General features: G+C 40.5%; 3 protein-coding genes and 1 long non-coding RNA gene across 4 annotated transcripts in view; 2 read left to right on the forward strand and 2 right to left on the reverse strand.

Moving 5' to 3' along the window:
- Window positions 1-3766, reverse strand: part of LOC131231436 (uncharacterized) — an 8460-nt gene extending 4694 nt beyond the window's left edge. The window contains exon 1 of the mRNA XM_058227620.1: window positions 3290-3766. Within this exon, the coding sequence (XP_058083603.1) occupies window positions 3290-3722 (433 nt within the window). The 5' untranslated portion in view covers window positions 3723-3766. The remainder of the gene's footprint in view (window positions 1-3289) is intronic.
- Window positions 3767-38773: 35007 nt separating this feature from the next.
- On the forward strand, window positions 38774-46043 carry LOC131231325 (bifunctional TENA-E protein). Its single transcript, XM_058227485.1, has 3 exons — window positions 38774-38959; window positions 45215-45432; window positions 45551-46043. The coding sequence occupies exons 1-3, from the start codon at window positions 38807-38809 to the stop codon at window positions 45864-45866; spliced, it is 687 nt and encodes a 228-aa protein (XP_058083468.1). The 5' UTR covers window positions 38774-38806; the 3' UTR covers window positions 45867-46043.
- Window positions 41892-48602, reverse strand: LOC131231326 (uncharacterized). Its single transcript, XR_009164292.1, has 2 exons — window positions 48513-48602; window positions 41892-42158 (listed from the first exon to the last, which is right to left on the reverse strand). It is a non-coding gene; the product is annotated as an uncharacterized LOC131231326 (long non-coding RNA).
- A 1492-nt stretch (window positions 48603-50094) lies between these two features.
- On the forward strand, window positions 50095-50711 carry LOC131231310 (calvin cycle protein CP12-2, chloroplastic). Its single transcript, XM_058227463.1, has one exon. The coding sequence runs from the start codon at window positions 50136-50138 to the stop codon at window positions 50514-50516; it is 381 nt and encodes a 126-aa protein (XP_058083446.1). The 5' UTR covers window positions 50095-50135; the 3' UTR covers window positions 50517-50711.
- The last annotated feature ends 21378 nt before the right edge of the window (window positions 50712-72089 follow it).

A 72089-nucleotide genomic window follows, 5' to 3' on the forward strand; every position in this document is an offset into this window, starting at 1 on the left:
GCTCCGATGGCTACTACTAAGGAGCCACAATGATGTATCAATCTTATCCACACCGTCCATCCCTTTTTTTCATATCATTCTAGAGAAATGGACTAAAAATAAGGCATATCTAAGCTCAAATGGACCACACCATAGGAAGCAGCGATGCTAAGGACGCCCACCACTGAAACCTTCCTAAGGCCCATTGTGTCCTTTATTTCCCATTCAACCCCTTGACATTTGACATGGTCATATACAACTAGCTAAAGTAAAACAATAAATATCATCGTGATCTAAAACTCCTGTGGTCCTCAAAAAATTTTCAACGGTAGGAATTTAATCACCACTATGTGGCCCATTTGAGATTTCTATATTTTCTATTTTTGGGATAATATTAAAAAATAATATGAAAAAAAAGGACGGAGAGTATGGATAAAGTTAATAAATCATGGTGCCCCTCAGTGGCGCTCGGAGCCACGCCCGTCCCGAGCTCGGAAGAAGGGGGGTAGTACCTAATCCGCCCGCATCAGAACGGGTACATTTGGCTCCACCTCAGGAGGCGGATTCGGATTGGGTACTGCCCCCGACCGGTCTGGAGTTAGGGACAGGCAGAGGCTCCAATGGCTACTGAGAGACTACCCTAATTTATGACTCTTATCCACACCGTCCATCCCTCTTTTCATATCATTCTAGATTATTGAACAAAAAATATTCACAAATCTAATGTTCAAGTGGACTGCTAAGGACGCCCACAGTTGAAAACTTCTTAGGGCCCACTTTGTCATCTATTTTCTATCCAACACATTTCATATGGTCATATATACCTGGATGAAGTGAAAAAACAGACATCATCTTGATCCAAAACTTCCGTGGTCCTTAATATTTTTTCAACGGTAGTAATTTAACCCCCACCTTATGACTCATTTGAGACTTGAATATTCATTATTTTAAAAGTAATATACTAAGATAATAAGAAAAAAAATGGATGGACGGTGTGGATAAAGTTCATACATTACGGTGGCCCCTCAATGACCCTCGGCGCCTCCGTCTGTCCCGAGCTCCGAACAGGCGGGGGGTAGTGCCTAATCCGCGTGCACAATAACGGGAGCGGATTTAGTGGGGAATGGGTTATGGTGTAAGAATCACAAATCACAATGTTTGGCTGATTCCAGCCCTTGACTTGGTCCATTTATTGGATGGTTACGATTATCGAATCAATGTTAGGATTAGCTTGAGTCCAATCAACGGCTGAGCCAAGATGATGCTCGGTTCGGATCGTTACGCACATATCCACACGTGTGTTACACATTCAAGCGGCGGGAAGAATCAGTGCGTCCGTGCGAGGGGCAGGTGGTCCGCTACCTACCAACAAAGTCATGGATGGGTATGGTAGCTTGTAGGAAGAGCGTGTGCAACACTCTAACTCTTTTCAGCTACCGTGATTTTTCTGTTACATCCAATCCGTCCATCAGTTGAGTCACTCATTGTTCACCGTTCATAACAAAAATCAAATTGATCCGGAGTTCTAGAGAGCCACGCTACCGGAACCTCCCAAGTTCACTGTGTGTGGCCCAATTAGAATTTTCATAAAGCTAATGATTAGGATTTATCTTTATCAATGTTCATATCACCTGATGGACGGGTTGGATGGCATATAAAACAACCATGGTGGCCCCATGAAGGTTTCAATTGTGAGCGTCAATATCCCACTATTCCCTGTGGTGTGGCTCACATACTTTTTTTCGGCCTGATTTTGGGAATTGTAGTATAAGCGAAATTTTAAAAACTGATGGACGGATTGGATTTCATAAAATATTCTGTTCTCCCAAGATCTAGGGTGTTGAATGCTCTCTCTAGGACAGGTATGGTGCAAGATTCCGGTCCGGAAATGATTCCATGAGCGGAGATTTCCGCGCATCAAAATACGTAACGTTAAATACCAAATAAAGAAAAGTTCTATGGACAGGGGAAGCTTCCACCCGATGGACCCCACCATAGTCTCCATAGACCAAAAAATCACTCTGGCTGAACAATCTTAACCGTCTGACCTTGTGCCACCCAAATTGACAGTGAAGATTTTCCCAAAGAGCAAGATTCTAGGCTCAATTGACAAAATCCCCTGATCATGCTGTTAAATTCGTACAGTAAAAGCAATCTTTTTTTCAAATGGCCTATCCACAGTAGGATCCACCGAATGAACGGTCCGGATCTCAGTCTACTGCTTAGATAGTGGGCGAGTTTAGAACGAGGACAGCAGTTTTTCATGTGCTCCCGAAGGACTGCTTTCTTTTCGGATCCGTGTGGCCCCAACGTGATGTTTTCATGTCATCCAAACCGTCCAGAAGTGTCGACCAACCATGAAAGTGCGACAAGAAAAAAATTCATCCCGATCCAACCATCACGTGGGCCACCCCGTAAATCAGGGGTTTTTGAATGGTTGTCTACTCTTTTTCATGGTGCGGCCCACCGTGAAGTTTTTATACGATCCAACCTTCTCATAAAGTGATCGCAAGCATGATAATGGGATTTCCAAAAAAATCAGGCGTGTACAATCATCAAGTGGGCCACACCATAAGAACCAATAGACAACCATCCAAAGACCTCCAAATTAACATGGTGGCCCACATAATGGTTAGATCTGTATGAAATTTAGGGTTTCAAACTTTAATGATTGGGCAAACCTTCTGGACGGGTTCGATGCCATACATATAAATACAACGCGGTGGGCCCCACCGATAACTTTTATAGAACGAGCTTTCTGATAAGAGTGCACTGAATAACTCAGTACGCAATCATCCAAATCGGTTTGCGTACTGAGTTACTCAGTACACTCTCATCGTACTTCGTAAACTCTGTTGGGTCCACCGTAAATGTATGTGGTTTATCGACGCCGTACATCCGTTTTTCGAGCTCATTTAAGGGTTGAGACTAAAATTGAAGCGTATCCAAATCTCAAGTAGATAATGATTTCCACCGTTGAAACCTTGCAAGGCCCGACAATGATGTTTATTTTTCATCCAAACTGTTCATAATATCCAAAAAAAAAAAAAACATGGATGGAGGAAAAACACAAATATAATCTTGATCCAAAGCTTCTATGGCCTTCAGGAAATTTTCAACGGTAGAGGTTCAATTTACATTGTTTCCCGTAGTGTGGTCCATCTGATCTATGGATATGCTTCCATTTTGGGGTCAAGCCCTAAAATTATATGGGAAAATGGATGGAAGGAGTGGATAAAATATATAAATCAAGGTGGAGCCCACAAAGTTACTCACTTGCAATCCGCTTCATCAGTTGTCCATGTCTCACCTGGGCCACTGAGCTGAGTCAGAAATAACCGGTTCCAGTTTCGCAAATCGTACGCCGCAAGAGCACCGTAGCGGTTCCCGATAATGTCCGCGTGAACGACGAGGAGCCGGCTCCTGGACCTGTCGACCCGAATCCCGAGGGACCCGTTGCCGGCCACGTCAGCATCTCTGACCACCAACTCTTCTTCCAAAACTGCCCCTGGGAGTTGATCGTCCGGCACCGTTAGCTGGCTCACGCCACCCTCCATGAGGGACACGAGGAACCGACGGCCCTGATCGTCCCATTTGGCGCACTCTCGGAGCCATCCGTTGCTGTGGTACTCGTAGGCGTGTGTAGCGGATTTGGTTCTCTCGAGGGCTATGATAAGGGAGAGAGGGATTGCTGAGAGGAGGACGAGGACCACGAGGGACTTGAGAGAGCACCGAAATGCCATGAGAGAGACAGAGAGAGAGAGAGGGAGAGAGGTGGAGGGGGATTAGATATATCATATATGTGGTAGGGGAGATGATACGGTGGGAAGCGGATTGGCTGGTGTACCACACACCACCGACTTTGGTGGTGTGGGTACGAGTCGGGCCAAGACGAGCGCTTACGTTTCTCGAGTTCCGAGTTGTACGAACGGTTCAAAGGAGATTAAAGTTATATGGGCCCCACAATGAAGTATTTATTATATCCACATCGTTCATACATTTGGAGAGATTATTTTAAAGGATGAGCACAAAAATGAGTTATATCCAAAGCTCAGGTGGACCACACCACTAATAAAAGTGGGGCAATGATTCTCACCGTTAAAATATTTGTATCCCCACCGTAACGTTTGTTTTTCATCAAATCTGGAAAAACAAATATCATATTTATCCAAAACTCTTTGCAGTGTGGTCCACTTGATCTTTGGATCTGTCGCTCAAGACTTACGGAGAGCTCGACAAATGAACGGACGGTTTGGATATAACGCATACATCATGATGGGACCCACATGCTTGGTGACGTCAGCACACAGCCAGATTGGTTGTGTGTGGTACACCAGCCAATCCGCTTCCGATACGGTGGATCCTGGATTATCGTACCATGGTAGAGCCATCTTTCTGCAGTACGTTTGGCAGGGTGATGTACAAATCGGGTCCGTCTAGATGTAGGAAACTATGGTGGATGGTTCTTTTATTTTTCAAAAAGATCACTTATTAGGCAATCCTATCCATATGATGATCTGTTGGCATTAAAGCGACGGTTGAAAATTTTTAAAAAAATGGTTAACGGTCAAATATGCAGTGGGATAAACTGCGGAGAGAGTGTAAGGATAGGATTGTCTCATGGAAAGAATCCATCCTGGTGTCAGTGTATAGGTGGACCTGATCAATACATTACTGGGTCCCACGTACTTGAACCGTTCAAATTCTCGTGACTACCGTAAGATATTTCTCCGTAATCACGCTTCAAAAAACAGTTTACTTTTTCTTGCAGTGTCCCGTCTAGCGTGGATTTCACAGCATGGACGGTTCGGATCATCCGACCACCCAGCATGCAAGCCCCAGTGGCCAGCGGCACAGATCCTGAGTCGCGACAGAGGTAGGTAGAATGCATGATTGGAAAAGAGAAAATCTTTGATGCTCTGGCAGAGTGTGAAAGATGATGCACTGGCGCTTAGAAATTAGGTATACAAAGTATAAGTATTACAAAATTATCTGTCCAAATTATGTTTCTTACTCTTATCGTATCATGAGCTGAAATTTACTCTCATTTTGATTATTCGACTATCGGATTGGAGGATATTTGTTTGAACGGTTGAAAAGGAAAAATATCAAATGTTTTATTTAAATTTCGACGGTGGATGGACCACTGTGCTTAAATTTCCATAGTGGAGGATCCCAGTCATCAATCTCGGGATAGTTTTTTAATCTTGGGTCATTACAGTTGATGTATTTTTCTTGTTTTAGGATTGTCCCATCAAGGGCATGTTTGGGGCATGGTACATGATCGTGGGACACAAATGGACGGCTTCAATTGTAGAATTGAAAACCCGAGTATACTCTTGAAAGCCTCCGGTCGAGGATGCTCTAATTCCTCAAGTACGTACGTACGAGTGAGGATCCAGTGCTATCACTGCCATTTGAGATGTTTTAGAACATTTGATATCCAGAGATCCAGTTCATATGTATGAAATCCGGACCTTTCATTTATTGGTAACCACAGTGGATGAGCATACTGACAAAAATTGCATCGGAAACAACGATCCTAGCCATTGATTGAAGGACTTCCTCAAGTCAATGGCTCTGATCATCTGAATAGAGTTAAGGGTCTTGTGGCCTGTAACGATAGAGGACCACGTGTACGGAGAGAGAGAGAGAGATTCAGTGCCTCGCACGGTTTACAAATTCCACATGCGTGTGTAGCGACGCGCATCCACACGCACGCACATGTGCCACACAAGATCTGAAGTTTTCATCGCGTTGGACAGAATGCTTAGATCTTTTTTCTCAAAAATCACATGGGCTAACTCCTCACGTGGACGCAATATATAAAGTAAGATGAGGATTAAATTCTTTCCTAGCCGTCCATTTGTTTTATATGTTGTCGCCTACCTGATGTGAGAAATGGCCTCATTTTCAGGATCTAAGATCCAAACGGTGCAGACAACCTGAAACAAAAATCTGATTTAGCACTCGTGTCTCTAATTGACACGTGTTCTACCTCAACAATCAAAACTGTAGGTGGGCCACAGCAGTGCCATCATATAGATGGCACACGTGTATGATGATCAGATACGTTCGTCCAATTCGATCTTCCATCGATTCCTTCCAGACCATCCTCAACAATCTAAAAATAAATAAAATATATCCCTTATGATGTCCATTTATACTCCAGAGATTAGAAGGCCAGGATCGTCCAGGAATTTCCGCCTGTGATCTACTACCTATGGCACGTACTGGATGAATGGTCATGATCTCATCCACATTTTCCTACGCATCCTGAGGCACCGGAAATCAGCTCCTGACGGCAGAAAGGCCAGCCAAAGCTCAACGTTCAGGGTCCCGTCCCTGAATCGAATAAAAATATTGATACTCGGGAAGAGTGTGATGGATGATACACGGGCAGTTAGAAATTACTTAAAAATTGCAGACTTGAAAATCCAATGGTCTTTTTTCAACAAACAAAGCGTTTACGAATAAGAGGTCGTGATTGTTCAACCAATCTGATTTTCCAGTGGGTTGCACAATTTTCTAGATTTAGTTTGAGAAAAATTTATGCCACGTGTAGAGGTTGTCAGTGACTGTGTATGAAGCGTCATGCTCTACCTGACTATCAAATACCTAGAAGCGGATTTGGTGTTAGTACCCGGTAACAACTTAGTGGGTGTTACTCTTTCGCTGTGGGGCACACCTTGATTAATATTTTGTATATCTACGCCGTCCATCGGTTTTTTCAGATCATTTTAATCATGGAATCCCAAAATTTTATCAGGTAAAAGTCTCATATGGGCCACACCATTGAAACAGTGGTGAATAATCACTGAAAAATATTAGATCATAAAAGTTTTGGATCAAGCTTATATTTATAATTTCCCTTCGTCTAGATATGATTGACCTTATCAGAGGTTGGAAAATAAGCTTTACAATGGATGGGCATTACTATGGACCCTAGGTCGTTTTTAATGGTGGCCAATTACTGTTACCTACCGGATCATCCACTTACATTTGAATTTATCTAATTTTGATGACCGCATCATAAAATGAGTTGGAAAAACGGATGGATAGAGCGGATATACAATACATCATTGCCCGGTGACACCTGGTCCGCTCTCTGAATAACTTCTTGGATCCGAGCGGATTAGGTGAGACCCCATATCTACTAAGTTGGGTGGGATCCTGTCTGTGAGGCCCACTGTGATATATATGACTACATCCATGCCTTCCATCTGTATTTAAAGCTTCTTTTAGAGCATGATCTAAAAAATGAAGAAGATCCAGATCCCATGTGGACTGTGGTACCAGAAACAGTGATGATTGACGATTAAAAATTTCTTGTGGGCTACAAAAGCTTTGGATCATGATGATATTTGTGTGGTCTCTTCATTTAAGTGTTTTTGGCCTTATCAACGGGTTGGATGGAAAATAAACATTTGGTGGAAACTATGAAATTTTAAATGGTGAGGATTCAATTACTCTGCCTGTTTCCTTGTGGTGTGGTCCACCTAAGACTTGATTAGCTTTAATTTTATATTAGTGATGTAAAATTAGCTGTAAAAATGTTTGGACGGTGTGGATTTAAGCTACATACATCACCATGAGCCATAGGGTCCCATCCACCTTCGTCGATCCGGGTCTCACCTAATCCGCTATCGTTTTGACTTTATTCTCTGTTCAGGGATTGGTGAGCTACCTGAGCCGAAGGGCGAAGATTCCTAAGAGAGGAATGCGATGGGACTCGCGCGACTGAGATTGAGAATAGGTCACAGGACGCGCAAGATCCTGGCCATTCATAAGGTGGGATCCACTGTCAACATGGCCAAGTCTCTCTCAGGCTCGACTACATTGAATTTTGCCTTTTGGTTGAATGGTGACGTTGTTGGCCACGTGTTGAACGCTTAGGATCTTACCATTTGGAAACTTTCAGGGCTACCTATGGCCGGCCCGTATCCAACCCGTGTAAGCGGGTTGAATTCGGATCCATGGTTTCGCTTGGCTGATCCACCGGTGTGGTTGGATTTTTGGTGGATTTTGTAGATCTTGGCCTTTCAACGGCTCACTGACACGTGGCTTAGCTCACACATGTCATCATCTGCGCCATCATCATGCATGCATCATCTGCACCATCATCTATGACCCATTTGTACCCATGTGATGGTGTGGTTTACATGAGCTTAACGTTATAACCGAGCCATATTGCACTATGGGAACGACCCTCTCGAAATGCCTATAAAAGGGGGCGAACAAGAGTCCAAAAATAAGGGTAGAGCCAAAGAGAGATAGGACGGAGAGTGAAAGATACCTAGATAATTAGGAGGAGAAGGGTTCCAGACAAAGGCTTTTGCTCTCAAGAATCTCTTCCATTGTCTTGATCTTTCTATCATATTTCACTTCATTTTGTGTTCTATTTCAACTTCAAATTTAATGCCGTATTTTTAATTTTATCTTTTTTAGTATATATATTCTAACTCTTTCAATCTCTTACTTTGAATACCTGCGTGAGTAGACTCTACTCTAACATCATGAAAATTATATTTTATAGTTGCCTCTCTTAAGAATATTTTATATAAGGAAACATGACTTCAACGAATATTTTATCGGTTTCATTTCATTTTCCGTCTATTTCTTATGGTTTAGACATTTGAAATTTACTATTTTATTAGAAGGTTTTTTTTTTTTTAATCTCCTTTGAAAGCATATAACTTATGAAAGTAAAAACTATGCTCCACATGGATAGTAAAAGGGTGTATAATCTCTTTCTTTTTCGTAACCAAGTCTCTTACTTGAATTTCATAGCACAGGCTTATCCAAGAGTCACTTGAATCAGAAAATTTTTGATTTTTTTGATCTCTAAGTGATTTTATGAATTCTAGCCAATTATGGATTCTGAAGCATTTATTTTGTCCAGCGGTGACTATGATCGATACATGGACATGAGAATATTATATGACGTATCATGAATGTTATAAATATAATTATTAGCTTATTTTCTCAACTCTTCTATAAAGTTCAAGTATGAAGGTCTTAGCTATGGGTTTCATTGGATCTATATGGACTTTGAATCTATTGTTTGTATCAACCGAAGACCTAAAACTCAATAATATTCTTTTCTCAACCTCTAAGCAAAGTTTTGGTACAGAGGACTTAGTTATGTGTTTCATTAGATTTGTATAGACTTCAAATATAGACCTTCACATGTTATTGCCAGTATTACTGCGCATAAAATATTTCAATATATATATAGTCCTGCTCACTTATGTACTAATGCACCTATGCACACATCATTGGCCCATGAAACCCCTACGGCCTAACTATCAACTTGATCTCAAACTTTGGTGGGCCATAACAAAGAAAGAGGCAAATCAATAAAACAAATTGCTTCCTATTACCATGACCCACCAAAGTTTTAGATTAAGATAAAAGTTTGGGCCCCAAAAGTTTTACGGGCCATCTCATCATATGGACCATTCAAATTTTAGGCTTATATAAGGTGAGATGAGTTTCCTAGAACTAATCTGCATGTGAGCATTTCAATATATATATATGATACCTAGTCGGACAGAAACCACCCACCAACAGCCATACCATCAAAACATATATATATATATATATATATATATATACTCTAGCACATATGCCCAGTGGGACAGAAACCTCCCACCAACATCCATACCATCGAAACATATAATATACATTTAAGATTTTTAAGCTTATTTCTTTCAACTCTAGCTGTCCGGAAAGTCTTTACATTAGCAACCGGCCATGTCAACTGAATCTCATCAGCAGCCCTGATCAACTTCAAGTTGACTTGGACAAGTCACATCAATCCATAGTAGTATTAAATTATTAAGTTGCCATAGTATATAAGTTTATCTAGGCTTGATGCTAGATGCGCACACACAGAAAAGAAGTGATTTGTGGAGAAGGCCTTAGGAGTGATTTTAAAGACAATAAATACTACATTAGAAAATGACATCTGATACATGATTCATATGTATTTAGAACTTGTACACATGGCATATATCACTCACCGTAACCATCCGTAAATGGGTTATAAATCAAAAACTAAAATTAGATTTATTTAGTAATCCATATGTACAATTTCTCTCTCTGTCTGTGTCCAAGATTTATTTAGTAATCCATAAATGGCATATATTACTCAAAAGCTTGAATTTGCTGAAAAGCCTGGTCCATAGGCGGCCCACTTCCCATGAACCTCTTTCTTTTCCACAGTCCAAGAAAATTTGCTAAGCTGATGATCGGACAGTTAAGATCATCTTGTCATCCAAATTTTGGGTGTAAGATCGATGTGAGTTTCCTAGCAAAGATCATGATTGAAGTATAGGGAATAGGTTCATACGGCTTTCTTTCGAGCTGTGTGTACCACCTGTGTAGAATCTGATATATATATATATATATATATATATATATATATATATATATATATATATATATATATATATATATAGAGTCATGCTCCCCTGCGCACCTACGCACGTGCGCACCTTTGCACACGTGTCATGGGTGTCTAATCTGAACGGTCCATGTGATGCGGAATCCCATGAAACCTCACGTGAGAAATTTTCACCCTGATCTAAAATTCTGGTGGGCCATAGCAAAGAGAAATGCAAATCAAGGGAGGAAACTGTTTTAATTTTTCATGGCCCATCAAAGTTCTAGATCAAAGTAAAACTTGGTCCTGGGGGGTTTCACGAGGTGCTGCTTCACATGAACGGTTCAGATTTTGGATCCACATCACGTATGATGGGTTCTCAAAAAAGTTCGTATGTAACAGGTACGAACTGGTTCGCAGGTGAGCGTTTCCGTGTGTGTGTGTGTGTGTGTGTGTATGGGAATAGTACTATGAGGTCGACCTCATGGAACTTCCCATGAGGTGGAGCTGTGTGAGGCCCACTTTGATGTGCTGAACATCTACCCTATTAGTCAGATGCACCATTCCATGGTGGGCCACGTGCTTAAAAATCAAGTCAATTCATAACTTGTGTGGGCCACACCACATACGAAAGTTGAGAGGGGTTTAAAAGTTGAAAGGGGTTATCCGCCCATTAAAACATTCATAATCATTTGTTGGCCCACCGAGATGTGGTTCACAAATCCACCTCATCCATTATGTGTGTCCCACTTGGACGAGGGTCGACCAAGTTTCAGATGCATCCAAATTTTAAGTGGCCCCCACCAAGTTCTTTTATATGTTTTAGGCATGTCTTCACATGATTTTAGTTCATATGGCCCACCTGAGTTCTGTATAAGGCTGATTTTTGGAATATTCAATAACCTAAAGGGGACCCATCAAATGCACAGTATTGATGCTGAACACACATCACCGGGAGGCCCACACAGGTCGACCTCATAGGAAGTTCCCCTTAGCTCGGTTTACACATAGAGAGAGAGAGAGAGAGAGAGAGAGAGAGAATGGTCTCATCTTTCCTTTGGCAGGAGACCTTTGGTGCACTAAATTCCCACCGGTTATACCAACTTAGATAAGTGTGCTTCAAGTGGGCCTCTCCATGATGTGCTCCAGCAATCCACTCTGACAATTAAGTTGTGATATTAATTGAATTGTAGGGTGTAAAAGATCTGACTGATTTGTGATTTACTGGCCCAAAAAGGAAAACAATGGGAAAGGAGAAGCCTAGCTTTGAATTTTTACAAGGCTTGCCACGATGTTTACGTGAAATCCATTCCATCCATTAGCTGCCTTGAATGAGGTTAATATGTGGAGACCAAATGTTAGGCCTATATGTGATGTACGTGGATCACAACAAGTGAAGTGATTTGGAAGGTGAGCGTCCCCTACACGGTTTTCACTCATGTGGCCATTAGAATTATAAATATGCCTGATGTTGAAGTCATACTTCTAAATCATTGTCATGCCTCATTATGGTTGGAGTGAATTTTATATACATGTCAAGGTGGGCCCACCTCCAGCTAGCTAAGGTCTTATTGGTTGCAACATTGTCCTAGGCTGGAATACATGCTGTGATAGTCAGCGTACCTCGCAGCTCGTGGGCCAACAATGATGTATGTGTTTAATCCTAAGCTGTCCATATATATTTGCCAGCTGAATGATGGCATAAAAATAAATAAATAATAAAGAGTCAGATCCAATCTCAAGCTAACCATGTCATAAGCAAGATTGCTGAAAAGTCCATTAAAAAATACTTTGAGACACCGTAAGTTTTGAATCAAGATGATATTTGTGTTTTCACTTCATCCAGTATTTATGACTTAATTAATAGGTTGGATGACAGATAAACTATACCTAAGAATTTTTAATGATGGGTGTTTAATCACCGCTATTTTCACGTGGTGTGGTCCACTTTAAATTTGCATCTTGCTCATTTTTGGGTTCGTACCATAAATGGAGCTGGGAAATTGGATGGATAGCTTAAATTAAATATATACATCATTGTTGGGCCCACTAGTACCAGCCAGCAACAGCGTTCCGGTGGACAGCATGCAATCCACGTCTCTAATGCATCCCAACCACTACTAAGTTGGCTGGGGTAGGCCAACCTTAATGCATCTTTTAAATCCGTTCCATCCATAAGGTGTGTGACAATAATTTAATCATATGAATAAAAGATTAGCCACATTTATAATGTTGGTGGGCCATATGAGCAAAAACAGTATATGGAATGCCCATTATTCAAATAGTGTCACTTGGTGTGGCCCATCAAAATCACAAATCTACTTACCTTTTAATATATATTGTTAAATTTCCGTCACCGCCCTAATGATTGGGGGTGAATTTCATTGAATGCATCATGGTGGGGCGTAATTCCAACCCACCCTTACTGGCTGTGTTGGTTAGTGCACGAAATGTCCCATGGGCTAATATCATGAAAGGTAGTTAAGACCATCGTTTTCTGAACCACCTTTCATGGTATGAGCCCAAAATCTGAATAGTTCATATGATACAACAACCCAGGAAACTTCTAGAGCTCAACTTTAACCCTAATTCAAAACATACAAAAGTTGAGAGGGTTTACCCACCCATTAAAACATTCATAATCATTTGTTGGGCCCACCGAGGTGTGGTTCAAAAATCCAGCCCATCCATTATGTGTGTCCCACTTGGATGAGGGGTTAGACCAAGTTTTAGATGCATCTAAATTTTAGGTGGCCCACGAAGTGTTTTTATATGTTTTAGGCATGTCTTCACATGATTTTAGATGGTATAGCCCACCTGAGTTCAGTATACAGCTGATTTTTGGGATATCCCATCATTTAAAGGGGACTCATCAAATGCACAGTATTGATGCTGAACACACATCACCGGGAGGCCCACACAGGTCGACCTCATAGGAAGTTCCCCTTATGTGGACCTTTTATATATATATATATATATAGAGAGAGAGAGAGAGAGAGAGAGAGAGAGAGAGAGAGAGAGAGTAATGATCTCCTGCACACCATACCCAGGAGACCTTTCCTGTACAAAATTCCCACTGGTTATACCAACTTAGATAAGTGTGCTTCAAGTGGGCCTCTCCATGATGTGTTTCGGTGATCCACTTTGACATCCAAATTTTAAGTGGGCCCCACCAAGTATTTTTATATGTTTTAGGCATATCTTCACATGATTTTAAATCATATTGCCCACCTGAGTTTCTCCACACGGTTGATTTTTGAAATATTCTATAACCTAAAAGGGACCCATCAAATGCACAGTGTTGATGTTGAACACCATGGAGACACCAAATTCTTATGACACGACGATTAATCAATATAATTTAGTGGAAAATGACAGAAATTGTGATTGTGTATGCAATGTAGATGTGGGAAGCAAGAGAGATCCTTATATATATATATATATATATATATATATATAGAGAGAGAGAGAGAGAGAGAGAGAGAGAGAGAGAGAGAGAGAGAGAGAGAGAGAGAGAGTAATGGTCTCCTGCACACCGTACGCAGGAGACCTTTGGTGCACTAAATTCCCACCGGTTATACCAACTTAGATAAGTGTGCTTCAAGTGGGCCTCTCCATGATGTGCTCCAGCAATCCACTCTGACAATTAAGTTGTGATATTAATTGAATTGTAGGGTGTAAAAGATCTGACTGATTTGTGATTTACTGGCCCAAAAAGGAAAACAATGGGAAAGGAGAAGCCTAGCTTTGAATTTTTACAAGGCTTGCCACGATGTTTACGTGAAATCCATTCCATCCATTAGCTGCCTTGAATGAGGTTAATATGTGGAGACCAAATGTTAGGCCTATATGTGATGTACGTGGATCACAACAAGTGAAGTGATTTGGAAGGTGAGCGTCCCCTACACGGTTTTCACTCATGTGGCCATTAGAATTATAAATATGCCTGATGTTGAAGTCATACTTCTAAATCATTGTCATGCCTCATTATGGTTGGAGTGAATTTTATATACATGTCAAGGTGGGCCCACCTCCAGCTAGCTAAGGTCTTATTGGTTGCAACATTGTCCTAGGCTGGAATACATGCTGTGATAGTCAGCGTACCTCGCAGCTCGTGGGCCAACAATGATGTATGTGTTTAATCCTAAGCTGTCCATATATATTTGCCAGCTGAATGATGGCATAAAAATAAATAAATAATAAAGAGTCAGATCCAATCTCAAGCTAACCATGTCATAAGCAAGATTGCTGAAAAGTCCATTAAAAAATACTTTGAGACACCGTAAGTTTTGAATCAAGATGATATTTGTGTTTTCACTTCATCCAGTATTTATGACTTAATTAATAGGTTGGATGACAGATAAACTATACCTAAGAATTTTTAATGATGGGTGTTTAATCACCGCTATTTTCACGTGGTGTGGTCCACTTTAAATTTGCATCTTGCTCATTTTTGGGTTCGTACCATAAATGGAGCTGGGAAATTGGATGGATAGCTTAAATTAAATATATACATCATTGTTGGGCCCACTAGTACCAGCCAGCAACAGCGTTCCGGTGGACAGCATGCAATCCACGTCTCTAATGCATCCCAACCACTACTAAGTTGGCTGGGGTAGGCCAACCTTAATGCATCTTTTAAATCCGTTCCATCCATAAGGTGTGTGACAATAATTTAATTATATGAATAAAAGATTAGCCACATTTATAATGTTGGTGGGCCATATGAGCAAAAACAGTATATGGAATGCCCATTATTCAAATAGTGTCACTTGGTGTGGCCCATCAAAATCACAAATCTACTTACCTTTTAATATATATTGTTAAATTTCCGTCACCGCCCTAATGATTGGGGGTGAATTTCATTGAATGCATCATGGTGGGGCGTAATTCCAACCCACCCTTACTGGCTGTGTTGGTTAGTGCACGAAATGTCCCATGGGCTAATATCATGAAAGGTAGTTAAGACCATCGTTTTCTGAACCACCTTTCATGGTATGAGCCCAAAATCTGAATAGTTCATATGATACAACAACCCAGGAAACTTCTAGAGCTCAACTTTAACCCTAATTCAAAACTTTGGTGGGCCATGGCAAAAGCAAACCTCTCTTATGAAAATCATTATACTAAATGGTCTGGGCCGGACTAATCAAGTGAACTCAGCAGGTTGACTGCCCTAAGAGATTTCCTAAAAGTCAACATCTCTTTAAATTCAACGTTTGATATCAATAGCAATGGCTCCAATCTTACTTAAATAAAATATGTAATATATGGTATATGGTGAGAATATATATATATATATATATATATATATATATATATATATATATATATATATCCGAATGCACAGCGCACCAGTTTGCACGGATCTCGTGGGAACTTTTTTTTAAAACTCATCATGCATGATGTGACTCCAAAATCTAAACGGTCCACGTGAAGAAGCACCTCATTAAACCCCCCCAGGCCCAAATTTTTTTTACTTTGATCCAAAACTTTAGTGGGCCATAAAAAAATGAAAACAATTTCTTTCCTTGATTTGCATTTCTCTTTGCTATGGCCCACTAGAATTTTAGTTCAGGGTGAAAATTTGCATGCGCACCTTTGCACACATGTCATGGGCATCTAATCTGAACAGTCCATGTGATGCGGAATCCCATGAAACCTCACGTGACAAATTTTCACTCTGATTTAAAATTCTAGTGGGCCATAACAAAGAAAAATACAAATCAAGGAAGGAAACTGTTTTTATTTTTCATAGCCCACCAAATTTTTGGATTAAAGTAAAAAATGGGCCCGGGCTTTCACAAGGTTATGCTTCACATGGACCGTTCAGATTTTAGAATCACATCATCATCTATGATGAGTTCTAAAAAAAGTTCACATGAGTTCTGCGCGAACTAGTGCGCAGTTGAGCATAGCTCGAACGTTCCAATCATGTGATCATTTTCCAGCAAGAACCAGGCTGTCGAGGAACATATTGTCAATCATTATCAATGTACTACATATGAATTCAAGTTTTTCGTACACTATCAGCCATGCGCACGACAACTATACATGTGTTGTGCATCTTGTCATGCCCCGAAATTCGGTACCTGAGTTGGTCAAGCCCGAGCCTGAATTTCAGGACTGTGAGTTCTACTTAAACAAAATATATAACACAACCTACATAATTTCCATGTATTTTCAAGGTAACCAGAGTCAAACTAAAAGATAAAATAAATAATAACACATTCTCATTAATTGGAAGCTTACTAAACCATCATTAAATCTTTATTACATTAGAATAAAAATAAACTACATAATAAATCATCATCCAAAACGGAAAGTAATCCTAAAATAATAAAAAATAAAATTAACATCTTGTTTAGCTTGCTCACATTATTCCATCTTTGTACATGTAAAACAATCGACAGAGGTATGAGCATTGCAGCTCGTAGGGTCAAATCATTCCTAAAGTTGCAAATACTACGTTGATATTAAATATAGCTTGATAAAATAAATAAAGTCAATACAACTTATCATAAGCAGACATGCTACAAAAGAGAAAATACCAAAAGGTCGAGTCGTAGTGCATGGTATCACGGGCCGGTAGGGGCCTAACACTAAGACCACAACTGACCTTAGTCCCATACCTAACGTGCGAAGTGATTACATGATAAGAGACTCCCGATCTCGAATAGTCCCATACTTATTGGGGACCGTGGCCCACGAATGTGTCACCAAAATTTTATTTAGGCATCTACATCTCGAATATAAGAGAACATTAACATTTTAATAATAACAAATGAAATTCTAATAAATGAGTCAAATAAAATAAAATGACTTCTAATCCATTTTTGGACTTGGCCAGGAAAGAACACCTGTATATAGATTCACTTAACCTTAAAATAATAATAATAATAATAATTTGCATCCTGGAACATGGGCCAGGGATTGAATATTTACATACGACATACATCCTAAAACACGGGCTAGGGATCGAATGTCCACAATTATTAAAATTTAAAAGGCGGCATAAAATAAACTTCCTTTTCGGGAATGGCCTGGGCAGAGCAGCCATAACAACATGATCATTTTTAAGGCAGATCACCCACAAAACCCCTTAATTAAATGCATTCTACAATATGAAACATAAATTAAATAAAATTTATGCTACGATGCAATGCTCAAATAAATCTAATTAATCTATATAATGAGAATCAAATAAATTCAAGTAATTTCAATTTACACAATGATGTTCAAATAAATTCAATGTATATATTAATCATCGACTAAACTCAACGTAATGTAATGTTTTCAACGGGAAAGATCGCCTACTTGATTGTGAATAAATATTCTGATGTGAAAAAATCCTATGCCTGGTTGTTAGCACTGAAATTGTGTTGGAGCAAGAAGAGCCAGCCGATCTAAAGGATCGAGCAACTGACAAGAGTTGGACAAGAGTTGGAAGGTCTCACGTAGATTACTTAGTTTCGAATACCAAGAGTTAAAGAGAGAGAGAGAGATGGAGAGATGTGGCACGACCCGTTAATAATTATTTGTAGATTGGCAAATCAGATAGATTTGAGGGATAAGCTGATTGATGGTTAGGATTGAAAGGATGGACAGAAAGGATTCTCTGGATGGAAGTCTTGTGTATCAGCGACAAGTCGTGTTTCCGAATGTGGAGGGAGTTCGGTAGAAGATGGGTTTCGTGCACTAATTGTGCGCCCCCAGAGGCTTAGTTTCTGGTTTTGATGGGATAAGGTAGTGTGAAAAGAGTCCAAGCCTTTCGCAGTTTTGCAATATCATGAAGGATTAGGAACTTAAAAATAAAGAAGATTGGGATCACATGTGGGCTGCACCGGAGGTTTTGGAGCAAAAGACTGAAAAAGGTAGAGTTTTGGGATTCCGATTTGAATGGACGGTTTGGATCCTGAATGTGGGTCCCAAAGATGATGGTCGGCTAAAGGCCAGTTTTTTCTTTATGAAACGAAGAAGGAATATGAGAGAAAATCGGAGCAGGTTGTTAACGGGGTGTGGTGAGTGTGGTGACGTGGGTTAGCAAGTCACTTAAATTTTTTTTTTTTTTAAACGACAGTGGGCGCCGTAGAGATGTAATGACAAATCAACTCTGTCCATCAGTTTTTCCCATGAAAGTTAGGACATGGGCCCAAAAATTAGGGCAATACAAAGCTCAAGTGGGCCACATCATAGGAAACAGTGGAACCCACCGTTAGGAAAAACGGGGCGTTACAAATCTACTCAAATCAATCCGTCCAAACAGTGGGTCCTAATTTATACGGTTCATACAGTCAGAATCAGACTTTTCAGACGACCTTAATATCCGATTGATTTATTTTTTTGTTACATTTGACAGTCGGACTTTCTTTTATTTCCTCTGTCCATTTGATGGACACCAATTGAAGATTTAGGATCATCTTTCGGTTATTTTCTCACATCCACAATGTTCCCACTATTTGAGTAGTTTAGATTAAAGTAGATTAGTGCCACGTGTATTTTGGAAGTGTGCGCGTATATGTACAGCCCTACTCTACCCTTCCACCATATCAATTCACTCGGAGCACAGTTGCTGCTGGGAGTTGGTGCATTTGCCGCGAATCACGCCCAATATCTACTCTCGCGCGTGGACGAGGAATCACCTTACTACAAGTGGGGAGTACGTATTGGTTATCCAGGCCATTGATCTGATGGGCCCCACTGTGGGAAAAATACTACAAAATTCTTTTTCATGAGAAGATCCCAGCCGCCCAATCCCTGAAGAGGGGATTGATCACATGTGTTCGACTTGTGTGGGGTCCACCGGTGATGTGTATGTAGAATGAAAATTATGAATCTGGTGCATCTTATCATGTTCACTGTAAATCCCAAGAATCATCCCAACCAACAACCCAGGTGGGACATATTATAGGAAGAACATACAATCATACCTAAAACCTGTATATCCATGGCCTACCTAAGTTTGGAATGGCTCTAATTTTGGTACGTTCTTTCAAATTTGTGGGGCGATCATGATGAATGGGTTAGATTGCATGTACGCAACATGGTCAACCCCAAATTTCATGTAGAAGTTTCTATGGTGGAGTCCCTCTCTGCAGTGTCACCTATATTTCTCTTTGGTGTGCCCACCTGAGTTGTGAATCATGCTGGATATAGGAATTTAGGCCTAACACGTGGGCCACATCTGATGGATGGGTTGGATGTCTGAGTGTTCACACATCACTGTGGGCCCACACAAATTGAATTCTACCTTGAATTACAAGGTAAGAAACGATTTGATGGGAACGGATTGGCTACTCCCACCAGCGAGTGGCTGATAGTTGGTGCTCTGTGGGCCCCACCATGATCTATATGTATTATCCATTCCGTCCATCTATTTTTCTAGATCATTTTATAATATAAAACCAAATATGAGATATATGACAATCTCAAATAGACCACATTACAGGAAACAGTGTGGAATGAACGTTGACCATTAATAACTTTTGGGGGCCAAAAAAGTTTTGGATCAATCTGATCTTTTTCCCGCCCTTCATCTGGGTCTGTATGACCTAATCAACGGATTGGATGTCAAATAAACAGTACAGTGGGCCTTAGGATGGTTTTAATGGTGGATATCCAATCACTATTGTTTTCCTGTGGTGTGGTCCACCTGACATATATATCCCTCTCATTTTTGGTATACAGCTCTAAAATGATCTGTAAAAATGGATGAACGGAATGGATGAAACACATACATCATGGTGGGGCCCACAGCGCACCGACCACCCGCCAACGGGCTGGTGGCAGGGGGAGTGGCCAATCCGTTTCCAGATTCGATGAGATATGGTTTAAGTAAAGATATGGTCATTGATTAAGAGAAATGGCTCATATAGCGGACCCCACTTGGTATAAGGCTATGATGAACGTGTCGGATCATTCCCCATCATAAAATAGCTAATCAAGAAGATAAATACAATAACCATCTATATTCAACTGAAAATGATAACCACATTGGTGGGCCAGCATCTTCCAATCAGAAAGAATTTCAGCGTGGCCCACCTTAATTAGCGGGTGAGATATTGGAAACTCTGAACTTGTAATCAAATGGGTGGGAATTTGGGAGAATGTAAATCACATGCACACCACCCTTTTTCAACTTTGACAAGTGGGGCCCATGTTGTGTAATCTAGACCGTTGTACCCTTAGACGTGGAGATCCCTGCAATGAATTTGGACAGCATCTGTACGTTGTATTTAGATCATACATTGAATTTTCAAAAGGGAGTGAATGCAGAGGCTTAAGGAGATGAATTTGTGCAGCCCCACATGGTTAATCAGATGTGGTCATGTGTTCATCGACGGTGCTTAGAGAAAGGGAACCAACATTGACATGGCCAAGATGGATCAGAAAAGGCTCGGTAGATGACAGAAGTGATCCAGACCATCGAACCTTAAATCGAGCGTATCTTGCAATCCGGAATGAGTTATCTGACGTAAAATATATAATTTTGCGGTAGAACGAGCTAATGAAGCCAACCAACTCGCTACGTCGAGTTGCGCAGCCCGGAATTGCGAAAAACCCCTGGATCGACGGTCATTTCCTTGTTTTAATTTCGTTTTTACTATAAATAGTAAGTTTTAGTTTGATTATAACTCTTCATCCGTCGGGCTTTAGGAGTTGCGCCCAACGTGAAAAGAGCTTAGAATAATTAGGAGAACGGTTTGGTGAAGCCAAATAGGACACTTACTATTTTTGGCCGAAAACCTTGCGCACTAGTAGACATCACGACCGTCTATAAATAGTAAGTTTACTATTTATAGTAAGTCACGGATTCTAGGAGTTTGAGTTGTAGTTTGATTCTAATTTCTTTCCCATTGCTTGGTACCCCTATTTAAAGGGTTGTGAACTCGTTTTTATTCATCAATTAATCAATTTCGAATTTATTAAAATTTATTTCTATTTTCTACTTTCTTTCCTCATAGATTCGAGAAGTCTCTGTTTGGAGTCCAAAGAAGCTCTGTAGATTCGGACTAGTTATTCTCATCACGTTCGTCCTTGCGTCAATAAGTAAACTGAGCGAGGATTCCCCTCTGGCCGATGGCAAACAATGAAGGTATGAATCAAAATCCCGTGGACGGTGATCCAGGATTCGTTATCTTCGGAAAGAATGGAAGCTTTCCACCGGAGAGTCAGTTGACCATGCAAGGGCTTCAGGCAACTCTCGACCGTCTTGCGAATGCGCTACTCCCGCCCGAGCCCTAGGCGGTGCTCCACTACCTTTGGTTGTTCCCCACCCATGGTGACTCCACCACCCATGGTTGTTTGCACGACACAACCCCGATTTTCGCAGAGCACTACCGTGGCAAACCGTAGGGCTACACCAGGATGATTCAAGTTCTAGCGACGAGGACCTTAATGAGGGTTTTGCTCGACCAATCCATGGAGGTGATCATCTAGATCGTCGAAAGAGACTATCGAGGTAAGGTGAACTTCCTAGTTTTAACGGTTTATTACGTATAGAAGATTTTCTCGATTGGTTAGCCAAGTAGAGAGATATTTTGATTACATGGACGTGCGGATCATAAAAGGGTAAAATTGATAGCGTTTAAATTAAAATCGGGTGTTCCGCATGGTGGGAACAATTACAACTCTCACGAGCCCGCCATAACAAGGCGCTCATCTCATCATGGCCACGATGAGACGTCTTCTTCGATCTCGATTTCTCCCGGTGATTATGAGCAGATATTATTCCAAAAATATCAAAATTGCCGACAGGGTAATCGATCAGTGAGAGAAGAATTCCAACGGCCGGCTACACGAAACGATCTGTCAGAATCGAGTCACGGAAGGTGACACGATTTATAGGTGGGTCATGACCGACAATTCAAGAACGAGTTCAGATGTACCCAGTCGGGACTGTGGATGAAGCAGTTCAATTGGCGGGTAGGGCAAAAACACAACTTGCAACAGCTCCTACTCGTCCATATCCTTCAACTCGACCTCCTATAACAAGTCCCACGTAGGATCTAGTGCTGCCACGAGGAAAAGACCCAGTACCTCAACTTCCTATAACCGCAAACCGTGATACGGGGAGCGACTCATCTAGACCTCGACGTGCAGCACCCACAACAGCGAGTCCGAGTAGGATTCCAAATCCTTATGCTCGGCCAAGATTGAATAATTGTTATCGCTGTGGCCAACCAGGCCATTTATCAAACACTTGTCCTCAACATCCCGCAGCACGCTTGACTATAAACGAAGGAGGTATTGAAGATGAGGCCGCAGAAGAAGACCATCGCTTTGATGAACATGAACAAAATCACTGAAGAAATAGTAGGTGGCAATGAAATGACGGGCGAGGATCGTGGTGAATTTCTAGTTGTGAGGCGATTGCTGTATGCCCCACGAAAGGAATTACATCCACAACGACACAATATATTTCATACTTTGTGACGTGGTCGATATGGAAGTGTGTAGTAACGAGAACATCATCTCAAGAGTAATAATGGACAAGTTGTGGCTACCAACGATAAAACATCCTTCCCCGTACTCAATTGGCTAGATAAAAAAGGTGAATGAGATCAAGGTAATTGAACAATGCACTATTGCATTTTTAATTGGCAAAAATTATAAAGATCAAATACTTTGTGACGTGGTCGATATGGAAGCTTGTCATATGTTACTCGATCGACCCTGGCAGTCGAACCGTGATGCGACCCATCGGGGACGAGATAATGTTTACGTATTCATCAAGGATAGTCGAAAAATAATTCTTGCCCCTATGGCACCAGAGAACCACCCTGAAGCCTCTAAAGTGGAGGGGAGTTCCCTCTTGACCATTCGAAATTTTATGGAGGAATCCAAGGAAACCGGCGAGGTATACGCCATAGTGGTGAAGGGCGAGGAAGAGGAACCCTCAAACATCCCTCCAAGTTCAAGACTGTTGCTAAACGAATTCAAAGAAGTCTGGCCTGAGGATTTACTTGATGGATTGCCCCCCATGAGAGATATCCAACATCACATAGACCTCGTCCTTGGAGCTAGCCTGCCAACCGCCCTCATTATCGGATGAGTCCGAAGGAGTGTGAGATACTTCAGGGGTAAGTGGAGGAATTGATTTGTAAGGGTCTCTTGAGAGAGAGAGCATGAGCCCATGTGCCGTACCAGTATTATTAACGCCAAAAAAAGATGGAAGCTAGCGCATGTGTGTCGACGGCCGAGCAATCAACAAAATTACCATTAAATATCGGTTCCCAATATCACAATTAGACAACATGCTCGATATCCTAGAAGGGGCTAAGGTGTTCTCTAAACTAGATCTAAGGAGCGAGTACCATCAGATTCGTATCCGACCCAGTGATGAGTGGAAAATGGCATTCAAGACCAATAAAGAGTTATATGAGTGGCTGGTCATGCCCTTTGGCCTATCGAACGCACTAAGAATTTTATGTGTTTGATGAATCAAGTTCTAAAACCGTTCACTGGCCGATTTGTGGTAGTATATTTTGATGATATATTGATATATAGTCAGGATGAGGTGGAGCACAAGAAATATCTCAAGCAGGTGTTACAAGTCCTACAAATTAACAAGTTGTACCTCAACTTGAAGAAGTGTAGTTTTTTAATTGACAGCCTGTTGTTTCTACGATTTGTTATAACGTCCATAGGTATTCGTGTGGATGATGAAAATGTGCGAGCTATTAGGAAATGGCCGATCCCGATAAACATTCATGAGGTGATGGGTTTTCACGGGTTGGCGACTTTCTATCGTCGATTTGTGCGAGATTTTAGTACCATAGTCGCGCCTATAACAGATTGCATGAAAAAAGGACCATTCCAGTAGACCGATAAAGCTGACAAGAGCTTTCATGAGATCAAGCATCGTTTGTCTACAATACAGGTCTTTTTGCTTCCTAATTTCGACAAATTGTTTAAGGTTGAGTGTGACGCTTCATACGTCGGAATTGGAAGAGTATTACTACAAAAAGGCAGGCCGGTAGCCTTCTACGGTAAGAAGCGAGGCCCGAAAGAAGTGGTCGACTTATGAGCTTGAGTTGAACGCAGTTGTTCAGGCATTGCGACATTGGCGGCATTATCTATTTTAAAGAGAGTTTGTTCTGTACACTGACCATCAAGTATTAAAGTTTATTAATAGTTAAACTAACGTGAATTGTGTGCATGCTAGATGGGTTGCATTTTTATAGGAATTCGCATTCGTTCTGAAGCACAAGTTAGGGCAGCAGAACAAGGTGGCTGATGCACTTAGCCATCGTGTATCACTACTTGTTACTATAGCACGAGGTGGTCGTCTTCTACTGTCTTAAGGAGCTGTATGCCGAGGATGAGGACTTCAAAGATTCTTAGATAAAGTGCCAAGAAGGTCACCCTAATGACATTCATATACAGGACGGTTTCCTCTTCAAAGAGAATTGATTGTGCATCCCCCAAAGTTCTCTAAGAGAGCAGATTATTCAGGAGCTACATAGAGGTGGCCTTGTTGGACACCTTGAGCAAGACAAGACGTGAACTCTTGTGGAAGAGTGGTATTACTAGTTGTAATTGGTATGTGAAGTGGGAAAAGCCGTACAACGTTGTCATGTTTGTCAGACCTCCAAGGGGCAATCTCAGAATATGGACATCTACACCCCGTTACCTGTGCCTAACGGTCCTTGGGAGGATTTATTTATGGACTTCGTGCTTGGTCTCCCACGAACACAACGCAACATGGATTCGGTGTTCGTGGTGGTAGATCGTTTCTCCAAGATGGCGCACTTTATCCCATGTAAGAAGACCCTCGATGCAACACACATGATGAATCTATTTTTAGGGAGGTCGTACGGCTACGCAGGGTCCCCAAGACCATTACTTCTGATCATGATACGAAGTTTATTAACCACTTTTGGCGGACTTTGTGGAATCGATTCGACACATGACTTCAATTCAACAGTGCTTACCACCCACAAACTGATGGGCAGACCGAAGTTGTGAACCATGGAAACCAAATAGGCTTGTAATGAAGTTGGATTTGGAGACTTTTTAAAAGAAGAATGTAAGACCCGTATCCTAGCCCGTACCAATCCATAAACTTCCTTGGTCCTCTCAGTCGAATTCCGACGACCCGCGATGCGTAGATAGCATTGGCGCATGCTCTTGAGTCACATCCTGTAAATCCAAGCCGACTCAAAACGAGACCTATGTCATTGCGACCACGGCATCGCCGCGGTTTCGACGATGCGTCTCGTGCGTCAATGCGATGCTCAGATTATGAGATCCGGCCCGTGCATTATCTAGGTCGTTGATCGCTTGATCGTGGGACCCACCTACCCCTATTGTTGTACTTCCCTAGGAAGGACACTGGACGTGCTTCACACAGCGGCAAAAAAAAAAAGAAGAAGAGATTTTAAGGCCTTTGGGAAGGGTTGCCCATGCAGGCCCCACCTTGATGTATCGGTCTAATCCACACCGTCAACCCCACTCCCCAGATCATTTTAGGCGTTAAACCAGAAAATGGAGTTAATCCGATAATCGAGCGGGCCATACCATAGGGAATAGTGAGGTTAACCATTAAAACTCGCCTTGATGCTTTTATCCACCACAACACGCTGCATATTAGACTCGATTAGTCTGTCTCGAGCTATGAAATTCAATGGCTGGATCGGATTTATCTTAGGTGGGCCCCACCTACTAAAAACCGTAGAAAAACTTTGAAAAAAACACCACATGCAGCAGCAGCGTTGCTGCTGTCAGAACGCAGCAGACGCTGCCTGCGACTGGCGGACGGCCAGCGAGCTGGATCTCACGGCTCCAGCTGTGGGCCCCACCGTGATGCGTGTCGACCATCAACACCGTGCATTTGATGGGTCCCTACAAAATATGTGTCCATTCCAAAAATCAGCCTTATAAGAGACTCAGGCGGGACACACCATCTAAAATCACATGAAAACATGCCTAAACATATAAAATCATTTGGTGGGGCCTACCTGAGTTTTGGATGTGATTGAGACTTGGTTTAGACCTCTAATTTTATGGGACACATATAATGGACGGAGTAGATCTAGTTAATATGGGTCCCACCTAGGAAAAAATAAAAAAATATATAAAATAAAAAAAATATACATGTATACCTTGACATCCAGACTCCTGGACGTCCAACGTTAAACAGGGAGGCCCCCTTAGCCCCAATTGTGGACCCTACCATGATGTATGTTCTACATCCATGACATTCATCTAATAAGTCCCCTTTTATGATGCATTGATTCCAAAAATAAGTCATAAAAAGTTCTCAGTGGCCCACACCATCACCTTTCATGCGGTGGTATGCCAAGCCACATGGAATCAACCGCTGGGATCCACATGCAGCTTGGATCCACCTGAAACTCGGTTTGGACCCTTAAATTGGTGGGACACACGCAATGAATGGGTTGGATTTGTGAACTACATCACGGTGGACCCCAGGACCACATACCCGTACCAAAAGTTGGGTGGACAAATAAACATTACAGTGGCTCAGTCCACGTGACCTGACCTTATAAACCGGTTGTATGGCAAGTAAATATTGCAGTGGGCCCCTGGCCCATGTAACTTTATCAACAGATTGGATGCAAGTAAATATTGCAGTGGGTTACATGATCGTGTGACCCCATCAACAGGTTGGAAGAAAAAAAATTAAATATTGTAGTGGGCCCCAGGTCTATAAGACCTTATCAACAGGTTGGATGCAAATAGATATTATAGTGGCCCAGGTTGGATGATAAATAAATATTACAGTGGGCCCTAGGCCCATGTGACCCTATGACTAGTTTGGATGGAAGATAAACATCATGTTGGCCTCATTTTGGATGGACAGTATGTTGGGCCCTAGGTTGGGTAGAAAATAAACATTTTGGTGGGTCTTACTTAAGACCTATTTATGTATGTGTTGTGTCCACAACTGTGGACCTCCATCATGGAACATGTGACTTATCTATTCCTTCCATCCCTTTGGGACCCACTATGATGCATGTGTTTCATCCAACCGTCCAACCATTTTTGGAAAATGATCCTTTTTTTAGGTTTGGGACGAAAATAAGTCAGATTTACTTATCAAGTGGACCATAGTGCACGGTGAGGATCGAACGGACCTTATGATTAGATTAGATGGGAAATAAATGTTATGGCGAACCTTGAAAATTTTAGTAGTGGAAATCATTATCACCACTTATATTGAGTGTGGCCCATTTGACATACATGGGGCCCATTGATGTAGCCAATTTGATGTATGTATGACCATGTTATGAGGCCTACTTTGATGTATGTTGTGGCCCATTTGTCAGGCCCACTTTGATGTATCTTTATCCACGCCATCCAGGGCAGGCACCCCATTATGATATATATATCAAGGCCCATGGGTCGAGGCCCATTAGTGCTGCCTATTTGATACAACCCACTTGATGTGTACAAGGCCCATTAGGGCGGCCCATTGATGCAAGGCCTATTGTGACATGTATTGGGCCCATGACGCGTGACCCATTTGATGTGTATAATACCCATGGGTAGGGCCCACATATTTGAAGCCCATGAGCAGAGCCCACCTGAGGTTTATATATGGGCCCCATCAATGTGGCCCACTTGTATTTGAGGCCCACGGGTTGCGGCCCATAGGTCGTGGCCCATTGTGATATATACTCGGCCCATACGTCGTGGCCCATTGAGATGTGTTTCCGACCCATTTAATGAGGCCATTGTGAAATATTCCTACTCTTGTGATGAGGCCCATTGAGATGTATTTCTGGCTCATTGATGCGGCCCACTTGTTGAATTGAGGCCCATTGGTGTGGCCCAATGATGCGACCCACCGTGATGTGTATATTAGGTCCAATGGTGCGGCCCAATGTATCGACCCACCATGATGTGTAGGTCCACGTACTGTATGTGTAAGGCCCACCTGTGATGACTGTTTGAGGCCCACTTGTTGGATATTTGGGCCCATCTTATGTTTGACTCTATGTGGACCACTCCTTGGGAGCAATGTTGGTTAAATGTCCACATTGCTGGGCAGTGATGGTTGGATGTCCACATTGTGACCCTTCCTTAGGCCTTATCAGGCCCATTCTCATCATTCTCTTAGTGGGTTAACCCAAATAAGTGGGCCCCATTTACCATGGACGGATGGCTCCATGCTACCAGATTTGATATAACCACGGCCGAGGGCTGATCTTTATATTATGGTTGATCAAATGTTCATCTATGGACCCAGTCTTGTCTATATGACTGGTCGTCGGTGTTGATTATCGATGCTGATTGTCGGTGCTAATTATCGATGTAGATTATCAGTGTCGATTTGTCGAGACCTATATGATGTATATGTGACCCGTAGTTGAGGGCCATTGTGATATGTATTAAGCCTATGATACATGGTCCATTTGATGTATTCAAGACCCATGTGTAGGGCCCACATGTCCTATATTTGAGGCCCATGGGCAAGGCCCATTGTGATGTATTCATGGCCCATGGGCAAGGCCCATTGTGATATGTATTAGTCTCATGAGCAGGGTCCACCTGTTGTGTATATGTGGCCCTTGAGTAAGACCCATTGTGTTGTATATTAGGCCCTTGTGTGAGCCCGTGGGCCCATTATATGTTTGACTCTATGTAGGCCATTCCTTGGGGGCAATGTTGATTATCGATGCTGGTTGTGGATACCGGTTATGAGTATGTGACGGCATAACATCATGATACATGCCCATACGCATCATCTGCATGTTTGTTATGAGAGGTGGTTGATCATTGCATATGTCATTGAGCATGTTGTTATGAGACTCCCTGATAGGTGGAGGTTATCTCACATGAGCATGTGGTATGGGCAGGATTGATGCATAACTAGATTGTATGACTCATGCATCCCTAGCAACATTAGGGCCGTAGCCTCCACAGGCATATCGTGAATGGCCAAATGGGACACTGAAAATGTTTGGTTCTAGCATACGTGCGCCATAGATGTCCCTGGGTGAAAATTCCTAAACCTCCGTGGCCAGGAGACGCCCAACGTCGAGACTGAGTGGATATATAAGCGCATGAGGGCCGTATACTAGTAGGTCACGTCTCCCACTGTATCGTGGTCGGTTGGGAGGGGGTGTGGCCTTACTCGCCCGAGGGTAGGGGCAATACTAGGCTGAGTTTGACCAGCTCGTGAATGGGTCCACTATCGACGTGCCGGATAGGTATTGGCAGACTATTGGCAAAGTGGATAGTGAGATTTCTTACGCTCACTTGGACTGTGCGGCTGGGAGAGCGACAATGCCATTTGGAGTGTACTAAACCCCGGTGATGATCCTAGAGATGAACTGTATTGATATGTGGATTTAGTGAGTAGGAGTTGCATACTCATTCATGCATTTATTCATTCACTATCCACTCGGATTGGTGGTGCGCAACTATTTGTTACGTGTGCTTTCACAATGGCCAGGATTTCGCTTGGGGCGCGCGACTAACCTGAGATAGGAGTTTACCACATTGAGTCTAACTATCCAAATTTAGGTATGGGACTGGTTTGGATAGAAGTCCCTTGTGATGGACCCCATAGCCTGCGATACTACGTACCATCATCCCGACTTCACACTCCAGTATGGTCATTCCATTCGCACCGCATATTGCATGACATTCGCGGCATATGACATTTTGGGTTATTGTGTCCCTGCATTTATATGGTTTAGGTACGACTGATGCTATTTGTGTTACTCATCAGAAATGTATATTGTATTGCAACCTCTACGTCTGATATTTGGCTATCTATGATTCCTCACTTGTATAGTTGTTCTACATTGCATATTTTGACATTGATTGACTCATGGACTTGTCCGTATTTTCGCTTACTCTGTTATCGTATGTTTGTGATCATGTCGATATTCTGTTTACTATGACAATTCATGCTCTTGTCAATATCTCTGCTTATTTCGACATTATACAATTTATGGATTACAAGTACTTTCGATATTGTGTGATTTATGACATTGCATCCTCGGCATCTAATATTTGGCTCGTTTTAATTCCTTATATGCATAGTTGATCTGTGTTATGTACCCTGATATCGTATGATCCATGGGTTTATCAGTACTTCCGCTTAATTTGATTACTCTGATATGGAATACTAGGCACTTATCTTGTACACACACTTACACCACCCTCTAAGCTTTCTATAAGCTTATGCACGATAGATGCGTGCAGGTGATGTTAGGTTACAACAGTGTTGAGCTTGGAGCGTGCAGCGGTCTTCTGGAGCTTGATTTTTTATTGATGTATTTTCCTTTCAGCATTGTACTCAAATGATTATATTAGTGGATATATGATGGTGATGTTGCCTTTGTGAATTGGGTAATCTTGTGGTTATGCTTATTACAAATTAAATGTATATTGTATATATAAAAAAAAAATCCTCCTTATAAGATCCCAGGATCGGAATCCGGCGTATGAACGCTAGGAGCCGAGAATGGGGTATTATGGAGGCTGTCGGCACCAGATTCGGCAATCGGGATTCCTGTGAATCCGATTTCCGGGTTTGGGGCGTGACATAGTTTGCATTCAACAACATAGTGAACCGCTCGACAGGGAGATCACCGTTCCAGATTATCTACGGACGAGTGCCTCGCCACACACTTGACTTGGTCCCTCTGCCCAAGCACCCAGGCACGAGCATTGCAGCAGAACATATGGCAGACAAGATCATGGGCATCCATGCAGAAGTGCAGACCAAGCTACATGCCTCGAACGAGAAGTACAAGGAACAAGCGGACAAGCATCGGCGACAAAAAGTGTTCGAGGTGGGCGACCGCGTTATGGTCCATCTGCGCAAAGAGAGATTTTCGACCGGGACGTACAACAAGTTAAAAAATAAGAAGATTGGACCGGTACCAATCATCCGAAAGATCAATGACAACGCTTATGTTGTTGATCTTCCAGATGACATGGCAATCTCACAGACTTTCAACATCGCGGACCTGACCGAGTATCATGAACCAGAGCATGACGAGAACTCAAGGACGAGTTCTTTTGAAGTGGAGGAGACTGATGTAGAGCGAGTCGCGGACAGTTACATGACCAAGATGGATTAAAAAAGGCCCGGTCGACAACAGAAGTGATCCGGCCGTCGGACCTTAGATCGGGCGTATCTCACAATCCGGAATGAGTTATCAGGCGTAAAATATATAACTTTGGGGTAGAACGAGCTACTTTAGCCAACCAACCCAGCTACGCTGGTTGCGCAAGCCGGATTTGCAAAATACCTCTGGATCGACGGTCGTTTCCCTATTTTAATTTCGTTTTTACTATAAATAGTAAGTTTTAGTTTGATTATAACTCTTCATCCGTCGGGCTTTAGGAGTTGCGCCCAACGTGAAAAGAGCTTAGAATAATTAGGAGAACGGTTTGGTGAAGCCAAATAGGACACTTACTATTTTTGGCCGAAAACCTTGCGCACTAGTAGATGTCACGTCACGACTGTCTATAAATAGTAAGTTTACTATTTATAGTAAGTCGCAGATTCTAGGAGTTTGAGTTGTAGTTTGATTCTAATTTCTTTCTCATTGCTTGGTACCCCTATTTAAAGGGTTGTGAACTCGTTTTTATTCATCAATTAATCAATTTCGAATTTCTTAGAATTTATTTCTATTTTCTGCTTTCTTTCCTCGTGCTTTCTTTCCTCGTGAGGAGTCCAGAGAAGCTCCGTGGATTCGGAGTAGTTATCCTCATCACGTTCATCGACGGTGCTTCGAGAAAGGGAACCAACATTGAATTAAGTGGTTCACATCAGTTTACAAGCTTTAATGGTTCAGATGATATGAAATGTTGGATCATGCAAGCAAAAAGTCTTGATAAAAAGGAAGGGATATTGGTAGTGGGCCACACAACAATTGGAATGTTATTCTCATGCTTCAATACCATGTTTTTCATCATCATCTAAGTTTTTTCTTTTTTGGATGAAATTGTTTTATAATTCTGTCCACCATAAATGCAAACGGAACGTGTGAGGGAGATTAAGATGGGGGCTTAGGTGCATATGTGCCAAATAACACACGTGTGTGATATCAGGACATTCATCAGTTGGAGAGCGATGTGCCAACAAAGCACACTTCTATGATATCTCAGACATTCATTAGTCAGGGAAAGTCAGGCTGGTGCACTCATCAGGTGGGAAACACGTGCATGTTGAAGTCGTTTCTTTCTGACCCTCCATTTTTCTGCAGAAGTCTTACACATATGCTTTCTCAATACTACCGTTAGAACAAGAGCCCAAAAAATGAGACGGGTCCAAGACTCAAGTGTGTCACACCGTTAGAAAGGGGATGGAAATGCTCACCACCGAAACTTTCCTATGGCTGGCCTTGATGTTTATATGCCATCCGATCCGGTCATAAGGTGATTGCCACCAGGATGAAGGGAAACCACAAATATCATCTTGATCCTTAACTTCTGCAGGCCCATGCAGTTTAATGGTCGGAGTTCAATCCTCATGTTAGTCTCGGTATTCAAAAATCAGCTTTATCTTAAATTGAGGTAGACCATACAATTAAAAACAATGTATATATAGAGGTGTATATGAGTTGAACTGAGTCGAGCTTGGCACAACTCAACTCGGCTTGGCTTGGTCCTCGACCCTGACTGGCCAGCTCGGCTCGATTCGGTTCGCAGCTTGGGCCAGTTCAAACTGAATTCGAGCTAAGATTGAGCCTATGTGGCATTTTCACAAACACATGGAGTGCACTTAATTTCAATTTCTTATTGTATGCAAAACAGCAGCAACTGTTTACAGGTATTTCATCAAACACCTTGTAGGCAACATCAAAATCAAGAAAAAAAAGGTATGAAACTATTTCATCGAAAACCTTGTAGGCAACATCAAAATCAAGAAAAAAAAAGTATTTGTTTCATATACATACCTTCCTTGCCACTAGCCGACACTTTGTTGAGTCATTTCTTCAAATACTTGCTGAGCAACGTCAATATCAAAGTAACCAAGTCATCGAACTGGTTCGATCCGAGTTCGAATTGAGTTGGGGTTCGATCCAAGTCGAGTCGAGCTCGGCCAAGCTCGAACTTGGTTCAGAATTTTTTTGAGCTTAAAAAATTAGCTCAACTCGGCTTGAACTTAGTTTCGAACCGAGTCGAATTGAGCTTTTTCGAGTCGAGTCAAGTCAAGCTAGCTAACCGAGCTAACTTAGTTCGTGTACAGCCCTAGGTCAAAGCTCACCCTCCAAACTATTTTCCTTCGTGCGTCCCACCTAAATCACTAATGAGTCTCATTTTTTAGGCTCAACACTATGTTTTAGTGTGACATCTAATAGTTAGAGTAAATTTAATATCATAATCACGGGACACCCTGTAGAATATAAGGATGGGCATCTTTGTCCGAATAGTTTCCACTGTTTTGACCCTGTTGTGACCCACTTAAATCACATGTCACCCTGATTTTTTGGTGCCTAAAATGGAAATACACATCTAATGGTCAGCATGGATCTTACATGCACATCGCCATGGACCTCATAAAAATCAAGGCTAGAAAAAATGAGGTCTAAGGTCCAACATGAAGCATAGGTTAAGTTCCAACCAGAGATAACTTCCTATATGCAACAGATAACCCATGTAATAGGTTGACAGTCATGATCATCGCATTTTGAAAAACTCAGTAATAACACATTGAGTGGACTCCACTTGTGTTTTGCTATTTACCAAACTCCGGTAATTTCCCAATTGATGTGTAGACAGGATGGAGCATTGCACTAGGTGATCCTCACTGTGGGGTCAACTTACTGGAAGGGCTGGAAGTTACATGCACTCTACAAGTTATCGTATAGGTGTAATATAACATTTGGTCCTATAACTTAGACAAAAAACAACTTTTGAGGGAATAACTTTTCCCTGAGAATGTCATGCCAAAGCTTTGATTTTTTGTGGGATCCACCATGATGTGTGTACGAGATTCAAACCAACTATTAAATGTGTAATCCCATTTTAGGCCTAGATCCAAAAAGTTAGGTTGACTTGTGATTCAAGTGGGCCACACCAATAGAAACGGTTGGGAGAGAGACGTCCACTCTTGATTTTTATTGGGCCCGTGATTATTATATTGAATACACTCCAACCATTAGATGCCACACTAAACATAGTCTTGAGATGTAAAAATGAGGCTCGATGATTTAAGTGGAGTCCACCCAAGTCGAGATCTCCTCTCCTTCTCTCCCTTTTCTTGCTACAATTTTGATTTTGGTGCTATTTAGGTGTTCCTCCAATAAAATACTTGATTTAGGAATTTTCAAATATAAGAATCAATTCATTAATGAGAACCTTGTGTAATACGATAAACCACCATGTGGGAGATGTACAGCCACTTTATTGTTCATTTTCTAGCTTTTGCAACTTGAGAACAAGTTGCCATTCAGAGAGGGTTTATTGTTAGAATGCCCAAATGTCACATGTCAAGATCTTTTAAATATACTTAATTAGTTGTCAATATTAATCTCTAGACATATGAAGAGAATCCTTAAATAAAGTCTAAGTTATATTAGGAAAGTTGCTAGATATATAAGAGTTTTATATATATTAATATTGTCTTATATAAAGTTCAAGCTACGAAAGTTAATAGAAAAGAATTGCGTGTATGCGTATGCATTTGTTTGCATGTTTGATTGGAAAGCAAGAAGGATAATTACTTTGTAGTTGGATAGTTCAATAGCATTAGATAGAAATAACTTCAAGCTAGGCTTTATTACATCCAAACATGAGTTGACTAAACTGATGAAACTCCCTTAATAGAAACCTTGAATCTAAGTGAATCTAGCCTACCGTCGTATTTACTCGCATTCGGTCTATCAAGCATTCGCGCCATGTCATTTTGTGGCTCCATCTGAAAAATCATGCTGATCTAAACTCAAGTGGCAAAACCACATAGAAAAGCAGCATGGCATTGCACTATCAAAATATTTACCTAGCCTACATTAGTTTCGGGTCAGGATTATGCTTAGATTTTTCTCTTCATACGTGTAAGACTCATCTTTTGAATGGGTTGGACAGCAGGTGGACATCACCGTATTTACAAATTTTAAGTACCTGTGCATCAAGCATCATACGCCAGAGTATCAATGGTGCACTATCAACTTCATGGGATCAACCATGATATATATGTGACATTATGTCTGTCCATCATTTACATCAGCTTAAGTTAGGTCCATTTCAGCCTAAGATCGATCTCAACATCCAACGTCTAAAAAAAAAAAAAAAAAAAAAAAACCTGTTGATATCATTACTTGTGATAAGCAATTGGCAGGTTGGTGCGTCGATCCTAACTGGCCTTGAAGTGTGCCCTTTCATCCCTGGGAGTGGATTTGGTGTGCCCCAGCTCACTCAAGACGGTGCAACCCTTACCTTGGGTCCAAACCTTGATGTATGCATTGTATATCCGTGCCATCCATCAGTTACTTCGTATAATTTTAAGACATGGGTTAAAATAAAAAAAAGCAGATCCAAATCTCAAGTGGACCATACCCTAGGAAACATTGGTTATTGATCATTAAAAACTTCTAGTGAGCCACACAAGTTTTAGATCAAGGTGTTATCTTTTTTTTTTTTTTTACCCTTCATCCAAGTTTGTGTGAAAGAGAGCAAATAACCATTATGGAAACATTACCATAGGCCCTAGGGTGTTTTTAATGGTGCGTCCCTGAGGTTTGAATCTGCTTCAGTTTTGGGCTAATGCCCTGAAACGATTTAAATTTTTCTTTTTTTTTTAAAAGATAAACGGATGTACAGTGTGGATATATAACACATACATCAAGGTGGGCCCCACCCTAAGGGCTGCACCATCTTGGGTGAGGCCAGGGTGCACCTAGTCCGCTCCCTTCATCACCTTATTCGACCTTTGAAACTCTTTTTTTTTTTTTTTTTTTTTTTTTTTTTTTTTTTTTAATTTATTAAATATAACTTTTGTGATCTACAAATATTTTCAATCATGTCCGTCCATCCATTGTAAGGGCAACAAGATGGAAGATCCCAACAATAAATCACCTGACCAAGTGATTGCTATGGGGAGATGGGCTTACACTATTCTGGTTCTTTTGTAAGTTGTGAAATGGGCTGATTTTAGGCCCGAAAATCTAACGGTGGCCATCATGAAAAGCTTAAATTTAGTACACGTGTTCCACATCATCACGATAGATGGGCAAGCAGAGCTCCCTCACACGTGTGGATGACATCTTTTGGTTCACACTAGCTTGTGAAAGAAAGGATAAAGAATAATGACCGTTGGATCGATATTATTTCTTCATAGAGATGGGATATCAATGCCACCAACAGAATGGACGATGCAAATTAATAATCATATCATTTCTTGCATGATCAATACAAATCATCTATTTCCCTAGTCATCGCTTGGATGGATAGGATCCTCCGATCAGATGGGGGCCATTGATGTGTGTTCTGAGTTTCAAGTTTCGTGGAGTCCACCGTGATGTATACATGCATCTGGTGTGGCAGACATGTTAGATCTTTTTTACAAAATCTCACTTAGGTGGGTCCCACTAAAATAAACAGTTGAGAACATATTTATTTTATTTCTTAAATTATTTTAGCAAATTAATTATAATAATTACATATTACATATTTATTTTCTTAAATAATTTCAAAAACATAATGACAAGAAACCCATTTATATAAATGGATCACTGGTAACTATGAATCATTCCAAAAATCAAAGGGAAAACAAAAGTTATGGAACATGTAATTAGGGCCGTTAATGAGGGTGGCCCAGATTTTGAACGGTTTGGGCTAGCTCTCAAGCCGGGCTTATTTAAAAATTTGATTTTGCTTAGCTCAGGTTTGCCCATTGACATCCGTCCAAAACTCAAGTGGGCCATACCAAACGAAATAGTGGGAACTGAGATGTCCACCGTTGAAACCTTTCCGGAGCTTAACATATGTTTATATGCCATCCAAACCGTTGATAGGGTTATTACCACTCAAATAAACTGTAGGCACAAATATCATCCTCATAGGGAACTTCCGTCGCCCCAGGCGTTCAATTCCCACCATTCGGTGTGGTGTGGCCCACGTAAGTTTTGGTTCGTCCTACTTTTAGATTCTTGTCCAATTGCGATCTTGAAAAATAGATAGGCGGAGTGGATTTGTCATGGACATCAAGGTAGACCCCACAGGCGCATAAGTTATATGGCTTTGCTAAGTGCGTGTGCAATAAAGCTCGTGTGTGTACACACCGCACATGTAGAGTTGGGCATCGAATCGAGTTGGACCGAGTTAGGGCTGACTCGACTCGATCTAGTTTTGAAATAGGCTTGACCCGAACTTGATTCGACTCGATACCGACTCCAGCATGCCCAACTCGATTCGAGTTTGGTTTGGCCTGGACTAATCTGACCGAGTCCGATCCGTTTAAAAGTTCCAAGTCGGGTCAAGTTAGCACTGATTCGGATTGAGAGATAAGGGAGTGGAGAGGAGAGAGAGGAGGAGGAGGAGGGTGATAGTGGTGGGTGGTTGTTAGGCTTAGAAGAGGAAGAGGAGGAGGATGAGGGAGGGAGAGAGAGAGTGGAGAGGAGGAGGAGGAGGAGGAGGAGGGTGATGTTGGTGGGTGGTTGCCAGGTTTGGAAGAGGAGGAGGATGAGGGATGTAGAGAGAGAGCTTGGAATCCAGTCGAGGTAGGGTTAGAGAGTTGGTTCGAGTTGGGTTCCAGATCGAGTCGAGTTCAACTAGATCGAGTTTCGATTCGACTTGGGTCAAGTTACTAGGTATCTCGAACTCGACTCGATTTGAGTTTAGATTGGGTGAAGCTTACTTGGTTCGGACTGAACTCACCCATTCGATTCGGGTTGAGTTGGATTGGAACGAGTCAGACAAGTCGAGTTAGCCTGATCCAATCGTCCCATGCCCACCTCTACGCACATGTGCCGGCATGTCTTAATAAGTGCAGGATCCAATTCATCCATCAGAACAACATGACTATAATAATGCCCTAGCCAAAGAATCAGGTTGATCCCACTGATCAGGTATGTTTCTACTAATGGGGCCCACACGCTGATTGGACCAGATTTTATTTTTGGGAAAACATGTACGAAACACCTGGTGGATGGATTAGATCTCGAACCGCCCAATTTTTGGGATAAACCAAATATTTAATAGGATTTTCCTTGTTGAATTCAGGCCGTTGGCCGTTTTCTTCTATCTGGACCGTCAATTAAGTGCCCAACAATCAGCCAGTTCATATAACAAATCAGTATAATTTTCGGTTCATGAGACATATAGAATAGTATCCATGACATGAACGGTTTATTTTCAATTAATTATATGCCACCTTTAAAATGTATGAGTTCCTGCGTATAAACTATCACACACTATCAGAGTATCGAACTTTTTCTCTTACGGAGTCGGAGTCATTCGTGTCCTTTCCATCTGTGTCGGTACCATCATTATTCACTATTCGCGATGGAGAGAAAGCTCGAAGGCGAAGGAGATGGTGGGACTATCGCCACGTGGCTGAACAAGCACCGTCAGATGTACTCTCGAGCTACGCGACACCCTTTCATCCTCTCCATCAAAGACGGGACCGTCGATTTCTCTTCATTCAAACGATGGCTTGTAACTAAAATTCATCCCTTCCCCTTTTACTTTCCCAATTTTCTTTTTTCAGCTCTTCCCTAATTTATTTCTCTAATCCAGACCGTTCAAACCACCAGCCCTGTTGTTTATGGATCATATGTCGAAAATCAGACTAATCGGATGAACATAAATGTCTGGTTTTCCCCGATGAATTTGTTAAGAAATCGAACGGTTGGGATTGTGTAGTCAGTGTAATTTTCGTTCTATGGTCCATAAACAGTGGGGCCCATAATCTGATCGGTCTGGTCCGTCTGGATTGATCTTGTGCACGGTGTACAAGTCACCACCATTTAAGATGGTGTGGCAGACGAACACACATATATTCTATGGTTTTATCACTAATTTATAACCTTTATAACTCGAGTTATTTTAATTTCATACTCCAAGGTGGTGGGCCATACTATAGGAAACAGTGATGATTGAAATCCCCACCGTTAAAAACTTCCCAGGGCCCACTTTGATGTTTCTGCAACGTTTATTTGTCACCGAACCTGTTGATAACGTCACAAAAACTTGGATGAAGTAAAAAAAAAAACAAATATCAGCTTGATCCAGAAATTGTGTGGCCCACTAGAAGTTTTTAATGGTCACTCACCACTGTTTCCTATTGTATGGTCCACCTGAGTTTTGGATCTGCTTCATTTTTGGGCTCATACCCCAGAATGATCTGGAAAAACGGATGGACGGCGTGGATATAGAATACACACTTCAAAGTGGGCCCCACAGTAAGGGCCGCACCTTCTCGTGTGAGGGCGGGGCCGCCTCTAATCCGCTCCCCTCAAGCATTGTCTGCTGGATCATGGACTGAAGATTGCACGCGTGCCATGCATGTAACGGACTCAGATTCGGTACGACCCCTCCGTTACTGAAAAAGCTAGGTGGTCCCACCATGATGTATGTGTTTTACATCTTTAGGGCCCACCGCGAGATTTATTTTCCATCCAACCTGTTCATAAAGTCACGTAAACCTGGATGAAGGGAAAACACAAAAATCGGCTTGATCCAACACTTCTGTGGCCCACAAGAAGTTTTCAATGGTAGGTGTTCTTGTGGTGTGGTCTACTTGAGCTTTGGATCTGCCTTTTTTTGGCTCATGCCCTAGATTGAGCTGGAAAAATGGATGGATGGCATGGATAAAACACATATATCATAGTGGCCCCCACAAATCTCTGTCCAATACCAAACTTGGTACTGGAGGGGTCACTACGGAATCCGATCCGAATGTAACCCAAATTAGAAGTAGATATGTCATTACCAGTGTAATTTTAGGACAATTGGACCATCTAAATTGAGGTCCACAATTTGTCCAGTATAGATGGGGAAACGTGTGTGCCACATATACAATGTCCAAGTGCATGCATATGAAACATCACACTCCGCCAGAGCATTAAAGCTTTTCTCTTACAGTTATTTCGTGCACTAAATTCTCTATTTTCACTGATAAATACATCACTCAAATTAAACTGCCTAAATTGTGGAAAACACCCGCACTATGTCACAGTTCCAAAATCAGATTGGTTGAAGAGTCCCAACCTCTGATTTGCAGCCACTTGTCTGTTATAGTAGGACCATCGGATTTTTATTTTATTTTATTTTAAGCGTCTAATAAATATCCACCAATCCAATGGTCAAATAATTAAATAAGCTTACTTTTTTGGTTCATGATATATCTGAAGTAGGTACCATAATTTGGACAGTTTAACTTGACTTGTATGCCACATATGGAATATCTAAGTAGTTTATGAACTGTCTAGATTTCATATTTATACACCCTTTTTAGGAATGTATTGAGCAAAGTATCAAATTGTTGGTAGTATTGGTTTACTGGTGGGTATTTTACCAGTGGTTTTTATTGTATCAATTTACCCTTGTGTGATTCTTGTGGAAGCATATATTCAAGGGGTGGCTGCAGGGCAGACGATTTCCAAACAAACTCCCCATTCATTAGATAGAGAAGCCTAGATTTCGTGATCCACTGTCGAAACTTTTCCAATTCGATCGTGGGGATCACCAAAATTCTTCGTATGATAAAAAATATACCAGTATCATCGATAAAGACCTGAGATTTGTGTGGTGCATTGCTTAAGGGACCTATATGATAGATAAAGATGATACCTTACATATTCATCTAAACCATGGTTTCTATTTTATCAATTTACCCTTGTGTGATTCTTGTGGAAGCATATCGTTACGGGGTGGGTGCAGGGTAGACGATTTCCAAACAAACTCCCCATTCATTAGATAGAGGAGCCTAGATTTCATGATCTAATGGTGAAACTTTTCCAATTCGATCGTGGGGATCACCAAAATACTTCGTATGATAATAAATATATCAGTGTCGATAAAGACCTGAGATTTGTGTGGTGCGTTGCTTAAGGGACCTATATGATGTATGATGTATACAGATGGTACTTTACACATTCGTCTAAACCATGCTTACTAGGAAATTCATCGCCCTCATAAACACCTATATTTCTCGCTTCCTTTTTCGCAATTTGGTTTCATGCCTTTGCATTGCTTCTATAATTGAAGTTGTAAAATGGAGGCATTTCTCGTATCCATTTCCCACATTCGCTTATTCTAATATATATGGTTTAAATATAGTTGAAGAGTGCATACTTGAACAAGAAAATACTCAACTGTGAAGAAAATAAACATACAAATCCAATGAGATTTCCAAGATTTCTTCATCTGTGTTCCACATTCGCTAGTGGCACATTTCATTATTGCTCATTAATGAATCCCTAAAGAAGAAAGTAATCTAGAATCAAGAAGATTAAGCACGTACCAAATTGATGTAGGGAATTGATACACTCCCTGTTTATGTGTGTATCAAACGAGAATGTGAAATTTACGTATATGCACCAAAAATCCAAAACAAAGCTGCAGAATAGAAAAGGCCCAAACCACAAAATCAAACCACAACCAATATTACATGGAGAACCCTTCAAAGTTAAGGGAACAACTGCGGGGTAAATCTGAGAGAAATCCACTGTGAAATAAGAAAGTACTATGTTTTTCTCAAGTTTTTTGCCCAAAACTCAAGATATTACAAGAGAAGGGACACAATACAAGTCACCTCTTTGGTGCTTCAAATAACTCATACTTCTCACCACAAGAAACCCTTTCGAAAGAAAACCAACTTCAAAGATATACCGGGCTGCTATGAGAATCAAGTCTGTGGAGAGAGCAAGAAGACCCTATCAAGAATCACCTCTTGAACGCAAGCTCTAATCAATTAAAATTTAGCAAGTAATAGGATTAACAGTAAAAGATGGGACAGATGGAATCTCTTCACACAAAACCCCAATGGAGTTACTAGTAGCAGCATCACACCACTAGGTTTTGAATCCCATGGCAAGAAACCAGAATAAACTAAGAAAAAAAAAAAAAACTCATTCAATCATCATAATCATTACTCTTTCATGCATAGGATTGTATGCCCTCCTAAAACTCCTCTAGAATTTTCTAGAAACAATTCTCTATAAGATTCTAGACTTAAAATTTTCATTAGTACACATTACTAGCCTGATTCTTCTGAATGACTTAATAAAGAAAGCAAAAAATGAGGGAACTGAATTAAAGAGACTAAACTCAACTATTTAGTCTTATTGTAATTTGTAGCAACCACATAGGAGTTTTATACAATTATATGGATGTACCTGCTGTGTGGTTGGTATGCAGTCCTGAGTAGGCAATCAGTTGATATTCAAAGACATTTAACATTATCTGATTGGATTGTAAGCCATACAGTCCACAATGGGTTCTTGCTTTTGGGTCATCAGATTTGATTTGTGGTCCCACAGTCCAAATGGATGCTCTTTTTAATTTAATCTTCAATCGGCAAGCTTGAGGTGCCCATCTTGTACCTATGTAATGGCAGATCCACTACTTGGTGACAACATCCCTCCTTATTAAAATTTGAAAAAAATCAACAACAAAAGAGGAGGTTTTGGTCATTTACATGTGTTACATCACATGTACGACATATGACTTGTATGTTAGAAGCCTACAAAGCTTTCCCATTGGTTTGAATGTCTATCCCACTCATTCCTTCCATAAAAGTTGATGTGGAGTTCTAGTCCCTACTTATTAGGTTTCTAATCAAGGGTGAGTTTGGTTGTACCAAATATAATGAAATTTTATGATATTCTGCATGAAATTGTAATGATTAATCATGAAATATCATGATATTTGGTGCAGCCAATTTCACCCTAAGAAATTACAGTGGTAGCTGGCACCAATTTGTTAGGATAAGGCTAAGATGATGATGACGACGACAAGGATGATGAGGTTAGAGTAGTTGAGATTAGCTGGGATCAATCAGCCTTAGGGTTGATTTCTGGAAATTTTCTAGGAGCTATTTTTCATCTGTATCGGTAGATTTTCTGGACTCTTTTATTTATTTGTTTATTTTATTATGGAAGAATAATGTGGAATCATTTTGAGGTTTAAGGTTATTTTGAACCCTAGCTTGAGGTCCGAATATTTGTCTCTTTCTAGTTGCTTAGCTTCTTGAATCTGGTATATATTGGAGTTCTTTTATTTGCTGGATTTTGTTTATATTGCTGGATTTAAGTTAATACTGGAGTTTTACTCAGAGACTGATTTCTTGAATAGACTCACTATATGAAACGGCCAATTGCATTCAGGGGCCCAACGAGAGAAAAAGGACCCGGGGGACGCCTATCATAGGATTAAGAAAATAAACAAAGCTCTATACAAAATTGATAAAAGGAAAAACAAAAACTTAGCCTCAGCCCCTCTCGACTCTCGATCCTTCCCTAATGGAGCCGAGCCCCAACTTGTCTAGGAATAGCAGACCTCCAACCTTGGCTGTAAGGTTACCCTGACGTAGAATGAGCATGCATCCTTGCTCCATACTCCCCGTCCGAGCCATCTAGTCAGCCACAGTATTACCTTCTCTAAAAGTATGCTAGAACTTAAAATTTCCACTTCGCCTAATGTGGTTAATCCTCTGGATCCAATACCCCCATTTCCAGCTGGGTTTAGCGGAACCAGAAAGGAAATTGACCACTAGTTGTGAATCCGATTCCACAATCACATTCTTAAAGCCTCTACCTAGACACGATCCATACTGTAAAAAATGGCTCTGAGCTCCGCGTTAAAATTAGATCCCACTCCATAGCCAACGGAGAACACAAAAAGAAAATTTCCTTTGTCGTCTCTACATACGCCACCCCCACCAGAATTGCCAGGGTTGTTAAGGGACGATCCGTCCACATTGAGCTTCACCCATCCTGGTTGCGGTTTGACCCATCTCACCACCGTGGGCGGGTGGTAGAGGCCACAAAATGACCTCCATCGACAAGCTGAGTGAGAAATCGAACCGAGCCTGACTGTGGCTCCTGCTGATGCTTCCTCACCCAAATCACCATTGATAATGGTTAGACACCATTTACCTCTGGCAATAACAAAAGCGGCTGATGGAGATATACCTTCAAAGACTGCTGCGTTCCTGCACTTCTAGATACTTTATAAGATGATAAACGGGGCCAGCTTATGCAGCACAGATTTCGCCAAACTAGAAGTAGTGCCTGCCCACCACTGGGCCAATCTAGCCTCAACCAACTTTGTCTCCAAAATGTGGACGTCAAACAACCTTCCGAAGAAGGACCAAACGGCCACCGCAAGGTGACTGTTTAGAAAGAGATGGGAAATGGATTCAGAGGAGTGGTCCTGCCGAGAATTGCAGCAACAACACACACATTTGGATGCCATACTAATGCCACGGGACTAGACATCCTCGTTCATTGCGATAACTTTCATTAACACCCTCCAGGAAAGCAGGGAGATTCTCGGCAGGAGTTTGCCATGCCACACCCCACACGCCCAGCTTCTTTCTAGTTGCTTGGCTTCTTGAATCTGGTATATATTGGAGTTCTTTTATTTGCTGGATTTTGTTTATATTGCTGGATTTAAGTTAATACTGGAGTTTTACTCAGAGACTGATTTCTTGAATAGACTCACTGGAATTTATTTATCTTTTAGCTTGGACTCATTTCTAGAAATTGGGGCTGTGGCTGATTTTCATTCCCTAACCTCCACAATACTCATATTTTGCATTGGAATCGAAACTGGGCCCATCCATACCAGTGGAGTTATGTTACAATCAATCGGGCCTCTTTCATATGTATTTATCATTTTGATCTTCCTCTATGTTTTTCGATTAATTTTCCTGAAATTGTAATCTTACCTTTAGAAAAATTTCAGGGACAGGACTACTTATTTGTTAGGGAATTCGTCCCGTTCATTGCTAGTATTCTTTTGAAGGCATCAAGGGAGTCAAATGATGGCTCAGACATGGAAGTTATATTAGGCGGTGTGGCTGCTCTGCACGACGAAATATCATGGTTCAAGAAAGAAGCATCCAAATGGGATGTCCCACTAACGGGCGTTGCTCCTCAAGAGGCAAACAAGGATTACTGCAGGTATCTTTTTTCTTTCTTTATATCTCTGTAGATATTGCTAATTTCGAACATTGAAAAATCATTGAACTTTTCATCCAGGTATAATTTCTTTTCATTTTTTACAATGTTATGACACCAGGTTTCTTGAAAGCATGACAAGCTCGGATGTTGAATATACAGTGGCGATTACAGCATTTTGGGCTATTGAGGCAGTGTACCAAGAGAGCTTCTCTCTCTGCCTTGAAACTGATTGTAAGACTCCACAAGAACTGATGGAGACTTGCAAGAGATGGGGCAACATTGGTTTCAAGCAATATTGTGATTCTCTCCGGCAGATTGCCGATAGGCATCTTAAGAAGGAGCCAGAGGTCGTGCGGAGAAAAGCCGAAGAGGCATTCATACGTGTTCTTGAATTTGAAGTTGGATTTTGGAACATGAGCAATGGCGATTCGTGAATGACTGATCCAAGGTAGAGAAAAACATGATCTGGTATGTTTATTATCTTTGTGACATTGTTCTACAATATCAAATATCAGTGCCGACTGTGTAGATGTTCTTGAAATTGTATGGATTGTAATATCATATAGTTGAATGGTTACAAGTTCTTGATTAGAATCTTGAACTTAAATGATTGTTCTGATTCCTATTTGATAGTGCTTTGTTTGGATGCACAAGTAAATTGAATTGCAATTCAGAGCCCAGACCCTCAACAGGAATACAGAGGATTAGAAATTACAATTTGGTTATTTCCATCATGAAAGAAATCCCAACCAATACATTGGTGCATCCAAAAGCAGGATTAGTAGTTTTGAGGGTCTGCTGCAAAGCTTTGCTGGTTAAGCTTAACCTACAATGCAAAGTGTGGATTAATGTACGTAATGGATGGATTGGATTTAATGCACACATTGTGGTGGGTCCCACACATCACATTGTAGGTTAAGCTTAACCGAGTAAGCTTTATAGTGGATTCAGTTTGAAATTAATTGGTATATCAAATCATATTCTTAAGAGAAGATAAGAAAAAACAAAAAACTGAGAGGAAGAAAATCTAGTTAGGCTCTAGTGACGTTTCACCACCACCTACAAAACAGTGCCCACCACAAATGCCATTAATTGCTCATATATAGTATGTAATGTAAGTACAAAAATCCAGACATTCAGACATTGAACCCTGTTGTAAATGAATTATATTCTGTAAATGAGGATGACAGGATGATTATAGCCATCCAAAATTCATTGGTCAAAAGCTCTCCTACTTCTGAATCGTTTAAACAAAATTTTTATGCGAGAGTAAAGCTTCAAAAGGAAAATTGGAAAATTTTCTGATAGGAGATTATAGTATTTTTTGCTGGAGATGAATCTTGGCAATCTTCACTGTATCTAATGAATGAGTTCATTTTGAAATCATACTCTCTCTCTCTCTCTCTCTCTCTCTCTACACACACACACACACGTGTCATGGGCACAAAATTCTGAATGGTCCATGTGATACGGTAACTATGAAACTCTCTGGGCCCAACTTTAAGCCTGATTCAAAACTTTGGTAGGCCATAGCGAAGAGAGGCAAATCAAGGAAGTTAACTATTTCCTTTAACCATGGCATACTAGAGTTTTGAATTAGGTTGAAAGTTTGAGCTAAGGGTTGTTATGCGATCCTACGTGAACTCAAGATGGTGTGTTTAAATGACCCGGAGTCACCGCTGGTCAATGGAGGCCCAAATTTAATGGTCTGTTAGATTCATAGAATTGCTTTGGATCAGGGAATCAGGGACTTCTTGAGTTTATGTGACTCCTGGATTAGGTCTATGATCGAACATTCTAAGTAAGGATGTTGGTGACAGTAGGAAAAGAGTTTAGGTACCCTCAACTACCCATGCTTGCATGCGATTTCTACTTTGTGAGATATCAGATGTTTCTGGAGATTTTCGGGCTTCTGGAGAGCCTTATATTAATAGACTAGTCAGTTACCAATGATGCCAAAAACTGACTAATAAGCCACCACTATTCCAAATCACTTCACAATAATTTATATATATATATATATATATATATATATATATATATATATATATATATATATATATATATATATATATATATGGAAAAGGTACTATGCGCTCGACCTCACGAGTCCGTCCCATGAGGTCGAGCTGTGTGGGCCCCACCGTGATGCGTTTCGAACATCTACCCCATCAGTCAGATGCACCATTCCATCGTGGGCCTAGGTTTCAAAAATCAAGTCAATCTGTGACTTGTGTGGGCCACACCACATACAGAAGTGGAGAGGGGTCGTGCACCATTAAAACATTCATAACCATTTTTTGGGCCCACCGAGATGTGGTTTGCAAATCCAGCCCATCCATTATGTGTGTCCCACTTGGATGAGGGTTCAGACCAAGTTTCAGACGCATGCAAATTTCAGGTGGGCCCCACCAAGTGCTTTTATATGTTTTAACGGTGTCTTCACATGATTTTAGATGGTATGGCCCACTTGAGTTCCGTATATAGCTGATTTTTGGGATATCCCATAATTTAAAGGGGACCCATCAAATGCACGGTGTTGATGGTCGACACGCATCACGGTGGGGCCCACACAGCTCGACCTCACGGGAGCTTATCGTGAGGTCGAGCGCATAGTGTGTGTGTGTGTGTGTGTGTGTGTGTATAAACAATTAAATAAGCTACTAATCACATTAGTCACCACTAAAAAGATCACAATGTCTCAACTTAGGGCGAGTTTAAGGAGAGTAATTGCTTAAAAAAATATCAAAAATATCATGCGTATGATCAAGAAAAATAAAAAATGGTTTAAGCAGAACTTGACTTTTAATACACTAAGATCCGAGAATTCGGCAAGGTATCAAGAATTGCTCAAACTATAAGTAGGGGTGTAGGAGAAAATAGATATACAAAATGTGAATAAAATAGATGACTGAATTGCTATACAGGTGGATATATGGGAGAGGGAAGGAAGAACTAGAATACTCCTAGGAGAAGATGATCTTAGATCTTGAATCTTGACCTTTGTCAATCTTGAACAATGGAGATGGTATAAATGCTAGTATGGACTAGTTTGAAAGGCTTAGATGGATGAGACAAACCTTTTACTTCACTTTCACTCTCACGCTCTCTCTCACTCTTGTGAAGATCTCTCTCATATAGCCAAGCGTTAAACCTTAAGTCTCTTTGGGTTCAAATCTTAAACCTCTTAAGTGTCTAGTGTATGGAAATGAGAGAGGTGAGCCTCTATTTATTGAGGTTAGCCTAATAATTTGGTAATTTAGCAATTTGGAGAGTAAGCATCACCACGTGGCATGATCTAAACAATTGAAAGATATGCATCACCATAAATTTACTCTAATAAGTGGTAAAATATGTAATTTTAAACCATAGGAGAAATGAAATTGCCGTTCTACCCTCAAGCAGCAATCGGATTATTGCCTAGCCGCTGGCTTTCCTTTAACATTATTTGAAATATCTTAATATATCCTAATATATGTTCGGATTTGTAAAGTTCGGACAACAATAAAATTACTGTCTATTTACAGTTTTTTCACTTTTGGTCATAATAATTTTGGGGGCTTCATTTATTGAATAAACTTGTTGATATGAGCTTGATTGATGTCTTGTGTAATTCTATGATATTTTACTGTCCATGTAAATGAGGTGGATCAAGGTTTTTATTTTTATATTTTAACACAAACTCACGTACTTACCCACGTTACATCGGCACTCGATCCCATGATCTCATTGGTAAAACAATTTATCTACCACAGGAAAAAGAGTTTGCACTCCAAACTTAGGTACTAATATTAATTACAGGGCAGCTTTACCGTGGATTGGGTATTTGCATTGATAGGCCCAGTTTTATATAGATTCTAAGCTCGCAGGTAATCTCTTTTGATTTAGGTGTACGGTTTTGCTGGAGTGGGGTGTCTGAATGACCTACATCATCACGTGTGCCATGGCCAGAAAATCGGGACGGTCCAGTCATAAGATCAATGGTCTGTATCTGTTGTGTATGTTGGCCACGCACAGTACGGTCAGGGCCCGCTTGATGAACGGTCTGGATCTAAAGCACACGTGCCACGACATCTCTCCTTCCTCGAAAGATCCCACTCCTGATTTTTTATTATTTTTTATTTTCCAGCAGTAAATGACAAAAATGTCCTCTTCTCTCCATACTTAATATCTACGGAAATAGTATACAATTCTCGGACGTAGGGATTGCAGAGTGCGTGCGGGTTTCGGTCTCTACAAGTGGCCCCCATGGTTTAATGATCCAAACCGTTGATTTGATGGGGAACATAGTAGATAACCCATGCGTAAAAAATACCCTGGATTTGAAAGATTCTAGCCGTAGAATATATTAGGCCTTTTATTGTTTAAACGGGAACGGCCGTTCCATCTCCCTTCTGATCTTTCCATCCCAGATATTTTTGTGCACAGATCATTCAAAGTGGGGCCCATGATATCAACGGCTTGGATCACTGAACTACTTAACCCAGTTGTACAAACACTATAACCCGACCCGAGCATGGTACAACACCTCACATCAATATCTACCACTGGGTCTGTCGTGGAAGCCTACCATTGGCTATGATATTGATAAGATTTGTGTGTACAAAAATGCAAGCAGACCCCAATCAAATGCCTCTTATTATACCACATCTCATTGTAACCAAACGCCCACAACCGTAAGAACTACCACAACAACACCTACAATGGCAACAACTCTAGCTGGTGTGAGCCTTTCCACCACAAGGAGCGTGACCAAAGCAGACAGACCCAAGTGCCCAAACAACCTCAAATCCACATGGGTGCAATGCCCATGGAAGACAAGCTACCCAACCCGTCGTATGCAGGTTCGACCCATGGCTACACCAGAGCGGATCGCCAAGACGCTGGAAGAGACCATCAAGGAGGCTGAGGAGATATGCGCCAGCGACCCGTTGAGCGGCGAGTGCGCCGCTGAGTGGGACATGGTGGAGGAAGTGAGTGCAGCGGCGAGCCATGCACGTGAACGGGAGAAAGAATCAGACCCGTTGGAGAATTATTGCAAGGATAACCCGGAGACCGACGAGTGCAAGACGTACGATAATTGACGGGACTGCAACATGCATGCATGCATGCCGTAACAGCTTTTACTTGAATTATTGTGTTTTATTTTGTCATCTTAGAACTTAAGAATTGAAGAAGACTTGGATGTTGATATATGATTGTATGAACAGATGTGTTTTCTTGCTTTAGCATGCCCATACAATACCATGTTAAATAATTAAAGATAGTGGTCCACTTTTCACATGGTAGATAATCTAGAATTGGGTTATAAGCGAGGTTCCCTCGATCCAACGGTTAAGATCGTATATCATTGGTGAAGATTTTAGGCTACTTCCCTCTGAGTGGTCCATCGATCAATTGGATGGCTTGGATTGAGACACAGCTTCTTATTTGATGGCGAGGATGACGTATAGCTTCTAAAGCTCATATTTGATGGGGCCATACAAAGGAAACATGATGTATGTGTGTCGACATATACGTTTCTACATAACACGCTCGATTCATGTAAATATCTAAATCACTCGTGATGGGTTTTTTCATTTTGAAAAATCTGCGATGGGCTTAGGGCTTAATTAATAATATGAAAATTTGAAAAATGCATGTGTTGTCTAATGTCTTAAATTTGTTTGTAATAGAATTTGTCAATGTTATCGACAAACCACTTGTTCCTGTCAAGAAAATCTAGAAAATTTTATTTGATTGCCAGACAATTTTGGACTAGGCTTTGATGTCTGTCGATGGCATCGAAGGCTCCATCCAGCTCATGGGCAGAGTTGCGTAAGTGCATGATCTGTTTTCTATTCCGGTTGGGTAGTATATATACTAGGTATAATCGAGATTGGAGAGAGAATTACAGTTTTCTAAGGTGTTTCAAAGGATTTAAGGACATAGCTAGGGTTTCAAAGGAGATTCGAGGGTTGTTTGAATTGGTAAGATCTACTATCTCTTGTAATTTTGCTTTTATAATGCATTACTTGTCACTTCGTGCCATGGCTTATTATTATTATTATTATTATTTTCCGTAAATGTTTTTTCATGTAAACTTTGGATTACCTTCTTGTTGGGTTTGTTTGTACGGGTGGATGTAATGAAAGTTTCACCCACGTGGCACTAAGTTAGTGGTAGGCACTTATGGAGAGGTACTCTAGCACAATTCTTTTAAATTGCTCCCCCAGTGGGCCTCTCATTCTAATAATTGTTAGAAGTGGACCTCTTAGGCAGATATAGATACCTGTATGGTGGGTATTGAAGGCCTAAGGCATGTATCAGGTGGGACCCACATCGTCAAACTCTCAAGTACCAGTGAAACTATGACATGAACTATAGACAGTAAATTGTATGGCCAATCCTAGGGGGTTTCATGAGGACTGTTCGAATTTTGTGTCCACATTACATGTCAATAAGTAGAGCTGGGCATCGAGTCAAGTCAGGCCGAGTTAGGGCTGACCCGACTCGATCCGGTTTTGAAATAGGCTTGACCCGAACTCGACCTGACTCAGTACCGAGTCTAGCATGCCTGACTAGATCCGAGTCGGGTCGAGTTGGCACCGAATTGGATCGAGAGAACCGAGTCGGGTCGAGTTGGCACTGAATTGGATTGAGAGATTAGAGATTAGGGAGGGAGTGGAGAGGAGATGAGAGAGAGAGAGAGAGAGAGAGAGAGAGAGAGAGAGAGAGAGAGAGAGAGAGAGAGAGAGAGAGAGAGAGAGAGAGGTGGTGATGGTGGTGGGTGGTTGTCGGGCTTGGAAGAGGAGGGAGGGAGAGAGAGAGAGAGAGAGAGAGAGAGAGAGAGAGAGAGAGAGAGAGAGAGAGGTGGTGATGGTGGTGGGTGGCTGCCGAGCTTGGAAGAGGAGGGAGGGAGGGAGGGAGTAGAGTGGAGAGAGAGAGAGAGAGAGAGAGAGAGAGAGAGAGAGAGAGAGAGAGTTTGGGATCGGGTATTTTATATGTGTGTTTGTGTGTGTGTGTGTGCGCGAATTTGAGTCGAGTCGGGTCGGGTTACTGGATAACTCGGACTCGACTCGATTTGAGTTTGGATTGGGCAAAGCCTACTTGTTTCAGACCGACTCACCCATTTGGTTTGGATCGAGTCGGACAAGTCGAGTCGTCCTGTACCCAACTCAATCAATAAGGGGACGTTTGGATCCTAAGTTGCTTAGGATAAGTTACTTATGCCACAAGTAGCTTATCTTAGTCTTGTTTTTTTTTTTTTTTTTTTTACTTATAAAGAAGATAAATTTAATTAGTATACAACATACTTATCATCTACTCCTCTCTTTTATCTCCCTTGATGCCTTTCTTCAACAACTTATGAAAATTAGAAAAGTTAGTTAAAAGAATGAACTGAAGTGATTAAATAATTGTAAGTAAAAAAATTACTTATAACTAGTCATAAATCAAACTTATCTAAAATAAGTAACTTATTTGGTGGTATCCAAATTGACCCTAAGTGCTCACGAGTTCCCATGACAACCGGTTCCCATGCGAGCATTTCTCATATATTTGTGCTTATATAGAAATTCCAGCAATACATCTTTGAGCACTTGGAGATCTGTTTGGGCTCGCTGTTTGGAGATGGGCACATCGGGCCTGAGCCCATTCGATAGATCTCCTGAAGGGAATAGCTGGATTGGTCTCCAACAGGCAGACCGCCAATCGAGCACCATTTATATAGATTAATGTTGTCTTGTCCACCATCACGCAATGGTCGAACCGCAATATCTCGATCTGATGGGACCCACGCTCACTAATTATTACTAGGATTTTCCAAGAGAGCCATTGATTTCCCAGGCTCACAAAACTAAGCCCAAAAGTGGGGGTGGATTTTAAATTATCTGGGCTGGGTTTATTGATCTTGCTTGGCAAAGGTCCCACCCATTGCCAGCCCTACACAAAACAGCTCTTATTTATTCTCTTAATTGTTTTAGAGGTTTTTCTAACCACAACCCATGACTGTTACCAATGTCATTTACTAACAGGTTAGCCTTTATGGCCATAATTCCTACAACTTTTATTGTAGATGAGGCATTTGGGCTATAAGTAGAGAGCAAGACCCTTCACCTTTACTTGAAACCAACAGAGTAAAATAAGAGAGAGAGGCATCATTTCATGGCTTCATATTCTGTGGTGAAGAGACTTATAGTAGCCCTTGTAGTTGTGGTATTGCTTCAATCTTCGGGTATTTGGCATTCTCCTCTCTCTCTCTCTCTCTCTCTCTCTCTCTCTCTCTCTCTTAGCTAAATGTTTCACCGATTCATTGATCTAGACCGTTGATCTGATGGAGAATGCCTCAGATGAGGAACCAAATAAAATGTTTCAAGATTGAATGACTCTACCCATTCGATGATGTCCTATATGTGCACCACTGAAAGAAGGGCGAGGAAACTGTCCCTTGTAATTTTTGAGGAATTCCCCATCCATTGATCAATAGTCTAATCTGGTGGACCATACCATCCATCATCAGAGTCACACCAATTCCTCTACGGTACATGTTGATGATCAAATCAACCACCCAACAGGCATGTTTGTAACTTGTTGATGGTTGGATGTCTAATTAACGGTAGAAAAGAAAATCAGTAGGAGGGCCAAAATCAACAATCGAATAACAATAAATCGAAGATCAAATGTGTCTAACCATTGGTTTTGGTGAATGTGACGAATCCAAAGCGGGTCACATTATTTGAAAAATGGATGTAGATTGCCTGGGACACTGTAATGTTTTTGAGAAATTGACCCTATCCATCTATTTTTTCAGCTCATATTAAGATATGAGTCTAAAAATGAGGTGGATTCAAAACTCAAGTAGGACACCGGTGGGAGAAACTGAGGATTGAATGCCCACCGTTGATACATTCACAGGGCCACAGAAGTTTTGTGTCAGGCTAATATTTTTTAGTTTTCAGTTCATCCCAATAATAACTACCTTACGAACATTTTGAATGACATATAAATATCAATGTGGACCCGGGAAAGTTTCAACACTAGGCATTTCCCTCTCCACTATTTTCTGTCGTATGGTACATATCTCAGATATGGCCCATTTGAGATATGCATCGGCCCATATGTCTTAAAATGAGCTGGCAAAATAGATGGACAGAGTGGATTTCTAACAAACATCACGACAAGGCTAACTAGCTTCCGACGTGTAGACAGGCAATCCAGCTCCTTGACAAACGCCTATCCTTAATATGTACGGTTAGTTTGAAACTTCTTGTTTGTAGAAATCTAAATCAATGAAAATATAAAACGACCCAATGCCTGTAACTTTTTTTTTTTTTTTGTTTTTCTTGTAGAAAAGGTGGAGTCTTGCATTGTTGGACGCCCGTCTTGTTTGTTTTAATCCAACCCAACCAACAGGTGCAACCCACCATTATGATCAAAAGAACCGAAAATCATGCTCATCCAGTTGCACTTTTAGTGGTTTCAATTATTTCCATGTTGTGGCCTAGCTATGATTGGATGGGCCTGAATATTTTCCGGTTATTTTATCACCATGGTGGGGGTGCAAGAGTTCATACACGCATTAAATGGCCCCCCACAATGCAGGTCCTATTTCACCCTCAATTACCAATTGCACTTTTTATTCTTTCTTTCTTTCTTTCTTTCTTTTTTTTTTTTTTCTTTTTTGTTTTTTTTTTTGTTTTTTGGGTAAAATTAGATTTCTCAAAGAATATAAGGTTAAAAGTCAGTGGAATTTCACAAAATCAGAATAAATAAATACATAAGAAGAAAAGAAGAGCTTCGCATAAATCCATAAAAACAAATATCTCATCTAATCCAATCAACTGATCAGGAACAGACTGAAGTTTGAATTGACTCAATGCATTTTTAGACCATATGTTTCTAATGTTGGAAAATGTTGGGTTGCAGCACTTGCGGACGTGGAATTACCATATTGTATTGGATGGGAAAATGAGGAAATTGATTGCAGCGACAGATGCATCTGGGGACGAATTTCAGAAACAGGCGAATGCTGGGACCCACCTCCTAATGCTCCAAACCCACCTCCAAGGAGCAGTATGTGGCCCGTAGGACCAAAAACTTGTTGGTGTTGCTGCGTTGACTACCCTGATAAATAATGATGTTGACTATAACGACAACTACAATAATAAGTTTTGGAAATTACAATATAGAGATATCAAATAAAGTTTGTTATTTTTAAAGTACTCTTTTCAATGAGTTGTATTTGAGAGAATATCAAATTCCCCTTGATACTTTTTGGAAAGTGGCTCAACTTCCTTATGGCACTTCTTTTAGTTTTGCCCGTCTATTTCCTTTTCTTTCCATGGAATAAAACTTTGCAATTCTAATAATTAATAATAATTATAGTAATAATAACACCAACAGTGGTATAGTACTAGTAACAATAAAACTTTGCCAGTCTATTTCCTTTTCTTGTCTGTGCCAATCATCCATTTTACCAGCTCCTTTTATGGCATGATCCATATCCAAATCTCAAGTAGACCACACCATAGGAAATAGTGGGAATTGAATTCCTACCATTAAAAACTTGAGGAGGCCGAAAAGTTTTGGATCAAGCTGATATTTGTGTTTTCCCTGCATCCATATCTATGTGACCTCACGAAGGTACGTTGGGTGACAACTAGACATCAATGGAGGCCCTAGGAAGGTTTTGGCGGAGGACATTACTATAGCCACTTGAGCTTTGGATGTGCTTTAATTTTGGACTCAAGCCCTAAAATGAGCTAGTAAAACGGACAGAGAAAGTGGATAAGACACAAACATCGCATGGCCCTACAGAATGCTAGTGTATTGCATAACTCACAATGTGCTTCAGGTCTTGAGGAAGCAAAGCATTCAGTAGTTCTGAATCTTGGTTTAGGTGGGTCTCATCATAATGTGTTTCTTGTATCTACATCAAATGCATCGCTTGTTGATAGGCCAAGGATCAAAAATAATCTACATCCATGATTCGGGTGGGCCACGCCAAGGGAAATAATTTGATGACAAACATGCATCATCGTAGATTTTTTATAGGGCCCTGCATGTTGATTAAGTAAAATCCTTGTGACCCATTAGTTGCCACACAAAAATTAGTTCTGAAGCCCAAAAATCAGTCCCATCCATGATTCAGGTGAGCCACATCAAGGGTAATAGTTTGGAGGGTGGAGGTCACCTAGTACACTGTTTTCAAATATATATGGTCCACTGGAATCACGAAAGGGGCTGATTTTTGGGCCCAATACCTAAAATTAGGCAACACACCTGGTGAGTATATTTCAAAAGAAGCCTCATGTGGGGGCCACCGTTAGCATTTTCCATTATAGGGTAAATTCTTCATGTGAATGACAATGGCTTGCTTAGCTTACTATAGAGGACTTATGCGTGGTATGGTGCTATTAAAAGTCAAGAACCAGACCAATATGTGATTTAAATTAGCCACATGATTTCCAATAGTTTTCTCACCCTCCAAATTGTTTCCCTTGTTTGGCCTACCTCAATCACATATAGGCTTGATTTTTGGGCCACGTGCCTAAAATTTTGTGCTATATATGGTTAGAGATGATGTGTAATGCATCGAATTTCGTAACCTGATTTTAGTACTCATTTTCTAAAATCTCGAGTTTTAACCTTCAAAGATAGCCCACATCTTACAATATTTTGTTTTTGGTTTTTTTTTTAAAAGTGTATAAGTGAGCATCACAACGGAAGGAAAACAAACTACACGTAGAGAAATGTTTGAATATAAATTCCAAATGTACGAATGGCTGCACAAAAGGGTTTATAAAAACCAATGACTTAAGACAAACAAATTCAAAAAAAATACTATAGTAAATATGAAAGATATATAAAAATTAATAAATTTAAGTCACGAGATCGGATATCTCCTCATGCTCCATGTGAGCACCAACCTACACATCATCTACATATCCTTCACCAATTGAATATGTTATAATAGTATCAATGACTATCCCAATAAGGTATACCCCCCAAGATTACTAAGGCATTACAATAGTTAAGAATAATATTCAAATAAAACTCAAGAAAGTACAATATTCAATCTATACTTCATAACTAGAATTCAAGAATGTACAATTTACACTTCATAAGTAGAATTTAATAGTATATTACCTACATTTTAGAAAAAGACAAAATCCATATTTTTCAAGAAATCATAATATATAAATTATAAGTCACAACTCACCAAGTACAATACCAACTACACATTCAAACCACAATTCAAAGTATAATATAAAGAGATACAATTATCTATTTACCAATATAACACAAAACCACCACAACGTTCAATTGCAAATTTAATCTTAATTAGTACACGAATGTATAAATATAATTAGCGTAGGAATGCACATCCAGCTGAATAAATTAATGGACCTTTCGAACAGTTGACCCATTCATGCAAGAGGATGGGTTTTTTAGACAGTCAACCAATTCAAAATACAAAAAGGGTCATTTGAACAGTACACTGGTCTTTCAAATAATCAACTAGACACCTGCATAACTCATGCGTGCTATGTATGTATGATTAATCCAACCGTTATTTGTCCAATTTACAAACATTTACATAATGCAAGCTCAAAGGCCACTATGGGGGGTGTGCGCAACCTAACATAAGGCAGCAAATCAGGTATAGTGTCCCATACCACCATCTCAGGCTCATGAGACTTTAACAAGTAAGATTCTAAGACACTCAAATGATTATAAATAATGATGATATAATGAAGAATCTAAGGGCGTGTTTGGATTCACGTTTTGGTTGTATTGTATTGTATTTGGTACTGTTCATGTATACGTTGGGCGATATTCAGAATACATCCAGCGGAGACATGCCACTAACCAATGTTTTGATAGGACATATTACTCTAGCATGTATACAATTTCATGTCAAATCAATGTTTGGAAACGATCGGATAAGGGCCACACGATGTATAAACGTGCGTGTAGTGGGGCTCACTCACTGTTCCATTGAATGATCTGAGCCATTCATTCACTTCAGAGGGTGGGCATTACCCTTGCCTAGGTGTCCTTTTGTTTCTATGCAAACTATTGCAGAATCTCAACCGTTAAACATGAAATAGACGACGGAGTAAACACCCTCATGGGCCACGCTAATTTCACTTCAAAAGCACTCCCTTCCGGATGGTTTTTCGTCTTAAATCCAATGGAAGGACTGGATTTTTCAAGAAGCTTCAATAAGTGGGCCACCAAACTTCATAGAGTCGACGTACGTCGACTCTGTTGCGAAACAGAGGTTTCGTCTTTTCGTTGTGGGCCACCATCATGCAGTGAAAGGTGGATCTGAACCGTTCATCAGGTAGAGGGAGAAAAACCCATCAAAAATAAGTTGACCTTTCATGGCCATGTACTTCCTCATGATCGCTACAATGATTAAAAGAAGACCGTTCGACTGTTGTTTCAGCTTGATTGTCTCAGTGGGCCACATCATCAAATGATCAAAGCTCACCATTTATGGTTTAAATCTCAAGAGGAAGATGATGGACGGTGTGGATTTGTCAAAAGACGGTCATACTGGGCATTACCAGTAACATAGTGAAAGAAGAAAATGCTTTCTTCCTGTTTACGTCTGACTGAATGTCCGGCCGGTTGCGCAGTACAATCCCATCGATGATGCAAAGTGGTTCTCGGGCGTATTCGCGCATGTTGAATGTGTCGCTTGCTGTTCGTTTCCAAACGAGGGACATGTCCCATCAACCCCACTAATACGATACTATACACTCGAAACCGTGAATCCAAACAAGCCCTAAGGCATTCCATTTACAATAAACTATATAACTAGTGGTCACTAATGATTCAATACATAGATATTACCATCACAAGTCCAAAATACCTCCAAAAAAAAAAGTTCTCCCAACAAGCCATATTGGCACCAAGTCCTTCAGGGACAATAAAATAATATAATCCACAGGCCACAATGACACAAATAATCCATGAGATGATAAGTGTACGACCAATTAATATTGTATCAATTCACAACTAGCCACTAGTTCGATGAGCCTCTAATGTACTTATCCACCAACATATATCATTAGATTCCAGTTACAACTCCTTAACACAATCAAGTGTCAAACCAAGTCATCATCAATTCGACCCTCTAAGTACAAATAGGCATTAATTCTATCAATTTACAAATGTACCATTGATATACAAATAAGACATTTTACTTAATTAGATTAGAGAGACAATTCTACAATATAAAGTATATCAATTCTACAATGTATACAATGATTCACATACTAAACATATATAGAGTCAAACACAACTAGATCTATCATGTAAACTAAGCATGAGTAATAAATCAAGTATGAAAGACGAATGAAAGTATATTAATCTAAATACGTCGTTTGACTTTTATCATAGATATATGGGCATGGCCCTTCTTTTTTAAAAAAAGTACATTAATCTAACTATTGTAATGAAGGAAAGCTTAAAGAGTGAATCCTCACCTTCTAAGTATCGAATCATTGTCTAATTACACTTGAATCGAGTGTACACGCCATAGGGCCAAATTCTCCACTCGACTCGCTCAGACTTGACTCGGTAAAACTCTATCAGCTTGGTCCACAATCAGAATCCCAACCCAAACTCGATTCGACTCGATTGAGTCAACTCAGTGAGTGTTGGGCGAGTCAACAACTGGTTCTCTTTCTCTCTCTCTCTCTCTCTCTCTCTCTCTCTCTCTCTCTCTTCTCTTCTCTTTCTTCCTCTTTCTCTTTCCTGTTTCTTTTCCTTATTTGTTAGAATGCCATGCTAGACCCTAGATTTAAAACTAGCTCGTATCATAACTCAAGCCACCACCTAAGTTAACCTAGCGAGTTACCAACTCGGCCCACACTCGGAGGCTTTCTTCTCCTCGATCTTCTTCTTTCTTCTACTTCCTTTTCCTTTCTGCAACTCACATCCAGTTGAAGCTCTGGACATGACCAACATATGGGACTCAACTTGACTAAGTTAGCGACTCAGTTCAAGTCGGTGAAATCTGATCCGATCTATCTCACTCTCTTCTTTTCAAGTTTCTTAGATCATGTTTGCACTCCACAGAGAAGTGAAAGCTTCATATCATACAAGGAGGAGAGACTCAGCATCAAGTTGCAACCAAAGGTGGCCGAGAGCAACATTAAATCGACACTGGGGTGATTGGATTCACACATCCACACACTGCTTTGAATCTAGATTGATTCTTATCAATTGAATGATGATCATATGGTCCAAACAATGAACACTTTCAATCTGAAATCAAAGTATATTGTTGTTTCTACGGTAGTGACACTCTTGAGGAAGAAGCTCGAGCTTCAAAGGAAGATTCGACATTGATAGGTTTTCCTTCAGTTTGATTGTTGTGTACTGATATGATGAATCCCAGGAAGTGTTGGAAAAATGTGTTGGAAATACCAAAATATAAACTAAAATAAAATTAATTATTTTCATTTCGTTAGGCTGAATCACGTAAAATATACGCTGCCCTTAAAGCGTGATTCACCCCCTTATCAAATTGTTGATGGGTTACAAGCACATTGCTTCCACGATAGGACAATCCTATTTGGATCTTGCGTTGAACAATTACAAAGGGGCCGCCTCGGAACAATTCAATGCAGCAGATTTTCTTACAAAATGAAACAGAGAATATGTTAACAGTATTCTAAAATGGAGATGCAATTCAGAGGATCTGATGGATGAGGATATATGTGAGCTTGAGATGATGGAATTTGGACCAGAATGGTCCAGTTTATATATGCACCAAGGTCGTCGGAACGGAAGATCTAACTGGTGGATCATTATGACTCGTTCGTCTTCTGACCGTTGTGGCTTTCAAGTCTGTTGGCTATTTTTAAAAATGACTGACTAGATCATTCACATCGCTATCGCACCATATCACGAGGGAGCCACTCTAGCCATACTGCCCATGCCCGAGCACGTGCATGTGCGGAACACGCAACCCAAGCGTCTCAATCTCCAAAGCTCCAAGTAAAAATACTATACACACCTCCACATATAAACCCCAAATCTTCTCTTATCATTTCCGATGTGGGACAAAACACACACCGTACTTTTTCATTGGAAATTTCCAAAACGTTTTGGCAGCAAAACCAAAATCCCAAAATTTTTAAATATTTGATTTTTACAAAACACCACAAATTTCAACGAGAAGCGTGGAGAACGAAAAGAACGGAAGCTCAAACACCGTTTAATCAACTTTCTTGTCAGAAGTCATTTGAGACACCTTGATTTAAAAGAGCATTAACTAATATAAGCTCAAGGAACCAAGTGTATCCTTCAAACAAGTGAACTACAAAATGTGCAATGTTGACACTCTAACAACATAAGAGCAACATATCAAGCGAATACACATCTAAGGCTGCAATCACCATAGCAATGCTCATCTCGTGAAAATCCATAATCACAAATATTTAACAATAAAAGGTTGTTTGCAAGTTCTGACTAGCGTTTGTATTGTCTGCATTAGCTTGAAGGCTACACTAAAGAGAAACTCAAAACACCAAAACAGTTACGAGAAGTTCAAGCTTGGAAGAAAAACAATGGATTTCTAGGGTTTCTGTAAAATACGAGCAAAAGTTGGGTAAAATATGAGCAAAAGTTGGGTTGTGGAATGAATCTTTCGATTTACAAGGATGCCCTAAGTATCCCATGTTAAGTATCATCACCACTTCTCTTGAATATTCCGGAGTCTTCCGGAAACTTTTAGAGTTTGATAGAGTTTTCTTGACTTTTTGGGAATGTTCCGGACTATGCTAGAACCTTTCGAATTCTCTTAAAATGTTCTGGAATATAATAGAACCTTATAGGATATTTGAAAGTTTTTAAAACTCTTTAGAGTTGTGTTGATTCTATAATCTTCTATAGCTCTTTATAAATATGGAAAGAGTCTCATTATGTACACATAAACAACAAAGAGTGAGTTCAAGAGTGAAAGCAAGGTGTCCAAGTATTAAGAGTTCAAAAGAGTTTTTCCTTATGTGTGAGAGTTGTCATTCAAGAGTGATAGTTTGTTAGTGTTGTAAAGCATACCCTTATTGTGTATAAGTATTTGTAATAAATAGAATTACATTTACTTGTCGTGTTCAACTCTTCAATTTAGTATTAGAGCTAGATTTGATCGGGATCTGTTTTCTAAGGTGATCGTGCACAGTTTGGAGACTGTGAAGTTTGTTGGCTTGCTTGGTAAAGGGAGTGATAATCACACCAAGTCATGATAGCGAATCTTGTGAACACAATGAGTGGAGTTACAAGGCTTAACAGCCACAACTATCAAAGTTGGAGGAGTCGCATTATGTCATACCTTAAAGGGTAGGACTTGTGGGAGGTTGTTAATGGGAATGAGATTACCCCACCTCCTAAGGAAAATGCTGAAGCACTCCGAAAGTAGAAGATTAAGGCTGGGAAGGCAATGTACGTGCTCAAGTCAACCATTGAGGATGGGTTGCTTGGGCGAATCAAGGATGATGACACACCCAAGATAACATGGGACACCTTTGCATCATTGTTTTCAAAAATAAATGATGCTCGACTTCAATATTTGGAGAATAAGTTAATGTCCGCCACTCAAGGAGATAAGTCTATAAGCGAATACTTTACAAGTGAATGATTTATGCTGAAAAATTTCAGAATTGGATCCTAAAAGAAATATTCATGAGGAAAGAATGAGGAGGATCATTATACACGGGTTGAAGCCCGAGTATAATGCTTTTATCACAGTAATACGAGGTTGGCCTACTCAACCTACTCTTATAGAGTTGGAGAATTTGTTGGCCGATCAAGAAAGTTTATGCAAACAAATGGTTGAAGTGTCGATAAACAAGGAAGAGGAAGCACTCTACTACAATAATTAAAAAAAGCAGACATCGACAACAGAACAGAAAGGGTGAACAAAGTCAGCAGAACTTTGGAAAGTCCAAGAAGAGAGGAGCAAGGAAGAAGTCCTCAGACAGGGGGGGTTCAATCCGACAACAACACAAATAAACGACGATCTACCATATCTCGAAGGTATGATATAGAGTGTTTCAATTGCGGCAAGAAAGGTCACTTTACAAAAAATTGTTGGTTCAAGAAAAAAATCAGCCGAAGGTAACTTGGTGACTTATACAAATCACCAAGAAGAAAGTGAAGATGACTGAGACTTTCAGGCATCCTTAGCAGTGTCTGAATCCATCAAAGGAGATTGTTTAGAGAAGGAGATAGATTTTGATGAACCACTCAAGCAGTCTAACACAATCACTGACGAAGTAGTTGCTTCCTCAATAGTGACAGATACAGGTGAAATAGCCCATGCCGCAGTTTCCAATCAAGGAGCTATCAACTACAGTGATGATTAGATCATTGATTCAGGGTGCTCAAATCACATGACAGGTAATAAGAAGAAACTGTCAAGTTTATCTGCCTACAAAGGAGATCGAGTGGTGGTAACAGCTAATAATTCAAGGTTGCCGATAACTTACGTAGGTACGACTACTATCACACCTCGATTTAGCCCTAATCAAGTAAAGTTGCAAGATGTTTATCACATGCCAGAGATGAAGAAAAACATGTTGTCAGTATCACAACTGACATCTTCTGGTAATTGTGTGGTATTTAGACCGGAGGATGTTAAGGTGTACCGAAACCTTAAACTGTTAGGTACACCTATCATGGAAGGACGACGCTTGGAGTCAATCTACGTAATGTTAGCTAAATCAGCTTATATAGATAAGACTCAGAAAAATGAGACTGCAGATCTCTGACGTGCACGTTTAGGGCACGTGAGTTATCATAAGCCAAAGATAATGATGAAGAAGGTTATGCTCAAAGGTCTTCTCAAGCTGGATGTTCGAGAAGATATAATTTGTGCAGGGTGTCAATATGGAAAAGCACACCAATTGTCATATGAAGAGTCAACGTTTAGAGCTAAAAAACCCTTAGAGCTTGTCCACTCAGACGTGTTCGGATGGGTAAAACAGGCATCAGTTAGTGGCAAGCGTTACATGGTGACCTTCATTGACGACTTCTCAAGATACGTTTGGGTTTACTTCATGAAAGAGAAGTCAGAAACTTTATTAAAATTTAAAGAATTTCGAGAGAATGTCGAAAGTGAGTTCGATAGAAGGATCCGATGCTTGTGAACGGATAATGGTGGAGAGTATACGTTGAAAGAATTCTCAAATTATCTAAAGGAGTATAGAATCCGACGACAATTGACTTGTTCAGGCACTCCATAATAAAACGGCGTTACCGAAAGAAAAAATCGTCACCTTACAGAAATATGTCGTAGCAAGCTACATGCTAAGAATGTGCCCAGCCAATTCTGGGCAGAGTGCATGCAAACGGCAACTCATGTGATCAATAGGCTACTATAGGCAAAACTAGGCTTTATCTCACCCTTCGAGAAGCTATGGAACATAAAGCCCAAGGTGAGTCACTTTCGAGTCTTCGAATGTGTATGCTATGTGTTTGTGCCTGATCACTTGCGTAGAAAGTTCAATAAGAAGGTGATTTGTTGCATCTTTTTGGACTATAACAGTGAAAAGAAAGGGTGAAAATGTTGTAATCTTGCAACTGGTCGGTGCTACACATCAAGGAACATTGTCTTTGATGAAGCTTCATCATGGTGGTCATCACTGAAGGAGGAGCTGCCAAACTCTCAAGACTTAGAAGATGAAATATATGAGAAGATGGGGGAGACAAGGGAATGAGAAGAATCTCCTAGTTCAACTAAGGAGTTGACGCCTACAGTAGGAGATGGTGAGCAAGTGCCTAATCTGTCTGGAACACCAGATAAATCTATGAGTCCATGACAAACTGGAGTATATCAAAGTAGTCTAGAAGAGCTTCGCCTGAGTCAACAGGAGGTTGCGGTAGACAACCCACCACTTAGGAGGTCGATTAGACAGAGAAAGCGTAACCCAAGATACATGGATGTTGCCTTAGCAGAAGAAGAGACTATGAAAGAGCCAACGACATTTAAAAAAGCATCCCAAGACATAAAATGGCAAAAGGCGATGGAAGAAGAGATTAAGGCATTGAACCAAAATCAAACTTGGGAACTAGTTCCAAAACCCAAGGATATGAAGCCGATATCATGTAAATGGGTATATAAAGTCAAGACTCGCCCCGATGGATTAATAGAAATGTACAAAGCTCAACTAGTGGCTAGAGGATTCTCACAAGAAGATGGGTTAGACTATGATGAGACTTTTAGCTCAGTAGCAAAAATTACAATGGTGTGAGTACTACTAGCACTTGCAGCGAGCAAATCTTGAAAACTGTGGCAGATGGATGTAAAGAATGTCTTTTTACATGGAAAAATTGATCGAGATATTTACATGGAGTAGTCAAATGGTTTTCAGAGTAAAAGGCATCAGGATTACGTTTGCAAACTAAAGAAGGCCTTGTATGGGCTTAAACAAGCACCGAGGGCATGATACGGCAAGATAGGGGAATTCCTAGTGCAAAGCGGGTTCTCGATGGCACTTGTGGACTCCAGTCTCTTTATAAAATTTCAGGAAGGTAAACTAGCAATAGTGCTAGTGTACGTGGATGACTTGATCATCACTGGACGGTAAAATTGAAAGGACAAGAGAGAACTTATCTGTGTGATTCCAAATGAAGGAACTTGGAGAACTGAATCATTTTCTTGGGCTGGAGATTGACCGAAGCAACAAAGGCATATTCCTCTGGCAGCAGAAGTACACCAAAGACCTATTAAAGAAATATGGGATGCTCAAATGCAAGCCAATTGCCACACTTATGGAGGCTAATGCTAGGCTATGTTCAGAAGAAAGAAAAGACTTGGAAGATGCAACTATGTACCGACAAATAGTTGGTAGTCTAATCTACCTTACATTATCGCGATCAGATATAGCTTACGCAGTTGGTTTGGTTAACCGGTTCATGCAAACACCAAAGAAGCCGTATCTTGAAGCAGTACGTCGAATACCGAGGTATGTGAAGGGTACAATAGACCTTGGTCTATTGTACAAGAAAGGTGGAGCATGCAAGATAGTTGGGTACTGCGATGCTGACTATGGCGGTGATCATGACACACGATGATAAACTACTGGATACATATTCAACCTTGGCTCAGGAGCAATCTCCTGGTGTAGCAAGAGACAACCTACAGTATCTTTATTAACTACGGAGGCTGAATACAGAGCAATATCAATGGTAGCATAAGAAAGCACATGGCTTATGCAGTTAATGAATGATCTTCATCAACCAGATGATTATCCAATGATATTACGCTGCGACAATCAATCAGCAATCTGCTTGGCTGAGAATCTAATGTCTCATACTAGGACCAAGCATGTGAAGGTACACTATCACTTTGTGAGAGAGAAGGTACTTCAAGGAGAAATCGAGATGAGTCGTGTGAAGACCGATGATCAAGTTGTAGACATACTCACGAAAGGACTTAGCAATGCTAAGTTCACTGAATTCAGAAAGCAACTTGGTATGATGACTAAGACATAATTGTGAGAGTTGGTGCTGAGGGGGAGTGTTAAATGTCATCACCACCTCTCTTGAATATTCCGGAGTCTTTCGGAAACTTCTAAACATTTCTTAAAAATTCTAGAATTCTTTAGACTCTTTCGAAAACTTTTAGAGTTTGATAGAGTTTTCTTAACTCTTTCAAAATGTTCCGGACTATGCTATAAACTTCCAGATTCTCTTAAAATGTTCCGAAATATAATAGAACCTTATATGATATTTGGAAGCTTCTATAACTCTTTAGAGTTGTGTTGATTCTAGAATCTTCTTTAGCTCTTTATAAATATGGAAAGAGTCTCATTATGTACACATAAACAACAAAGAGTGAGTTCAAGAGTGAAAGCAAGGTGTCCAAGTTTTAAGAGTTCAAAAGAGTTTTTCTTTATGTGTGAGAGTTGTCATTCAAGAGTAATAGTTTGTTAGTGTTGTAAAGCATACCCTTATTGTGTATAAGTATTTGTAATAAATAGAATTACATTTACTTGTCGTGTTCAACTCTTCATTCCAAGTCATTAGATGAAAGATAAACAGCAAGGATATGATACTGGTGTTTTGTTTCTAAAAACAGTCAATAACAAGGAGCTCTTTGCATCAGTTTTCCGCAAGAAACCCTACTCCGAGAGAATAGAATGAATGGCTGGGATCTTTTAGATTAGAGGGCCGAGGTTTTGAGAGCTAGACTCACGTGAATTGCCAACGCGGAACTGAAACGGTTTCCGTTTTGGAAAATTTCACTCGCCAACTGATCGTGGGCTGGAGACTGAGCTCACGTGCATGAATATCCATGAGTGGAGGCAACATTATTTAGTTCTTAATTGAATTATATACAAAATTAACGGTTCAGATCATATAAAAGATAACGTTGGTGAGGCAACTCACAGCCAACGGATGTTGTCCGATGCACAGTCCAGATGCATCTGGATTTGTGCCAAAGACCGTGAAGATATTCATGTGAAAAAACTTTTGTTTTTGTCGGAACCAAGTCCCAATTAGGATGGACGGTTAGGATTGTGGATATGGTCCATGATGGTGGGGCACGATCGACACCAACGTGCAGTTGCTCGTTCGAACCTCCGCCGAGCTGGAAAACAAGAGGGAGAGAGATTTCTCGAAAGGATCCGGGTCAGTGCTTGTTTGACTGGGCTTCTAATCCAGTGCACAGCAGGTGTATACAATATTTGTACACACACTGCCAGAAATTGGGGTCCACCGAGATTATTAATGAAATCCACTCTGTCCATTTGTTCTGAATAGTCCTATAAGGAGATCAACATAGAGATGGGGCAATTCCAACTCTTAGGTGGGCCACACTAATGAATTACACTGCAGATCTAAAATACAGTGTGTTACAGAATTTCACATAACCATCACGGTGGGCCTCCTTAAAAATCAGCCATGGACATTTGGGCGTTGAGAGCTTTGCATGGACATTGTCCCCGTCTATTGTAGAGTATGAATTGTTGTGGAAGTAAAGGTATGAGCTAGCTGGAATGGGCTTACCATGATTTTTTTATTAGAAATCCACTCGGACCATCAGATGTGAGATGTGTGACCACATTCTAGACTTAGGAATTTAAAAATAAATAAATTAATAAATAAATAAATAACAAAAAAAATATGTTTCAGATGGGTCAAGCTAAGAGAAATAATTTGGAGGTCTAGCAAGTCCCATACACTTTTTCTAATTGCTTCACTAACCTAAATTACCGATTGGACTGATTTTTTAATCTCAATAACTAAAATTATGTCACTTACCTAATAGTCGGAGTTGATTTAAAAAATACATGATGGTGGGGCATCCTAGTTAGACTATCCTTCAAGTAGTCCTTTATGTGACATGAGTGGTTTATGTTAACCCAACAGAGCAGTATGCCGGTAGTGGGCCCCAATATGAAGCTTTTTACAAAACCCTATCTACCCTGTCCGTCACCTCATGATCCAGGTGGACAAAAAGTTTGAAGACAGTGTACAATGCCCACCCTTCCAGCTATTTCCCTTGGTGTGGCCGACTTAATCATGGAAGAGCCTGATTTTTGGGCCACAATGATAAATTTTTGCATCGCATCTAATGATTTGGATGCATAATTTCACATAATCATCAAAGTGGGCCCCGTAAAAAGTAAACGATGCTTATCTATCTCCCAACTGTTTCTCTTAGTGTGGCACACCAGAATCATGGATGTGGCTGATTTATGGGACTTGACTTTTTATAAGGCGATGCATCTGATGGTCAGAGGAGATTCTATAAACACATTATGATAGGACCAACCCCAACCACAGGTCAAAACTAAATGGGTTGCTTGCATGAGAACGGTTTTTGTTGCCTGGTTCTAAAGATTTTGGAAGACACGGGAAGGAAAGTAGTTATGCTTGAGGCAACTGGGAGTGGAGGGCATGACTCTCCCCATTGATGTCGACTTCATGAAGGGCTCTACTCATGGCTCAGTGCTGTGTGGGTGTGGGCGTGAGTGTGAGAGTGTGTGTGTGTGAAGAAAAAAAATGTCGAGCTCATCAGAGCTTTCCATGAGGTCAAGCTGTGGGGCCCCACCATGATGTGTGTCGAACATCTATACCTATATAAATGCATGTGTACACACATATCTATCAGTTTGGTTTCCACATTGCATGCTTAATTCATATAAATATCTAAACCATTCATTATGGGTTTTTTATTTTGAAAAATTGAAGATTTTATATATATATATATATATATATATATATATATATATAACTGATTCTATGGCTTAATTAATAATCAGAAATTTTGAAAAACCTAAAATTTTGCCATGTTTTGAAGAATTTCTAACATAAAGTTAGGACAGAGACAAAATTATTGTCAAAGGTCCCATCCTGACTATTTCCTATGATGTAGTCCACCTGACAGACGGGGTGAATGTAATGAAAGTTCCACCCCGCAGGCCTCTCACCATGATGATTGTTACAGAGGTGCCTCTTACTCAGATACAAAAATATAACTGACTTGAGGCCTCTATCAGGTGGGACCCAGATCATCAATTCTCAATTATCAGTGAAACTATTAAATGAATTATAGACTGTAAATTGTAGGGCCGATCCGATCGTTGATCAGTCATCTTTGCTGGGGCATGCCAATTTGTCAGGCCGATCTAGTTGGGCTCTTGCATAGAAATTCCAACATTACATCTTTGAGAGCTTGGAGCTCCGTTTGGGCTCCTTGTATGGAAATCTGTACATTGGGGCGCACTGGTTACAAATGCTCGAACCCATTCGATAAATCTCTTGAAGGGAACAGATGGAATGAGTTCAAATTGGCAGACTGCCAATCGAGCACCATTTATAAAGAATGTTGTCTTATCCACCATCAAGCAATGATCAAACCACGTGAAATCATGATCTAATGGGACTGGCAGTCGCTAATCGCTATTAGGATTTTCCAAGAGAACCATTGATTTCCTAGGCTCACAAAACTAGGCCTGAGTTTTGAACTGGTTAGGTTGGCCTTACTGATTTTACTCGGCTAAGACCTGACCCATTGCCAGCCCTGCACAAAATTGCAACTATCGCAGAAAATTGTAACTGCCATCTTATTTATTCTCTTAATTGTTTCAGTGGTTTTTAACTACAACGGATGGATGACCGTTAGCAATCTCATTTACCAACAATGGATGACCGTTAGCAATTTCATTTACTAACAGGTTAGCATTTATAGCCATAATTCCTACGGTTTTTTTTTATTGTAGATGAGGCATTTGGGTTATAAGTAGAGGGCAAAATCCTTCACCTTTACTTGAATCCAACAGAGTAAAATAAGAGAGAGGCATCATATCAATGGCTTCATATTGGGTGGTGAAAAGACTTCTAGTAGGCCTTGTAGTTGTGGCATTGCTTCAATCTTCGGGTATTGGGCACTCCTTTTTCTCCATTTTAATTTTTCTTTTGTTTGTGGATAAATGTTTTAGTGATTTGTTGATCCAGACCGTTGATCTTATGGAGAATGTCTCAGATGAGGGACTAAAATATTAAAGATTGGATGGTTCTAGCTATTTGATATGTCCTATATATGTGCACCACTGACCTAAGGGTGAGGAAATTCTGTCCTTGGTGGTTTTAGAGGAATTCCCCATCCATTGATCAATGGTCTAATCTGGTGGACCATACTATCCATCATCATAGTCACACCAATTCCTATCTTGTTGATGGTTGGACGTCTAATTAACGGTAGAAAAGAAAAGCAATAGGTGGGCCAAAATCAACAAGAGAATGACAATAGATCATAGGTCAAAATTGTCTTAACCAATCTGGTTTTGAGGAATGTGACAAATCTAAAGCGGGTCACATTATTTGACATATGGATGTGGATTGCCTAGGACACTATCTATTTTTCTGGCTCATATTGACATACCAGCTAAAAAATGAGGCGGATCCAAAACTCAAGTAGGTGTCCACCATTAATACATTCATGGGGCCACAGGAAGTTTTGTGTCAGGCTACTATTTTTTAGTTTTCAGTTCATCCCAATAAGAACTACCTTATGAAGATTTTGGATGATATATAAGCATCAATGTCGACCCTGGAAAGTCTCAACAGTAAGCATTTCCCTCCCTACTATTTCTTGTCATGTGGCCCACTTGAGTTTTATATTTGACTCATTTTTTGGCTCATGTCCTAAAAAGAGCTAGCAGCAAAATATATGGACACTGAGATTTCTAACAAACATCACCACGAGGCCAACCAGCTTCCAACATGTTGACTGGCAATCCACCTCCTTGATAAATGCCTATCCTTAGTCTGTACAGTTAGTTCGAAACTACTTGTTTGTAAAAATTTCATTCGGAAATCAACGAAAATATAAAATGAATTATTACCACCACTTCTCATCTTCTCATTGGAGGTTGAAAAGATCACAAAGCCTATAACTTTTTTTTTATTTTCTAAGAGGTGGAGTCATGCATTGTGGAGCTCCCCTCTTGTTTGTATGAAATCTAACCCAACCATTTTGATCAAAAGACCCAAGAATTATACTCATCCAATCATTAGATGCGCTTTTTAGTGGTATCAACCTTTTCCATGTTATGGCCCAGCTATGATTAGATGGGCCTGATTTTTCAGTTAGTTTATCACCATGATGTGGTGCAAGAGTTCATACACACATTAAATGGGCCCAC

Source organism: Magnolia sinica, chromosome 17 (genome assembly GCF_029962835.1).
Source record: "Magnolia sinica isolate HGM2019 chromosome 17, MsV1, whole genome shotgun sequence".
In the NCBI taxonomy this organism is placed as follows: Eukaryota; Viridiplantae; Streptophyta; class Magnoliopsida; order Magnoliales; family Magnoliaceae; genus Magnolia; species Magnolia sinica.

Excerpts from the sequence above, each read along its gene's own strand:
- LOC131231325 (XM_058227485.1), top strand. The coding sequence starts at position 38,807 with ATGGAGAGAAAGCTCGAAGGCGAAGGAGATGGTGGGACTATCGCCACG. Across the intron at positions 38,960-45,214 it reads CTTCATTCAAACGATGGCTT|GGACAGGACTACTTATTTGT; the intron begins GTAACTAAAATT and ends GAAAAATTTCAG. Across the intron at positions 45,433-45,550 it reads GCAAACAAGGATTACTGCAG|GTTTCTTGAAAGCATGACAA; the intron begins GTATCTTTTTTC and ends TTATGACACCAG.
- LOC131231310 (XM_058227463.1), top strand. The coding sequence starts at position 50,136 with ATGGCAACAACTCTAGCTGGTGTGAGCCTTTCCACCACAAGGAGCGTG.